Source organism: Lissotriton vulgaris, chromosome 1_2 (genome assembly GCF_964263255.1).
Source record: "Lissotriton vulgaris chromosome 1_2, aLisVul1.2, whole genome shotgun sequence".
Taxonomy (NCBI): domain Eukaryota; kingdom Metazoa; phylum Chordata; class Amphibia; order Caudata; family Salamandridae; genus Lissotriton; species Lissotriton vulgaris.
Window position 1 is genome coordinate 366,228,233 of NC_141686.1, and position 72,089 is coordinate 366,300,321.

Sequence of the window (72,089 nt, forward strand, 5' to 3'; positions counted from 1 at the left end):
AAAACAATACATCAAGTGGGACACAAGCATGTCCAGGAAACTGTGCCCCGGGAAACTACCCAGTAGTCCAATCTGGCCCATGAGGAATGCAGGGCAGTATAATGGGTACCCTCTCTATCTCCAGGGTGGAGATGGCGCCAGACGTCAGTGAGCCCATGGGCCGTGAGAATTCCCTGTATGGTTGCCTGTGTTTTGGTGTAGTAAACGGGTTGGGGGTTTGACCTGACCATCGCCGGATTGAAAGCAGAGTTAAAGTCTCCCCCCCCAAATAACATGAGTGGAACCTACTTGCAGAATGCGACCCCATAGTGTGGTATAAAAATCCGGGTCATCTGTATTTGGACTGTAGCTACACACTATTGTGACCGATTGAGTCCCAAGCGTGCCCCATAGTAGACAGCTGTGTGCCTTCCAGGATGAAGGGTGAGTTACGCTTGACTATGATGGCCACCCCCCTAGAGTGTGTGGAGTAAAAGGAGAAAACATGAGTCATGGCCCGCTTACTGGCAAATGTGGGAGAGCGGGAGGGGTCAAGGTGGGATTCCTGCAATACCGCAATGTGTACATGGTGTCTGTCCACGTAAGAGATGATTTGCCTACATTTCTGAGGGTCCCGAATGCCCTGAATATTCCAGGAGATTAGGTTAAGGCGTAGGGGCTCAGCGTGCTGTTACAGGAAGGGGTACGCTCTTAAGGTGAATAAGTGGCCGGCAGAGAGTATCATACCATGCACGCCGTCGAACAGAGTCAGTGCCTGTCAAAAAGTCTAAAAAACAATACAAACAATAAACATAAATCCCTCTCCCTCCCCCGACCCACAGCGGCACCCCAAATGTGCCGACAGTACCACCATCACCCAACACAACTATCACATTGCAACTGTTGTTAATAAGGAAAAAATCATTGCGAAAGCAGAGTGATCTAAGGGGATCTCCCATGTGGGGGGATGCCAGTGTGCAATGAAATCCTCCCTCAGTACTGATGGTCAAGGGGGGAGGGTACTTGGCAAACATAGTGCGATGATCAAACAACGCCAGATAAGTCACAGTCAAAAAAAAATTCCCCCCTTTTAAAAAGGGGGGAACTAAATTTTTTTGTTTGTCCCCCCCCTTGTCCCACCTTCCCTCCCCCCAAAAAAGGGGGTGGGGAGAAAAAGAGGGTGGGAGTACAGCCCCAAGAGACATCAGTAATAGGGGGGACAGATCTTGCCCACATAAGCAGGGTGAGAGTTTATAATAGGGAATGATACAGTCATTATGCATTAAGATGCAGAACTTATCTGTGGCTTGAGAGCGGAGCATAGGACGGTGTAGTCCAGAACCAGCTGGGTGCAGCAAGAATGTACACAACTCGACATCACTCCCGAGTCCCCAGCAGTATGGCCGCACCGACGGTAGAGTTGGCGTGTCGCAGAACTAGGATGGCACACTGCAGCTGGGTGGCAAGGTTCTTCACGGGACAAAAAACAGAGAGGTATTTCACGACCAGTGGGGCAAGAAACTAAACTCAGTCAGCACTCAATGATGGCGATTGGGAGAGTCGCTCTGGAGAGTCCCTCGTCTGAGTGTATTTTTTGACGGTGCGAAGAAAGTCATCCACCTGCTGTTCGTTCATGAAGAAGTGATGCTTATCCCTGTAGGTGACTCTCAGACGTGCTGGATAGAGCAAAGCATATTCAATTTGAAGTTTGCGGAGTTCTTGCTTGTCCGGAAGAAGTTTACGGCCGGCCTCCTGCACAGCCATTGTGAATAGGGGGAAGTTTGAGAAGTTTGTAAGAAATTGTAAGTTCTGATGATCTCTGGCCAGCCGCAGCGCAGCGTCTCTGTCCCTGTAATTTAGTAGGCAAGCAATTATCGGCCTCGGATTAGCCCCTGAGATGAGAAGGCTTCCGCTCCAAAGGTTGTGCGTTGTAGATGTTCAAGGAAATCTTCCATCCTACCGGTGTTTGTGCTGTAACGCGATGTTATTGCGCCGACTTCTAGTCTCCAAGACCTCATTCTTGGCAGCAATCACCTTTAAGAGCTTATCCATCTGGGACATTTGGTGGAACATCTGCGAGGTAGTGTCTTCCGTATCTGAAATACGCTTCTCCGCCTCCCTGATCCGCTCATCATGTTTCTCAACCTTTTGGACTATGTAGTCCATGCGCGTGCTCATTGAGTCCATTTTGGTAGAGAGGTCAGACAGGCTGCGGCGCGTGTCCAATTGTAGTGATCTGACCTCATCTTCCGGAGCTGGAAGGGGGACTGAGGAGGACGCTGCGGTTGATGGCTCCGGATCTTCAGTGTAAGATTGTGTGACAGATCTCTTGGCATTAAAGGCGAGTTTAGTTTGTCGGCCTTCGGGCTTCACCATGCAGTCTGCCTAACAGGCAAAGTGGCCTGGTACAGAAAAAAGGCAAAGACCAACGCGGATTTGTTCCTCTGCAAGAGGGGCAGCGGTGAAGAAGGCCAGGCTAATACCAGGCAGAGGGTCAGCAAAACGGTGCAAATCGGCAGAGGTGGTGGTAAATGACAGCCGTAGGTTGGGTGTGGCAAGGAGGTCCAGCGACAAGGGACCGAGAAATCAGTTTCTGGTGTGGATGCCAGGGGCAATGTAGCTAGAACGGAGTGCAATTAACAGCTTCAGTGGAGCAGACGAGCAGTACCGTGCCGGGGAAGTATATAGTTTCAGTTTCATTGAGCTTTATTAGCATAAAAGTACAAACATTTCTCATAATTAGTCATAAAAACATTTACATAATCCGTCATCTTAAAACAAAGTTCAACTATAGAGCTATTCAATGAGGACATGGCAGAAATATCACGCATATTCAATAGCAGCTTCAATACTAAAGTGCCAAAGGGCAAAGTGCAAATATTTCAAAAAGTAGCAGCAAAGAATCATTAGAACACATTAAGAATTACAGATAGCAGCATCATACAAAAAGTGCCAATGTGCATAATGCAGGTAACGGTAGAAGGAATAGCAGCAAAAAAGGCAAAATTCCAAACATAGTGCACTATACACCTGCATATTAATCATATTACATATTACCCTATTTAAATATAAAATCCCAAAATGCCTATAGTACATCTTAATACCACATTCAAGAATTAATGGAAGAACGTGAGCGAATAGCCATTTTTTAAAAAGTGCAGACTCGATATGTTAAATCATCATTGTTAAGCTGAAGAATAGTTTTATATGCAACCTTGAAATCCGTTATTCCCATTGTCCTAAAATATGGTATCAGTAACTGCATACTATACTTTTGATAAAAGGTGCAGAAAAAGAAAAAATGCAGCATAGACTGCTTTCCAAAATTGCCACAAGGGCAGGCCAGGTCCTCAATATTGGGTCGATAGCCTATGGGGAAGCACAGCAAATATTTTATTGTACCCGATCTAAGGCGAAAAAGAACGCTTTGCTCCCAACGAGTGATGTCACCTAGGAGATATCTAGCAGGTAAACGAGAAGGAGGTCCGCCTTCTTCGGCCATTAATATATATTGTCCCATGGATACTTTGGTAAGCTCCTGTGCATATCTTATATCCCTATAATATTTATATAAAACTTCACGGACGATCTTTCTATCAATTCCATCTGGTTGGTCAGGTTTATGAAAAATATGGCCAAGATTAACTGCTGTCAAAATTCCCCGTACCTCCACGAGCCATGGTATGTCACCTCCCCTGTCACATTTTAAACAATCAGCCAAGATCTCCCTTGTTAGCGAGGCTGCCGGATTTTGCCAGACCTTTAACCAAAACATGGCAGGGCGGGACCTAATATAATCCTCCAAGTAAGGTAATCTTAACTCATTATGACAGACAAAAGTAGATGATGAAATTGGTAAACCCAAAATTCTCCTACAAAATCTGCCTTCTTCGGCCTGGACACTTTTCAGGTTTATGAAACCCCAAATTTTAGCCCCATAAGTCAGAATTGGTGCGCATTGTGTCCTATAAATTTTAAGTAAGGACAATACTACCTCGATTCTTTTTGGTTGGGGGAGGCTTATTACTGAGTTTATTGCTTTTAAAAATTTGGCCCGTCCATATGACAGATGGGGTGTCCAGGATCCGTTACCCGAAAATTGTAAACACAGATACGGGAAAGTGCGAGTGCATAACAAGGAGCCTGAGCCCAAGGTAATAGCATTAATAAGACATTTTTTAGGGCCACAACACATTAAAAAGGATGTCTTAAGATGTGTACAAAGATTCAGGCTCTTCATAAAATCTACAAAACCCCTAACTAAAATACGAAGAGCATTGGGTGTGCGCCCCATTAAAACAGCGTCATTTGCTTATAATAGGGCGGGCAATTTGTTACCATTGATTATTGGGACATCTGTAGTTTGGTCGGACAGTACATTGTGTAGCTCATTAATGTATAAAATAAATAAAAGTGGGGCAAGGACGCACCCTTGTCTGATGCTCTTCCAAATACTATGTCCCCTGAAACTGCCCCGTCCATACTTATTCTCACCCGCGCCCTTAGATCCCTATGTAAATATGCAAAAAAATGCACCATGTCTTTATCCAACCCAAAATCTAAAAGGCATTGCCAAAGCCTGGATCTATTAACAAAATCAAAGGCGGATGTAAGGTCCATAAATGCCAGGTACAGGGGACTGTGTCGGGCGATGGTATATTTACATATGATTAAATTAAGATTGAGACACTATTCCACCATTCCAAGATGACTTCGGAAACCCAACTGGCATTTATTTATTATGTTTTCCTCCTCTGCCCAAGTTCTGATTTTGTTAAATAAAACCCTCCCCAATATCTTAAGAGTGTTATCAATTAGAGAGATTGGTCTGTAACAACTCAGGTTAGATCTATCTCCCTTCTTAAAGATGGGGACAATTACAGAATTTCAGTGATATTAAATTAATAAAAACTTTGAGTAGCAAGGGAGCCCAAAACTCTGGCCTAGATTTTATACGGTCGATTGGTATCCCATCCGGACCTGGGACTTTGTTTCCCAGGCTCTGGTTTATTGCATCCTCAACCTCTGACTGAGATATTTGAATTTGGGCAGGTGTGAGGTTTTCAAAAATATCTTCGCACTCAGATGTGGCAGCATATATTTTTGAAAAATGGGCTATCCAGGCTTTGCTTGTTATATTACAGCTTAAAGGGGTAGACGAAGTATATAGTAGGGAATAGCGTGAACCACCTGCGTGCAGAGTTGTGCGTAGAGCCGGCACAGGGTCCCCTCACCGGGGCATAGGGCTCAAATTGATTAAAAGTGAAGATTCAGGGAGGTGCACCCACAGAGCTCCCACCGGAGCAGTGATAGCGAAGACCAGAATTATCCTGTTTGAAGCAGTAAGAGGCGCAAAGTCCAATCAAGGGCGCCGGCCGGCGCAGTAGGTAGCAATGGCAACAGATTGTCCCCATGCATGCAGAGTTGTGCAGAGGAACGGCACAGTATCCCCTCACCATGGCGTAAAAAAGGGGCGTCGATTCAAGCAGGTGTATTCACAGTATTCCCGTCAGTGTGGGGACGTGCCATAACTGTCCTGTCTAAGGCAGTAAGAAGTGCCAAGCGCCAAATACACTCAGCGTTGGCAGCTAGCGCAGCACGTGGCAATGGCAGCTGAGTTTGTGCGGGGGAGTGTTGATTCAGGTTCCCCTCACCGTGGCGCAGGGCAAAAGCTGAGTAAAGATTTAAGTTCAGGCAGGAGCAGTCACAGAATGTCTACCAGAGTGATGGTGTGTCTGAGGCTGTGATGAGCGCCAAGTATTAAATGCAGGCAGTTCTGCTCCTGTGAAGCCTCCAGCGCAGCAAATGCACAGAGTGAAGAGGCGCTCAGGAGCTGCGGCGCACTGCGGGGAGCCGAGGTGCCAGCGGACAGTTATGGCGGGCGTCAGAGGGAATCAGCAAAGGAGCGACGCACTAGGAAGCGTGAGCGGGTATAGTTAGCCTCACCTCAATCTTGTCCGGGGGATCGGGAAATTGGATGCAGATGTCACGGGCCTCGCAGCTTAAGGTAGGGGCATATGCAAGTGCGGTCCAAGTGCAGCCCGCCTCATCTCCATCTTGTCCAGGGGGTCGGGAAGCTGAATGCCACCATCACGGCCCCAGCTGCTTCAGGCAGGAGCGTGTAAGCGTGCATGCAGGCCACCACCGCTATCTTATACGGGGGCGGGGAGTTGAATGTTGCCGCCATTGGCCTCGCAGTTGCAGGTAGGGCCGTCAGTGGCCCCAAGAGACGTCTTCGGCAAGGGGGCGGAAGACTCACTACTCTCGCGGCCCAGGCGCCGCGTGGAGAGCCCCAAGTCTCTAGTAGCCAGTCCAGCCGCACACTCGGCACCACAGGCTGTCACTGATGTCTCGGGCAGCTTCCCCAGCCGATGACAGCGCCGGCAGACATCGCCAGGGGCTGAGTCTGGAGCGACATATAGTAGGCAGCTTCAATGTACTATTCCCATTCTGAGATGACGATATGCAGTCATTTGATCAGGATAAATGACAAGGCAGTTTGCCAAGTGTCCAGAGCCTCACAGGCGTGCGGCCATTTTGGTTGTGTGCCTCCTAGCGCCCCCCAACTGCCCAGTGTCTGTATCTACTCGGGTCCAGAGATATATCTACATTCAGGATCTTAGGTCTTCCCATTTGAATCCCCTCGCTACTCCGTACTTTAAACGCTAGAAATTGGGGGGACTAAGATTTGCGGTCCTGGCCCCTCAATTTTGGAATTCTCTCCCTCAGGACATTAGATCGATCATATCATATCCTCAATTTTGGAAACTTTTAAAGGCCTGCCTCTTTCGCCAGGCTTATGAATTAATCACTTAGCGGCAGGACTCCCTTGTCCGCAGCGCCATGAAACCTTGTGGTGTGCGCGCGCATTATAAGTATTTTTAACATAACATAGCATACAGTGCTTTTTTGATTTCAAGAAGATTTTATTGAGAGAGATAATGATCCAAATAATAAAAACCAAGTACAATAGAGGTGATACAATCTGACATAAGTAAAAAAAAAGAGAGAATATACATCACTCAAGAAGTAAGTAAAATAGATGTAAATAAATTAAAAAAGACAATCAATGCAAAGTTGAGAATATGAACCAATATAGGCTGTCAGTGATCAAAAGCAAAACGCATCACTCTCTAAAATTGAGGATGGGGACAAGGGAGGAAGTAGAAGAAAAGAAAGAAAAAAAAAAGGAAAGACGGGAGAAAGACCCAGCAGAAAGAAAGAACGGGATGAGAGGACAGGAAAGCTGAAAGAAGAGAAAAAAGAAGGATTCCCACATGAGCGACCCATTGTAACAGAAAGAACAAACAACAATTAGACAGACGAATCAACAGGAAATTGAGGTACTAACCCTTTCGAGGAGAGTTCCATATAGTCATCCAAGGATTTCCAAACCCCTTTAGAGATGGAAGGCGATAGGTGTGCTAGATCTACTGAGGTGTGGGCACTGCGTAGGAAGGATACCCACGCCCACCACGTATGGTAAGAGACAGACGAAAAGGATTTTTAACATAACATAACATTTAACATCGTCTAAATGGGACAACCTGGAAAGTCCATCTGCATTGGCAGTCCCAGGTCTCTGTTTCACGTCAAAGTCTATTCCCTGTAGGGAGATGGACTACTTTAGCCGTTTGGGATTTTCACCTTTCATTTGCATTAACCATCGGAGAGGCCTGTGGTCGGTTTGAACTAGGAAGTGAGAGCCAAACAGGTTTGACCTAAACTTCTCAAGGGACCAAACCACAGCAAAAGCGTCCATCTAACTGGCACTTCAATGCTGTTCCCTGGGGATTAATCAATCAATCAATCAAACGAATTTGTAAAGCACGCTACTCACCCGTAAGGGTCTCAAGGCACTGGGGAAGGGGGGGGAGTCGCTACTGCTCGAAGAGCCAGGTCTTGAGCAATTTCCTGAAGGAGAGGTGGTCCTGGGTCTGCCGATGGTGAGTGGGGAGGGAGTTCCATGTCCTGGCTGCCAGGTAGGAGAAGGATCTTCCTCCGGTGGTGGCTCTGCGGATGCGTGGGACGGTGGCGAGGGCGAGGCTGGCGGAGCGGAGCTGGCGGGTGGGTGCGTAGAGTGTGAGGCGGTTGTTGAGGTATTTGGGACCCATGTCGTGGAGAGCCTTGTGTGCGTGGGTGAGGAGTCTGAACGTGATCGTCTTGCTGAGGAGGAGCCAGTGCAGGTCTCTCAAATGAGGAGAGATGTGGCTGTGGTGGGGGATGTCCAGGATGATTCATGCCGAGGCGTTCTGTATGCACTGGACTCTTTTCTGGAGTTTGGCTGTGGTCTCAGCGTAGAGGGTGTTCCCGTAGTCCAGTCGGCTGGTGACGAGGGCCTGGGTGACCGTCTTCCTGGTGTTGGTGGGGATCCATCGGAAGATCTTTTGGAGCATGCGTAGGGTGTTGAAACAGGATGATGAGACGTCGTTGACTTGCTTGGTCATCGTGAGGGAGGAGTCCAGGATGAAGCCCAGGTTGCGTGCATGGTCCGTTGGCTTGGGGGCGGTGCCCAGGGCGGGGGGCCACCAGGAGTCGCACAGGCGGAGGGGGATGGTCCCAGAATGAGGACTTCCATCTTGTCAGAGTTCAGTTTCAGACGGCTGAGCTTCATCCATTCCGCAACGTCTTTCATTCCTTCCTGGATGCTGGTTCTGGCGGTGGCGGGGTCGTTGGTGATGGAGAGGATCAGCTGGGTGTCGTCAGCGTAGGAGATGATGTTAAGGTTGTGTTGGCGTGCGATGGTTGCGAGGGGGCTCATGTAGATGTTGAAGAGGGTGGGGCTGAGCGAGGATCCTTGTGGGACGCCGCAGATGACTTTGGTGGCCGCGGACCGGTACTGGGGGAGGCGGACTCTCTGGGTTCTTCCGGTGAGGAACGAGAAGATCCACTCCAAGGCCTTTCCTTGAATTCCGACGTTGCTGAGGCGCTGAATTAGGGTGGGGTGGCATACGGTGTCGAAGGCTTCTGAGAGGTCCAGGAGGATGAGGGCAGTTGTTTCCCCATTGTCGAGCATGGACCTGATGTCGTCGGTAGCTGTGATGAGGGCGGTCTCGGTGCTGTGGTTTGCTCGGAAACCGGACTGCGACGGGTCGAGGGATCCGTTTGTCTCGAGGAAGGCAGAGAGTTGTTTGTTGACAGTCTTATCGATGACTTTGGCCGGGAAAGGGAGGAGCGAGATGGGTTGGAAGTTCTTGAGGTCTGTGGGGTCCGGGGTGGGTTTCTTCAGGAGGGCGCTGAGCTCGGCGTGTTTCCAGCTCTCCGGGAAGGTGGCGGATGCGAAGGAGCTGTTGATGATGTCCCGGAGTTGGGGTGCGATGATGGAGTCGGCTATGTTGAAGATGTGGTGTGGGCAGGGGTCGGTAGGGGAGCCGGATTAGCCGGATTAGCCGGATTAGCCTTCTACTGATGAATGCCACTGGCTGATCTTGACCGTGGTCATGTTTTTGGGATAGCACTGCTCCTATACCATGTTCAGATGCATCAGTCTGCACAATGAATTGCCTGACATAATCTGTAGCTTTCAGAACAGCTGCAGAGCACATTGCTTCCTTAAGCGTGTCAAAAGCCATTAGACAGCTCACAGTCCAGTTCACTCTTTTTGGGCATTCTTTTGGAAGTCAGTTCTGTGAGGGGTGCCACAATGGTGCCATAATCCCTCACAAACCTCCTATAGTGCCAGGGAAGCCTAGGAAGGCCCTCACTTGAGTCTGGGTAGTTGGAGCCACCCAGTCCAGAATGGTCTAGATCTTGAAATTGAAATTGAAATTAAAATATTTATAAAGTGCACATACACCACCCGGTTTCTTGGCGCTGGGGACACAGACCAAGGGGGAGTGAAGAGCCGGACGACTAACGTGGAAAAGCTTGAGCAAACAGAAATGTTTTTAAAGATTTGCGAAATTCTGAGTATCTTGGGTTGTAAGGGCTGAACCTGGCCTCCACTCACATGGTGACCCAAGTATGCAACCTTTCCCTGCCCTATCTGGCACTTGCATGCCTTGATAATGAGGCCTGCACTTCTCAGAGCCTCTGGTACTTTCCTAAGTTGGATCAGGTGATTCTGCTAGGTGGAGCTAAAGACAGCAATATTGTGTAGATATGCTGCACTCAGGATTACAATCCAGCAAGAGTTTAGTTCACCAACCTTTGAAAAGTGTCAGGTGCATTTTTCAAACCAAAGGGCATTACAGTGAACTGATAATACCCATCTGGGTTGAAAATGCAGATATTTCTTTTGCTCCTGGAGTCGTCAGACCTATCAGCCAGTACTCTGATGTGAGATCAAACATACTCAGATACTTACCTGCTCCCAACCTGTCAATATGTTCATCTGCCCATGGAATTTGGTATGCATCGCTTTTGGTCACAGCATTAACGCCCCAATAGTCCACACAAAACCTAATTTCTTTCTTACCATTCTGGTTACGAGGCTTGGGGATTAAGACAATTTTGCAGGTACAGAGGCTCTCAGAATGCTTTAGAACTCCCAATTCCAGCATCATACTTACTTCAGCTTTGATGTTCTCTTTCACATGTTCAGTCGACCTGTATGTTTTATTCTCGACAGGTAGGCTTTCGTCAGCGTCTACATCATGGATACACCAGCTAGTCTGGCGAGAGGTCTAAAAGAAGAGCTCAGCAAACCGATTTAGGACTTGCCTGCAATCAGCCTCCTGATGGGCAGGTAGGGTGTCTGACAAGACCGCACCTTCCACTGACCCATCTTTTGGATTGTCGGACAGGTCAGGGACAGGTTCACTCTTTGCTTCCTGATCCTCATCTGTAACCTTGAGCATGGTCACATCTGCCATGTCATAGTAGGTTGTAAGGCAGTTGACATGGAAGACACTCTTATGATTATTGTCAGAGCCATGGTCTACCAGGTAGATGACCGCTCCTTTTCTTTCTAGGATAGGGTAGGGCCCACTCCACTTACTTTGCCGAGCCCTAGGAGCCATAGGACCCAAAACTAACACCATCTGCCCTGGCTGGAACTCAACCATAGCAGCCTTTTGGCCTTACCAGAGCTTCTGGAGCTAGGTTGTCCTGAATGTTTTTGCTTGCTTTTTCCATGTACTTATACATCCTGGAGCAAAAGCCAAGCACATAGTCAACTATCTCTTGCTAAGGTTCAACAAGAGGTTTCTCCAATCCCTCCTTCACAAGGCACAGTGGTCCCGACAGGAAACCCAAACAGAAGCTAAAATAAGGAGGACCCCACTCCCTTCTGTGGCCCTTCCCAATAGGCAAAAAGCGGGCATGGAAGTAAGACATCCAATCTTCTTTTGAATTTTTCAGGAAGTCCACCAATCAAGCCCTTCATGGTCTTGTTAAATCTTTCAACAAGGTCATTACACATAGCAGAGTGGCTTTGGCCACACTGACCAGGAATTCTGCAGCGGGGGATTGGAGGTCCCACATTTGGACCCCTAATATTATGCCGTTCAATTGCAACATGCAGCTCTATGGCTCAACACAGTCCCTAGTTGGAAAATGCGGCTCTTGGCGGGAATGGTGGACGCTGGTTGTCTTCCAGAGCTGTTAATGGAGGAATCAGGAACACCGAGAGATACTCCATATATTGTGCGACAGGTGGCCAGAGTATGTTAATGGTTTGTAGTGAGAGTACTAAAGCGCGCACCATTCCATAGGGAGCTCCCAATCTGGATATTAAAACCAATCAGGTTGATAGCACTCAGTATGTCCTTCCAGGCATGGAGGGAGGGGGATGCGAACAATAGTACCCAGATGGGACTTATCCTAAGCCAGGGGCAATTTTTACAATATTCGGGCTTGGCAGACACAAATAAGCACACCTGGCCATGCTATCCGACAGCTCCGCTGCATACTCAAACTCTTGAGATACTGCTAACCTATGGAGCGTGTAGACACCTAAGTATGCATCTTTACAGAACAATGCGATCAGATACAGTAAGCACTACACACGGGCCCGAGATTCCAATGGAAGATCAATACTGGCAGGGGGCCTATGAACTAATACGCATGGTTTCTAGTAATGCCCATTTTCGACTGATACATTATAATTTTCTGCAAAGAACCTACTTAACGCCACAACACCTTCATCGAATGGTCGGGTCTTGCCCAGATATATGCTTGCGCTGCAACACTGTGGGGTCTGATTTCTTACATTAACCATGGTCCTGCGATGAAATACACTCCTTCTGGCAACTAGCTGTCGAAGAAATGGTGCATGCCACACAACTAAGTATTGAGCTGACACCCAAATGCTGTTTATTAGGCCTCTTTAGATGCCAGAAGAGCACAAGATAACCTATAGATTTGGTCTGTCACCTATGGAACTGGCATGAAGTAGAATTGCAATCACATGGCTGCTACAGCATGCCCCAACGATTGTGCCACGGCATAGAGATGGGCCTCTTCTTCTACGGCAGACGCTTCTATCTCGTCTTGGTCAGATTCTTGCCCGAAGATATCCAGAGTGTGTTGAATGCTTTGACGCTGCCTCTCTCGTCATCGAGCCTGATGATCGGGTAGAGTCCTCTTGGACTGAAACGACTTACAAGCGTCGCAGTCTTCCTCCTTGTGCTCCGGAGAGAGGCACAAGTTACAAACTTGATGTAGGTCGGTGCGAGGGTACTTGGCGTGGCACCTAGGACAGAAATGGAATGGAGTCCGTTCCATTTGCAGATGGCTGGCTCTATGCAGCAAGGCCTGACGGTTGCCCACGAGGTTTTCTATAGAAAATGGAGAGTTTGTCGATCTATTTGAAATGCAGAGAACAGGTAAACGGGTACTGAAACATTACCATTGAGGGTAGAGTGGAATGCGCACTGAGGGGCACCCGAAGAGCGGTTTCACAGCGCAGCAATACACATCCAAACCTGTTTGGGGTAAAAAAACAATCCAACAATGGAGTCGATGCCCATGCGCACTATCACCGAAAGGTGGAGTCACCTTACCTCGTGACTGGAAAGACTTCTTCAAAGAAAAACAACTTGCAAACATCCGGACACAACAAAAGATGGCAGGAGTATGCAAAGCATGTGCATCTACAGCATACATGCTTCGAACAGAGGATTAATGGCCCCAAATCCCTGCCTTGGTATCTGGTCATGTTGTGGCTGAGTGTGCCATGTGATGTGGCAGGCTATAGTGCTTGGCGTGATTTGGTCATTTTTGACAGGTGGAGTGCTGAAAGGTTAGGAAAATTTTGATTTTCTTTGTTTTTGGGACCGTGTGTAATAGTGCGGTACCTACCGTATGATGTAAATTAATTACATTGCTAATATACCATAAGGATGTGGGGTGAGTGTTATTAGGGCCGAAGCCTTGCCGATTATATGCAGGATAACAGGTCTGGGAGGTCACTACTGACTAGCAGGTTAGCAGCTGCACAGGCCTTGGGCATTGATCCTATTGAGGATAATATGTGACGGGCCACTGGTGACTGGAGCTGGCTAGCAACTACGCTAGCCTCTGGTATTCATTACAGGCAGGGTAACAATGCATGTCAATATTGACTGGAACTGGTTGGCAGTGGAGTTAACCTCTGGTTTTGAATATTTGCAGGATTTAAGGTACAGGGGTCACCACTGACTGGAGTTACTTAGCAGGATAATAGATATGAGGGGGCCAATACTGACTGAAGCTGGTTAGTATGAGCACTAGTCCCAAGGAGCTACTAATGACTCAAGTTGGCTAGAATGATAACAGGTCACAGGTGCCAGTACTAACAGGAGCTGGCTAGTAGGATAACATACAGGCCCAAGGGGCCACTACTGACTGGAGCTGGCTAAAAGAATAACAGGTCCAAGGGTGGTGGGGTGCGAGTGGCACCAGAGTTGGCTAGAAGCATTGACGACCTTTGGTATTGATTAAGTGCAGGATTATAGGTCACAGGTGGTACTGCTGAATACAGCTGGCTAGCAGCAGTGGTGGCCTCTAGGAAGAAGGAATTCAGAAAGCATAACTGGATATACTGGTTTCTTTAATACCGATAAGTGTTTACACATGACTGCCACAATGTGTAGTAATATATTACATTACCCAATTACAAGATTCTTATTTTAATTTGATGTGTTTCTTAGCCTTAATATGCCTGCAAAGTTACATGATTCTATTAGGGCCCAGAACCATTTTATTTAGTGATGTCCATCTGCACACTTTCCTACATCTTGTAGTAAATTGAATATTGAAACAAGCATTTACAATGCAATAGGTCTCGCAGCATTAAAGTTTGAGTTATTGGCATTGTGTATGACAATGCGTTGCATAAAATTTTTAGCAAACTTTGAATTGGTGAGCAGTGAGAGTGTGTGCAAGAGTATGCTGTTGGTCACAGCTGTTATTATTCACACAGCTCTGATGATGCACCTCACGCACGGGGCTGACGCAGTAATTATTCACACAGCTCTGATGATGCACCTCAGGCACGGGCTCACAGCTGTTATTATTCACACGGCTCTGATGATGCACCTCAGGCACGGGCTCACAGCTTTTATTATTCACACAGCTCTGATGATGCACCTCAGCACGGGGCTGACGCAGTTATTATTCACACAGCTCTGATGATGCACCTCAGCATGGGGCTGACGCAGTTATTATTCACACAGCTCTGATGATGCACCTCAGCACGGGGCTGCCGACAGTTATTATTCACACAGCTCTGATGATGCACCTCAGGCTCGGGACTCACAGCTGTTATTATTCACACAACTCTTATGATGCACCTCAGGCACGGGGCTGATGCAGGTATTATTCACACAGCTCTGATGCTGCACCTCAGCACTGGGCTCACAGCTGTTATTATTCACACAGCTCTGATGATGCACCTCAGGCACGGGGCTGACAGTTATTATTCACACAGCTCTGATGATGCAACTCAGGCACGGGGCTCACAGCTGTTATTATTCACACAGCTCTGATGATGCACCTCACGCACGGGGCTGACGCAGTTAATATTCACACAGCTCTGATGATGCACCTCACGCACGGGGCTGACGCCTCATGAAAGTGCCTGTATTTCTGAGCCTCCCTTGAAACTTGAAAGAGAGGCAAATAAGTTCCCTAAATATTATAGGAGAGGATAAATAACTATTCTACCATTATTCTTCGTTTGCTTCAACAAAGTGTTTGTGGGTCTTGAAGTACTTTGGCCAAATAGGGAGACTAAAAATACCAGCATGCAAGTGCTTTTTATTTACTTTCAGATGACGACCGCGTAGTACGTCACGGACGCTCTGACCTTCCTGCGCGTAGTGTGATCGTATTGCACTGTCCTGCCCTCCCACTGCAGCGGCGGGAGGCAGGGCTTGGCCTCAGTGGTCCAGGAAGGGTGCGCTCCCTCAAGGCTCAGCCAGCAGCAGGACGCTCATGGTGCCCGTATCGCCCCCGTGATGCCTCTCCCCTGGGTAGGAAATGCCAGTGTGACCAGCAGTCTCCACGGAAGAAGCCGGACTAACGCTGGTGGGGCGCCGGGAACTAGGCGATGTGGCTGGTGGGTCGGAATCCGATGCCCCACATGGGCCGGGAGGAGTGGCGCAGATGCGGTGAGTTGGCCTTAGTTGGAGGAGGGATGCGGGAGGGTCTCTGTGCGCTTGTGTGTGTGTGCGGCGGCGGGGGGGTGCCTCTGTATGTATGCGTGCGTGTATGTGTGCTCGTATATGCGTGTGCGTGTGTGTGTCTCTGTGTGCGCATGCGTGTTTGAAAGCAGGGGGAGGTGTGGCTGTGTGTGTTTGCGCTTCCCAGGAGACAGGAGATGGCCACAGCGTGCACTTTCTCGCGCACGCGGCCTGCTCCGATCCGATTTTTCAAGATGCACGTGGCCATCTCTTGTCTCCTGGGAAGCTGAGCCAGTGACAATAGGTCTCTGGCGAGAACGCGCTTTCGCGCAGTTAACGCCACGAGACGTAAAAAGCAGTTAAGGCTGTAGAAAGCCAGATGGAGGACTTGGCCAACTCAATGTAGGCCGAGAAGAAGGAACAGAAGACTGCAAAAAAGTGACTCCAAACCTGGGGGAAACTTCAAATCGATGCGGTGAAGGTCCTAGATGCCAAGATTGAGCATCTCGATAATCTTTTACGAGGAAAGCAGCTGAGAGTACTCCGAGTCTCATCATGAATCCAGGCTGACACTTTGAGAAAAATGTAAAGTACAGCAGAATTCAACTTGGTTGGGAAGGAGATCGAGAACTCCTACCGTTAGTGGGGCAAATGTATACATCTCCCCACAATACTTGGAGAAACAATATGGTCACTGTGGGAACAGAGATGGTGAACTTGGAAAATGTGAACCTGCACAAAGAATTATCAGCCACTATCAAAAAATGCACAATTATGATGGAGGAGGAACAGCTCCTCTTATTTTCCAAGCTAAGCCCAGAGATGATTTCATGCACTTTCATGCAAGAGGGCTATTCTGGGGGTGAACAGAAACCTGGAGGGGAAGGGAATTGTGGCTTTGACAGGTACCTGGCGAAGTTTGAGGTGGAACATGGGGGGAACAAAATATGTGCTATCCCAGCAGACTGATTCATCAAAGAGTTTCTGAGAAAGTTTGTAATTGAAAGTTTGTCCCCTTAATGGGTGTGTACCCGACTGCTTATAACACTGGTATCTCAACTTTTTACCATGACCCTAGTGTTATGCTATCCTAGGGTGTCCACAGAGGCATAGGCCTATCTCCAGTAATGCAAGGTCCAGAAACTGTTCGGCGACTTGGAGAGATGCACATAGCTCTGGACTACTATTACTGTCCCATGTGCATCACATAAAGCGGTGCTGGCAGGGTACCATGTTTTGTCAATCTTTAGTGAGACCAAACCTTATGGTTATAAAGGGTGCGGACTTCTGACCCCTCTAATGTAAAGTTCTACTATTGTGTGAAACCCAAAATCTTGCTTTGACATTCCTTATCCATGTCGACCGAGTGTATGTGTAGTAAGTGTGTATCACATAGCCTGAGTTCTGGGACCAGTGGGATCCATTCGGAATGCCCTTGGGTTAGCATAGCACAAGATAGAGGAGGACAGCTTCCCCAGACAGTGAAGCAGATTGCCTGCATTCTTGTGGATGGAAGATGGGAGGGTCAGGTACCAAACTGAGGGAGGAAGGAGACAGGGCTCAGTTGGAAATTGAATGAGGACCTTGATTGGAAAGGACTGCTGATTTGGTAGGTACCAGAGTAGAGAGGCAGGACTATAGTTTCTGTTGTTCAAGTTGAGGACGTTTTTAGGTGCCTGCATGCCAGGCAGTTTTGCAGAGGGTAAGGGACAATACCTGAAATCAGCACAACTGCTAGAGAAGCAGGTGATCTACCTGCCTAGCTTCTAGACACCTGCCTCCCTTGCTTCAGGGGAAGGAAGGAGAGTGCTAAGGCCATTAATGAAGGGAGGAGTTTTGCGGGCATGAGCAACACCCAGAGACTAACTGCACTTAGAAGTGAAGACATAACCAAAGCATTTCGTGCAGATTCTCCAGTAGCAGCCCCTACAGTCGACCGGGTACATCAATCAAGCCAAGTAGTCATTCTGTGCAGTCAAACACCCATGTGATGCCTGAAGTCTTGGTCCTATTGCAGCCGACCCTCAGGAGGATCCCTAGGAGAAACTGCAATTGCTGCTGAAGCAGATCACAGCTCAGGGACCACAAATGCCTAAAGGAGCAACCCTTCATGTGAACCAGGCCAGAGTCCACACCTACCTATAACATTCCTGTAGGCTGCATAAGCCAGGACAGACACCTGCTGAGCTCCTTCCCTGTCGCCAACTTCAGTGCCAAGTTAAATTGATTGGGTGATCAGATAACGGAACATTTCACAAAAGGCTGAACTAAACATGCAGTGACTGTTGCATAAGCAATCCCGTTAATTTGGGTACGTTCATTGAACTGAACTACCCCGAATGACTAATGGCCGAGTGAATGGCACATGTGCTTGTAAGTGCATTAGAATGTAAGATCTAGACATGAAAACCACTCTCAAAACGCCACACAGCTGGTGGGCTGCTTCACTAAACATCGTACTCGTATTTACGACCTTGCAGCTGAGCCCTATTGAATACTGTCCTATTAGACTCTGCTGTGATAATAAAAGGCTGTGTTTCCACCAAAAATAGTATATGGTTTGACAAAGCATTTATTGTGGTTGTTGTTTGAAAGTTGAGTTCTGAGATCTTGCCCCCGACCCCAACACCATCATCCAGACAAAACAGTTGACCACTGAAAGCTGCTACCCCAAGAGTCAATTGCAGAAAGGGTGTTTATGGACCAGTTTGGAGCCATAGCAGAACAAACTCCAGGACACAAGTTGCAAATGACCTCAACCACCAGAGTTCGGGCCCAGTAGCCTGTCTGTACTGCAGCCCCCAAATGTACCCTACACACTGAACAACAGCTCCTAGTCCTTTACTCATCATCACCGTTATGTACAAAGTAAAACCAGTATGAGAAGTCTGGCAACTAATATAGTCTGGCAACAAATAAAGCTGAAATTACCATGAACATGGTCTTGGCTTTACACTAATAACGAGTTAGGTTTTCCATCATCTGTTAGAGACGTGCTGCTGGGCATTCTCCTAAGAACTGTTTGGACACAGTTACACAAATCGGAAAAGGGAATTTGAGGGGGAAAAGATAATCCTCAGTTAACATTACAATAAGTAAAAATGCTAGTAAGAAAAGCAGAGCATTGGGCGAATCTTAAATGTAGACCTCCAAGGATGTCATAGCAAAAACAAATTATTCTTACAAGTCCAAAACAAAGTTAAAACAACACAAGCATCCAACTTGTGCGCACATTTAGCTGTAGCAAAAAAAACCAAGCAAACTCACCGCCGCAGCCCGGCTTCAACAGGAAGCCAGGCAACCTTTGTTGGGATGGGGGCGGGGCCGGACAAATACAGGAAGCAGGCGGGAATCTACCCCGCGCTCCTGTACCCGCCGGAAGATTTGCGTCTCAGCTAGCGGGGCTCCCGTGCTCGTGGAGAGCCCCGCGGCCCCTGCCTGTTGCCCAGAATGACCCGCTGGCTGCCGAGGGACACGCAAGAAGAACCTGGTGAGTGGGGTGTGAGGGGGTGTGTGCGCGTGTGTGTATGTGTGCGACGGCGGGGGTAGGAGGGGTTCTCTGTATGTATGTATGTGTGCGTGCGTGCATGGGCGCTCGTGTGTGTGTCTCTGGGTATGCGCATGCATGTGTGGTGTGTGGTGTTGGAGGTTCCCAGGAGACAGCAGCTGGCCACAGCGAGCGCGTTCGCGTGCGCGTGGCCCGCTCCGATCGCCTTCTCGGAGAGGAAATGCGCGCGGCCAGGTGCTGTCTCCTGGAAAGCAGAGTCGCTCACAATAGGTCTCTGGCGAGACAGCGCTTCGTGCTGTAATCGCCACGAGACCTAAAACAGAAGTGTTATTTCCAGAAACAGTGAATTCTGCAGCTTGTGTATCTTTTATCTGCACCTCATGGACTCCTCACATTCCTCTCGAGAGAAGATTCTGCCTCCTACTCATGAGTGTCGTTTCAGTAACTGTTTCTGTCACGTTTTCATATTTCTTTTATTAGGAGAAAAGTGTATAAAAATACTTTGTGTAGCATTAGCATTATATACTCCAACTTGCTTTAAGGTGGATGCTCTCGTCCATTGCAAAGACAATTGTCACTTGTTAGTTTACTTGGCCTTTTGCTATTTCTGCATTAAATGTATGATAGATGTGTTGGCCTCCCGGAGTGTTGTGTTTTATTTTACATATGACAAGAGATGACAAGGAAAATGACAGTCCAGTATACACATTCTTCATATAAATCAACTAACAGTATACTGTTCTGGAGGTTCAGTCCCACAGACATTATCTCTACTTGAACGCAGACACCCTAGGAAGCATGTGCTTTTCAAACCAGTTGCCCTCTGATGGGCGTCCTCGCTATTGGATAAGTCAGTTTGTCCTGAATTTTATGAGGGTTACCGTATCTAGTGCACTCTATTAGACAGTGCTCACCTGTGGTAGTAAGAAGTTAATAGGCACCGTATCACCTATGCACGGTGCAGGGCTTTGAGTTACAGAGCTCCTCACGCTGTGGAGAAGATTAGGTCACATTTACCCATTTTCCCATATTTGGTACTGATGAAATGCCATAGATTGCTCCATGACTACACGAGGCATGAAAAAAGTTGACCTGAAGCATAGACCCCAGCTTACCAGCAGGTCCATAGGTGATCGACACTTTCACACAGTGATAGGGGCCATAAGTTCCTCAATTTCTCTGCCACTGTTTTTAATCTCAACATGGAGCAGGAAGATCACATTAACTATATTGTGGCAACTGGTCGATAGTTGATCTTATATTCAGACTTCACCAACCTCACATCTTATGACACAACACCCTCTGTCCTACTATGCTCATCCGGCATACTTAATAAAAGATCTTCGACAAAATGCCCTCTTGTGGTGCCCGCCAGGCATTGTAGCGCCGGCCTGGTGAGGAGTATAGCCCAATGATGAAGCATGTCACCTTCAGGTGAGTGAATGCAACTTGTCTTAAGAGCACATGCTTCCTAGGGTGTCTGCGTTCAGTTACAGATAATGTCTCTGGGACGAACCTCCGGAACAGTATACTGCGATTTGACTGTTTTATTATAACAAATGTACATAGCAGATATTGGCCCTTGCTTGTTTCACAAAAATGATCAGATACCTGCCTCGGAGCACAATTCTTACAGACAAGTATGGGGTTATCATGTTGCTGCTACAAGCTCCTTACCTGTGCGAGTTATCGGGAACGATGCAGGGGCAGACCCAAACTAGCCACACATGGAGATCAATGACAAATACTGAAGAATTAACAGAGCTTCCAAGCTGGTGACCATTACGTAATTGACCTTAAAAATAAAAGACACGTTTTTAGTATTCTGATGACTCATGACCATAAAAAACAAAGGTTATAAATTAAATATTGTGTCAAATATGGAACTAGATGTGCTGAATCTTATGTTGCCCCAGGTCATGCGTGACACCTTCCGCCACTATTGCTTATGGGACTTGTAGTTTTGTTTTTCTCATTAAAGGATGGGCTCTAAAGTCCCAGTATTCTAAGCGATGTTGGTCAAAATCAGAGGCCTGGCGGAGGATGAAGCATGACTCTGCTCTGCTTAGCAGTGAGATGAATGACAGTTCCCCAGCCCTTCCATTCTTTGACCTACAGAGGCTCGTCGGCCATTCATACTTTTTTTGCAACGAGAAAGAAACCTTTATTGCAGCTTGTGTCAACTACAGAGATAAAACCCCTGGGCGTGTTTAATCAACTACTGACAAACATGAACAATCAAGAACATGAGTTTCTGGTAAACTATCAAGCACCCAATCAGAATCAGCCGCCCTTCACACCCAGGAATTCTTGAGGCTTTGGAGAGGATGAATTGCACGTGGTATAAGAGGAACACCACATCGACTCAAAGCTCACTTCTCAGGGATGTACTGAAATGCCAGCCTCATGGCACACTTAGCCAGCTCTTTGCCTCCTCCTCCTCAAACTGTTGACCAGCTATCAGGGCAAATGAGCCTGCAGCAAAGCATCGCTGGCTTGGTTCCACACCGGACCAGGCAAGGGGGTCAACTCCATACTCCTCCAAGTCAGCAAGTACTCTGGTCTAGCCAGTCCTAACCCCACATGAATGTTCCCCATCACAACTATTTTAATGGTCCTAAGTTATGTTTCTGCCAAATGACTGAGTGAAAAAGTGAAAGGTTTTACTATGAAGTGCAGAAAGAGAAATCATGAAGTTTTTCAATATTTCTGAGTCTGCCACAGTAAACAGGAGCATTATTTCTCTACAGCAGCAAATCATATATGTGGCCTGTTGAAAGCACGTTTGAATGAAACATGGAAGGCATTGCAGCCAACAATCCATGCAACAACATAGAGTGTAAGATAACTTGTGTTATTATTCCAGCAGAACAAAGTGCCATTCCTAATGTGTACGTCATTTTAAAGACAACCCCAGAAAAATGTATGGTCAGTGTTGTTATTCTGCCTGTTAAACCACAATCTCCATTAATGTGTCAGGAAATAAAATACTATGAGAAATCCTACTCTATGGGAGGGTGCTGCCTCCACTATATTGCTGGTTACTTCCAACATAATCTGATTTATACATACATACTCCAGGGTGCTGCCAGCTATCAGGTCTGCACACAGCAGTCTGGAGCCACTCAGGAAGGAGGTAAGCTCTTCATTTCATCTTAAGCCCTTAGGTTACATTCACAGCCAGATGGGTCCAGAGAACTTTATCCGCACTTTAACTGCGCCGAGCAGATAGATGTAGCACATCATAGTCTGTGTTGTGTGCTGGGTGATGCCTGGCATCTTATTATCGTTGGCGGATGGATGAAGCTCTGATAAGAGCTACTACAAGAAGAGCAGAGAAACAGGACCACAGATCGTCACAGAGCGACAACTGCCCAGAAGCTGAAGAAAGCACTGTGGAACAGCAAACCTCCTCCACCCTGGAGATTTTCCAGGGTAAGCAAACGATGGTAATGAAATGCAAACTGCAGCATTAAGGTCACACACTACAACATCATTCCCTTTAAACCAAAGTTAACAGCCTACATGAAAAAACTAAACAAAAAGCAACAAAACTAGAAAAAGCATTTCCAAATGCTGCAAAAGAGAAACAATTAATACAAATGAACAATATTAAACTTTGTTGGTACCTTAGTAATGTGCTTACTTCTGGGCTTCACTCCATCTGCAGCAATAACGCTCTGAAAGGAGAAATTACTGCTGTGAGTCTCAGAGTCTTCAGTATTACTGGTCTCAGTCACGAAGACTGTGGTGTCGGAAGATAACTTTCTCTTATTTGGCTTTATTGTTCCACCAGTCACACCATCGCTTTTAGCAGACACGCTACTGTCCGCAGCATCACAACTTAAGGCAGGCCAGCAATGCGGATCTCACCACTCACACTTGAGCACACCAAAACACCTCAGCACTTAAGGACCAGTCCCAGGGGAGACCATCTGTGAAGTCCTTGTGAACTTGCACCACTCCTGGGTCAGCACAAGCAGCATCATGGACAGCGTCTAACACCGCTGCCACAAACATTCATGAACATCCAAATCCTCGTCACCCAAACTACCCAAAAGTGGCTTTCTAGATAAGCAGCCAGCCCTGTAGTGTCTGTCTCTGTGTACTAATTTGATGTCAAAGTTGTAATTTTAAAAACAGCCTTAGCAACCTTACAGGGGCCTTACTGACAACATTAAGGGTTCAAAGCAAAGGGCTGTGGTCTGTGAACTTTAAAAGATGCATGTCCCCAGACCTCTTCTGGACAATAAAAACTGGTAAAACCTTTCAGAGGAATTGGTGACATAAATCATGTAAGAGGGCAGTACGCTCACTCCGTACCCTCAGAAAAACAGAGCGCACTCTATGAATGAGAGGTACTGCCTGAGCTTTAAGTTTGATGCAATGCTTAGCCCATTCACTGCACCCACTCGGGAAACATCAGGAGAATGTAGTAAAGTATTCTTAATGTCATTGGCATCAAAATCTACATTCGATACAGGCATGTCACTCAACACCGCTGGATTATCAGGAACCAGCCTCATAGCGAAACCAACTTAGTCTGATTGTGCCATTCCATCCCTTACCTTCCATTGATAGATACACACATTTTTGAGTGGATCTTTTTACCCAATCATTCCAGCAGACTAACAAAGTAATCCAGTAAATATCGATATCCTGCTCACCTAAGGTGTGGGGATTTATACTGGAGCTGGTCAGCTGTTTCTCACAGCTCTAGTTTTATCAAAGGCTACATCACACCAAATCTTGATGGGTAGTCCTGAATCCGCCATTCCATTTAACAACACCGTACCAGCATGAACCATACACAAGGGACACATTACCTGTCGCATGAAGGTGGAACGAACTATGGAACCAATTGCTAAAACTAAGTTATTCCCTCTGGAGACGTTCTTCCTCATTAACATCAATTGTGCCGACTTTTACAGTAGTGCATACACTCATACTGCTAGAAAATGACCCAACACTGCAACATTGTCCTTGATCCGGGCTTTTCCCATTACTTCCCACGTGTGCCTTAAACCCACACCTGTAACAACTGCCACGATGAGCTTTCTCAGCCCAATTCCTTTTTGTTCTGTCTCTGGAGTTCACAGAATAACCCAGAGCAGTCCCAAGAATGCGACTCACTGGTGATGCGCCCTCCTCAGAGGTCAGCGTCTTAGATGAAAGCGTGTAGCGCTCTATGCTTTTAGGAATGTTCACCTCTCGGGGAGAGTTGGGTTCTGCAGCTCAGTAATCTCTCCTGCAAATTCTTAGATAAACAGTTAAACACAAACTCGTCTCTGCTACATACATCCACTCTGTTCTCAAATTTGCTTGGGGCTGTCAAAATGCAAAGAGCTGCAATATATTTGTTTTAAAAAGTTGTGACGTTCAAGCGTGAAGCTTGGTTTATCTCTAAACTGAATTTTGTAGAGGTTCTGTTCCCGCACAATACTCGTCCCATATTCCAGGTGCTTCAACCCTGGTAGGTTATCAACTGCCTATTTGCAGATAATTTCTAAAACCTCTCTGCTAGTTTCTGCAAGAAACTGAATTATTATTTGTGGTGAAAGAGGAAAAATCACAACCCCTGTCAGAGTGAATTCTCAACACCATTAAAAGTAACCTGGAGTCAACCCCCTGATACCTAAGGCACGGAACAGGCAGGCTTAACATAGGACAATATGTAAAATATGTATGCAGAAACCAAAACAGTAAAAGTCAAAATGCAAAACAATAAAAATAAAAACACGAAATAGAAATATAATGTAAAATGTAATGAACAAAATAACACTAAAATGACAAAACCCAATAAGCGGAATCTGAGATATGAAATGTAACGCTTCAAGTAGCGATAGTGCCAAGAATCACAAGGTGCCAATGATACTCCATTGTTGCGGAAGACCTAGGCATAAATTGATGGTGACCACGATGGAAGTCAGGTCGGATACACCAACCAGGTTCGTGCTGGTCAAAGATTTTACCTTTTGACTGTAGTCCTTTAAGTCTTCTTCCATAATAGGAGTGCACTTCTACAGCCTCCCAGGACCTCATGGGAAGCACTTAGAGCCTCATATGGGCTCAGTCAAGGACCAACAGCCGGGACCAGTCCAGTCCATGCCTCTGGTCAGCTGGACAGTTGCAGCAAAGGCCTTTTTAGTGTTCTGTATCCTTGTAGGTTGAACACTACACAGCACATGGGCACATCTATTGTTAGTGCAGCAGGTACAGTAGCACCAGGGCTGAAGACGGGGTAAGAGCTCACGGAAGCCTACCCTATGCCCACACAGGAGCAGCAATCATTAGTGAAGCAGGTGCAGGGAAGCTCACCAAAGTGCTATTTCCGTAATCAGATGTAGGATAGATATATAGGCAATCACCCGGCATACCCGACGAGACTACACGCTAGTACTTATCAAAAGCAATAATCCTTTCAAGATTTTATCTGACTGGATGCGATGGTGATTACCAGCTTATTGATATTGCATCTCTTAACCCTTTCGATGCTGATGACGAGCTCAGCTCGTCATCACCCACGGGTGTCGTGTGCTGATGACGAGCTGAGCTCGTCATGGTGCCACTAAAATGGCATTTTCCAGCACTGGGGGGGAAAACGCCCAGCAGCCATGTGGTTAATAAGAATAAGCGACTTGGTGTTCTTCAATAAGACTATTTCAATATGGGTCGAAGGCATTAAATCAATCATGAATGTACCAAACTGATGCTACGTTGATTGCCTATATATCAATACTACATCTGATTACATGCTTAGGTGAAAGAGCATGGACAGTGGCCCTCTACTTCAGAGGCACTCATCAGTTCTATGCCCCTTTGAACTCAGTTGGATACCTCTATCTACACTCTCCTGAGACACTGAACTGGCCTACGAGGAACTCTTCTCCTCATCTGTGCAGCAGCTAACCGTAACTTGTTCACAGATACATCCCAGGTGGCAGACAAGATACATCCCAGGTGGCAGACAGTACCATCATGGCAAACAAAAGTGATCTGGCTCCTTACATCCTTCGGATCAGACTTTTGTTCACAACCCAAGGTAAACTCTGTGAATTAAGACAGCAACCAACAGAGGCTCCTGACAGCTGTCAGCTGACAAAAACATCGAAGACAAACAGGTACGTGCCAATACATAGGTGAAGAGACCAAAGGTTTCCATACAGACCATGCTAGCACTACCTCCCATTAAAACCAATGTGGGAATTGCATCTCATGCTTGAGTACCATCGAAGGAGATAAATTTGAATACAGAGGCAAAAGTATCATACATGAAGAATTCACAAATTACAATAGTACCAACGTAATATATTGTGTAATATGCCCATGCCTCCTTGCATACGTAGGTAAAACAACTCAGGCAGTAAAAAAGAGGATCACTCAACACAGATCAAGAATTAAATGCAAAGTCCAGAATGCACCCATGGTACAACATTACGAAGAAAAAAAGACATGGGACACAAGACATAAAATGGACAGTCCTAAAACACGTAAAAGGATGTTGCACTGATTCCATACTATCGTGCTTCGAAGGAAAAACTATCCTACGTCTGGGCACAACCGACAATGGACTCAACGAGAAGAGCTAAATAATGCACAAGCCAACTACATAACACACAGCACAATATGCATGTAACATACAAACTGATAGTTTTTCACTAGGTCCTGGTGAATTGCCACTGATCCTCCAGACTATGAGGCAACAAACATGTCGACCCCTCAGGAGTAGAGCGCAGTTATCCCGAACCATTAGTTCAGATAGTCGCCACACTTCCTTTTAACCAGGTGGGGAGCCAAACTCAATAAAAGTCATTCTTTGGACTACCCAACCTGTTTTAATCACTTTCCATTACACCACATCCACACTTTATAGGTCCCTTACCTCCACTGCACCAAACGGCAAAGGACAAAAGATCTCTGCCAAAGAGTCCCTCTTTGGGGGCCCGTCAGGTATTGCAGCGCCGACCCAACGAGGAGCAGGCCCAAATGATGAAGCATGGCACCTAGCTGGCTGGGTGCGTGAGGGCCCTAGTTCCGAAAGGAGGAATTCCCCTCCCGCCGATTATTTTAGGACTGCCATTTCTCTTTGTGGCAATACACATTGTTGACCTCTCTTTACTTCTCTTGACCCACCTAATCACTCAATCCAGACATGCCAACCCTCCCGATTTAGGCGTGAGACTACCGATTTGAAGGCTAGTCTACCGCCTCCCGATTCTTACAAGCAACAAGCATTTGCAATGCAATAGGTCTCGCATTCGGAAAGTTTGAGCTATTGGTATTGTAAATGACAATTTTTTTTATTTATGTTTTGTTTTTGAAAATAGCGAAATTATTAGCTTTGTCATTTACCATGCCAATAGTTATAACTTTCGCAAAATGTGACACCTATAGCATTTGTAATGCAATATGTGTTGTATTTACAAGACTTTCCTGTATTGATATTACAAATAACAATAGTTTTTATTTTTTTTAATAATTAATAGTTAAATAAAAGTTATTGTAATTCAATTCCATTCAATAATGTTTAACAATGTGTTGACTTTTGGTGATCTCACGTATGTTCACCCACGTGACTTTGCTTCAATGGGAATCTCGAGCGGCATTCGAAACTTTGAGCACATTTCGGAAGTGTTTAAACGACGTATACATGAGCCCATTGATTACTTCTTGCTTTATCGTCACCCCGCGCGCAGTGAGTACTTCCGGGCAGCCTACACACCCCATATGGCGACTTCTGTCCACACATCAGTTACTCTCGTCATGACACGCCCAACATCTGCCCTCCCGTCATTATCGCCTGCTGATATTACCCCTCCCTGCTGCGGTGATCGGCTTCACAAAACATCTCACAACCAGCAAAGCTTCAACACTATCACCTGCTCCGCCGCGCTTACCGCCTCGCAGTGACAAGTTCTAACATCCACAGTCTCGGAGATCACTGAAACCCTCTCCAGCCTGAGGCCACCTTGACCCGATGAAGCCCGGGCTCTCTGCCCGTCACACCGACCCAACTTTGGATTCGCCGGTGTTCGCTATCTTTAGGAGCTCAACCTCCCAAGTCTGCTTCCACCTCAACGTCAGCCCCAGGAAACACCTAGGCCACGCCCTGGGCGTACTGACGTCAGCGCCGTAGTAGATCAGAAGAAGAAACAAGTGTGAGGGAAGCCCCGCGTATGGTGATGCACCGAAGAAAACACCAGAGGAGTGCGGAGCCTGGAGAGCACAGCGAGGCGACGTGACAAAAGAGCACGGTGAGTGGAGGGGGGATATGTGTGTGTGTCTGTGTGCGTGTGTATGTGTGCGCGAGAGCCCGTGAGTGGAGGGGGTGGGGGGGTTGTACGCGCGTGTCTGTGTGTGTTTGAGTGCGTCTGTGCGTGTGTCTGTCTGTGTGCGCGGGAGTCTGTTTAAGGGGGGTGCGTGTGTGTATGCAGTGTGTGTGTGCCTGTGTATGCGTGTGGCTGTGTATGTGCGCATGCGTGAGTGTGGCTGTGTGAGTGTCTTTGCGCATGGGAATATGAGGCACGAGAGGGGCACGGCGCCGTGCGCGCCCACGAGGTGAAATCTGCGCTCGTGCCCCTCTCGTGTTTACATTCCCAAATACGGGCAGCAATAGGTCTCGTGCAGACTATGTCTGCTCGACCTAAAAACCCGATTCCTCACAGGGCTTAGTATTGTTAAAAGTTCTAATTCTACCAGCAAAGAGTGGCGATGCAGGGGTTCTCGAAAGGGGGAAAAAACCAACAAAGCGTCATTAACAAGGGGATCGCCTTTTAAAGACCTGCGAAGTACTGGGTCGGGGGGGGGGCTGTTTCAGCCCGGGCTGCCACAGGGGGGTGGACCAGGGGCGTAACACAGGCCCCCGCAGCCCCCGCATTGCAGGGGGGGCCATGCGCTCCAGGGGCCCCAGGGGGCCCCTCAGTCTCAGAGGAGCCAGCAGCAAGCCTAAATGGTGCACACGCGCCCTCCAAGTCACCATAAATTAAATGGTGCTGCACCATGGGCGTAAGAAAGGCCCCCGCAGTGCGAGGGCCCCTAGCTCCAAGGGGCCCCCTCAGCCCAGTACGCTCATTGACTGGATTTGGGACCAGTTTGTTTTACAGTTACGCTCCTGCGCACACGTACAAGCGATGTGCGCCATGAAAGTCACAAGAGTCTTTACATGTGGTGCAGTGCAGCAGTGCGCGCCACTGCGTGGTCTTCAGGGCGGGGCGGAGGCTAGGGTGTGACTATATTGAGTCATGTTCAATGTAAACTGCACATGTGCGGCGCAAAGCAGCCTGCTCCTGAAACCGAAGCTGCAGGTCACAGGTGAGACGAGTAAAATTAACTAGCAGTCACGATACCACAGTCACATGTCGTGCAGTGGGGGCTGCTGTATTCAGGGACCCCAGGGTGCGAGATTCGAGCAATTGCTACTGTGAGCTGAGCCCCACGATTGTCTTATGTTATTGGTAATGCGCGCGCTCGTCGGAATGGATCGCTCCCAGCAGGCTTTCAGTTTACTGGCATACATTTCAAAATCTCGGCCACTTCTGTGATATGTAACCCAGTAAAAGAACACCTCCTTATTAGCGGCATCACAGCATTAATCACTGCTCGGATTTCACACCAACTACTGGTGGAACTTTGGGCGTTTTACTGCAAAGGAGGTGTTAAAAACCGTCCACCCAAAGAGCAACAGTGCTTGAATCAGCCCCATTTGTAAAAATAAAAGCATCGTATCTGCTGATCTCCGCAGCCCTTCTTCCCACCCGATGTACTGGCGCACGAAGGTTAGCATAGCTGCCAAGGTTCCAGATTGCTATGTGTGACATTTTCAGAATTTTTGTGTAATTATAAGTGACATTTCAATGATTATGAGTGACACTGTCTTGCGAGCAAAAATCTAGCAATTTAGATGAGGGAATCATATAAATATTAGAAATTAGATTCAATTGAGCAAGGGACTACTTACTGCAAACGCCTGCGGCAGCTGACTCATATTTAAAATTAAATTATGAAAATGTTCCACATAGCAATCTAAAACCTTGGCAGCTATGTACATCTAGAAAGCAGGTCACTTGCCTCCGCTAAGAATTAACACCAATAGGAGCAAAGACCTGCGTTTAGGCTGTAGAACCCCTGGAGCGAAGCTGTGCAATCAGTCCCACTGGCAAGACAACAGTTTAGTAGAGAACACAGCTCTTTACTGGAACATGCCCCACCAATGTAGAAGGGGTATTGATGGGTGCACATGAGGCCTTCAGAGGTGTGGTGGACCTGAGCATCACCAGAGCCTGTCCTGATGTCCTGGCATAAATATCTCTAGTGTCACTCAGTGCGTCTGCGTGATCCTGCGAGTGACAAGTAACACCCCAAGCATAAATACACCAGATGACACTTCTGGCAAAAATTGAAATGTGTTTTCTGTCCATGGGCAAGAAGTGAAAACATTGAAACGGCACAAAAGCAGCATTGTCTTAAGTCGGGTATTGTGTATGCCCTGTAATGCTGCTTGAAGCCTGGAGAACAGCAAGTGTCAAAAGTCCCCTGAATCCAACACCTCGCCTTCAGATTCAGGCACACACAGGTAAGGTCAAATGTAGTCTGTCTCGAGTGACAGTCAGTACGCGCGCTGAAGAGTCTGTGAACTGATGGACTAAGGCTGTTTAGAGAGAGCCCAAATGATAAAAATAAATAAACCAGGCGAGGAGCTTCACTAAACTCCATGCCGCTCTCCCACACGCGACCTGGGCCTAGATCACAAAGCTGACTCAGGTCTGATGCCAGAAATGAATAAATCAGATGACTCCGGCCCCAACAGTCTGCACTGTGATACCATGCTGTTGAAGCCTCAGGAGAGCCTGCTACACACATTGCGGTTACAGTCAAGCAGGCTGATTATTTATTTATAAAGTTTTATATATATTTCAAAAATGATTTTTAAAATGTCACAGCAGTATAATTAAGTGAGTGGCCCTGGGGTCCGGTGCGCTGCCTACTACTACTGCGAGTTTAGTTAACACTTACTTGCACAATTGACTAAACTAAGAGAACAGCGCGTACTCGGTATTAAACATAAACTGTAAATGTCATTTTAAAAACACACTCACTTACAGCATACATGCTTTACTGGTTCACCCTTCAGCGGAGCTTCTCTTCCTGCTGCAGAGTACTTGTTAAACTAGTCCTACCAATGTAAATCTTTTACCCAAGTAGTATTAATTCGAGTCAAAATAGCAAAAAAATACTGCCCCACAATGTGCAGCATTATGCCATGTAATTTGCGTTTCATGCAGCACAATCTAGTAAACTTTACTTCATAATGCGGCCCTCCATTGCTGCTTATTGGCCTAGAGTTGTTCTCTGTGCCTATAATGTTCCACTGAGCAAAAGCAGTCCGTAGACAACTACATACAAGCCCAGGCTAAATGCATTTACTCAAAACACGCAAAGCTAAAATAAGATCCAAACGCTTGATCAACCTTAAGCAAAATGAAAGCACTGCCCACTTCTACTCCTGTCGAGCGACGTTATGCCACAGATAAAGTATGTCTTCTTGCAGTGCCGTGCAGCAGAGCACACACAAGCTCCACCGATGCCGGCAAACATATTACTTACTGGCTCGTGCCCTAATTAAAGCGCGGCTGCATCATGACCAATAAATACGCCGTAAGGGACTTCATCATGTAGTGTACAGTGTGAGTTTGACAACACAGTGCTACTAAAGTGGCAAGCAGGTTGCCTGGCCAAGTAACGTACTGTCTCGGTTGTGCACTAATTCGGTAGCATGCACCCGGGGATAGTGACTCCTCCACTGGTGTCTGAGCGATTTCTGTCCGTAGGTGGGCCGCACCACCGTCGCACTCTGCCGCGCCTGAGGCCTGAGCCTCTCAGGCACCATGCTGATGCTGCCGAGGACAGTATAGCCCAGAGCTGACTTTCGCCGGCTGCTATAGCCAGCCTCAGGTGCGGGGCGCTGCGCAGGCAATCGATTTGCGGCCCCCTCGGCCGCGGCTGGCGGCCTGCCATCATGGCATGACAGAGGCTGTGGCAGGCAGCAATTATTTCCCCCGCCGCCGATAGGAACAGAACTGATACATGAGCATGAGAACATTACAAGTGAACAAATTACAAAAGCAAACGTTAAGTTACATGAGGCAAAAAAGACAATCGTGAGCCAACAAAATACAAGAGGAGCAAAGGGTGCATTACAGGAGGAAAAAGTGACCTGTGCAGGTTACAAAAGCATACAAAGTAAACATAGAGGTATAATACTGCAATATATGGCAGACACTCAAACACAAGAACAAACGTTATGTAGGCCATGGTGGCACTTGTGCAGGTATCGAAATAAACAAATGTAAGAGGTAGCAAACAGTGTGTTACAAGAGAAAGTGACGGGTGTATGTTACACACAAGGACCAAACACAGGTAGAAAGATAATACCGCAATAAATGGCAGACCCTCAAACCACAAGAACACACTGGGAAGACACTTCCATAGTCATGTACAGTAGATTTTTCTATAATGGAAGGGCTTCCTTCAGATAATAGAGAGGGCGTGAATTAACCCCTTGCCTGCTCATGACGAGCTCAGCTCGTCATGAGTTGTGCCGCTCGCACGCTCATGACCAGCTGAGCTCGTCATGTAACGCGGCTTTTTGAAAAAAGCCGCACAGCGCAAAAATAGCCGCCGCACGCATGTGGTTAACTTTGGAAGTGTCTTTGAAGGAGGAGAACTTTGAGGTCAGTTTTGAAGGCCCGGGAGGCGGTGGTGGTCGAGATGCGGCGGAAGGGAGTTCCAGATTCTCACCGCGTTGCCTGAAAAGGATTGTGCCATCGTTCTTTCCTTCTTGAAAGTGGGAGGTTCAAGCAGAAGATTTTCTGCATTACGTGATGGTCTAGACCCTCCAGAGAGTTTCAGTTTATTCGCCAGGTAGCGAGGAGAGGAGGAGTGCAAGGCTTTGTGGGTGATACAAGCAGTCTTGTAGATAGCTCTAGCCTCGATTGGAAGCCAGCGGAGGGTGGATAACATCGGTGTGATGTGGTCGCTTCTTTTGGTCCCATAAATGAAACGAGCTGCTGAATGGAAATTAGATTTAAGGTGGAAAAGGTGGGATTTGGGGAGGGCAGTAAGAAAAGAATTGCAGTAGTCAAGTCTGGAGAGGACCAGCGATTGCACCAGGGTTATAAGGTCCTGCTCCGGGAAGAAGCGACGGATTCCCCAAAGAAGGCGCAGAGGGTATCGAGCAGACTTTGCAATGGAATTGATGTGGGGGGTTAGATTGAGTTTTTTGTCGAGAATGACACCCAGGGATTATGCTCTGTCGGCAATGATGGGTTTAGTGTTCAGTAGATTCAACTGATCCATCCATGATTGCACCGGGGGAGGAGAGATTGAAGAGGAGAAGAGGAGGAATTCGGTTTTGGAGGGATTCAGAATCAGTTGATGAGTAAACATCCAGTTATGAATGGAGTCGAGAGTAGAGCTTAGGATAGAGAGATCATGAGTGGAGGCAACCTTGAGGTAGATTTGAGTGTCATCAGCATAGAGATGATAGTGGATCCCAGATTTACTTAGGAGATTTCCTAGTGGTTCTAAATAGAGGTTGAACAATGTGGGTGCAAGTATAGATCCTTGAGGAACACCTTGACCTACCGCCACAGGAAATGAAAGACTGTTCGCTATTTTGATCATTTGTGATCTATCAGAGAGGAAGGAGGCAAACCATTTAAGCACAGTGCCCTCCATGCCCATTCTCTGTTTAAGAATGTTGAGGAGGGTGTTGTGATTGACAGTGTCAAAGGCAGCAGAAAGGTCAAGGAGAATTAGAAGACAGGACCCCCGAGTCGAGGATCCTCAGTGCGTCATCAACCACTTGCAGTAGGGCTGTTTCAGTGCTGCAGTTTTGAATGAAGCCAGACTGGAAATTGTCAAGAAGATCATTGTCCTTGATATGACGAGAGAGTTGTTTCGCTACACATCTTTCTGTAATCTTCGCAAGAAAGGGTAAGTTAGTGATGGGGCGGAAGTTGTTGAGGTCAGACGCATCAGCAGTTGGTTTTTTAGGAAGCGGGGTGACCTGCCAGTTTTGAAGGAGACAGGAAGGGAGCCTTGATAGAGGAAGAGGTTGACCAGAGTGGTCCAGTAGGAGAGGGAAAGGGTATAAAAGTCAATGGCAATGGCACTGGGGATGGGGTCCAGATGATGGTTGGAGGGCTTTCTTTCGCAGATGCACTTGAGAAGGGCATCTTCAGATATGGGGTCAAAGTTTTGCCAAATGGCTAAGGATTTGCACTCCTCTGGAGGGGTAGGATGAGCGACCTGATCCACAAGTGATTTCACTTTTTCGTCGAAGAATATAGCGAAATCCGCTGCTCTCTTTGCAGAATCCTCCAGCTTGGAGGAAGGGGGAGAGCAGTCAGGACTCTTGATGAGATCAAATAGTTTTTTGGGTCTATTTTTGGCTGAGTCAAGGAGGGTTTTGAAGTGCGCCACTTTCCCAAGGAAGATGTGTTTGTGGTACTTGGATCTTGCTGAGCGAAGCGTGTACAAGTTATCGGTGGAGGGCACTTGCCTCCATTGTTTCTCCAGGAATCTTAGCTGCTTCCTTTCTTCATAGAGGGATTTGTTGAACCAAGGTGCTGAGGGGGTGGGCCTTAACCTTTTTTCTTTTGAGTGGAGCGACGTTGTTGATTTCATCTGCAAGAACTGTGAGGCATTGGGAGGTGAGATCGTCAACATCTAGGTTCGGGCCTAGCCTTGGAAGTAATAACAAAGCTGATTCACAGAGGGGACCGACATCAATATTTTTAACATCACGGAACCAGGAGATAGCCCTCTTGGGTTGGCCAAGTGTTATAGCGTGTGATAGTTGAATAGAGAATGGGATGAGGAGGTGGTCAGACCAGTCTACGTGAATAGGGCTAGTGATGGAAAGCATGCCTGCTTTAGAAATAACAAGGTCCAGGATTGAGCCCTTAGAGTGTGTTGATTCTGTGCAGTGTTGGATGAGATCGTTAACAGAGAGGAAGGTGGCCAGGGAGTTTGCGGAGGAGTCTTGCGGTGAGCCCCAGTGGAGATTGAAGTCACCCACGAAGGTCTGATTGTCACTTTGCGAGTATTGGTTACTGATGAAGTCAGTGAGTTCCTCCAAAAAAGAAGTGTCACTACGAGGCGGGTGGTAAATGACATGGAATCTAAGGGGTGAATGGTGGTGCACTTGTAGCTCAAAAGAAAGGCATTCAAAGGTGTGGAAGGAGCTGATAGGAGAGGACTTCAGTTGAAGGGAGTTTCTAAAGATGACTGCAACACCTCCCCCGTGTTGTCAGTTCTGTCATTCCTAAGTATAGAATAGCCTGTAGGTAATAGGAGATCAAACATAGAATGCGAGGTATCTTTGAACCAGGTCTCTGTGAGGAAGAGCATGTCAATATTGTGGTGGGTGATGGTATCTGAGATTTCAAGTTTGTGTTTTACTGCAGATCTGCAGTTGTGGAGCAGACAGCGCAGCTCTGTCAAGACTGTTTTGGTGACGGGGGCACTTGGGCTCTGAAGGGTGATCGGGATGTTGTGCTTATGTGGGGGTGCTCGGGAGGGTTTAGGTGGATGCTTGGTTCTGACAGAGGAGATGGTTGGAATAGTGTAGATAGTAGGGTTGCTATGGTATGCAGGTTGAGGAAGGGCGGCGTTCAAAGGCTTGTGCGAGGTAACAAAGTTTGCAGACGACTGATTGAGCTTGGCTAAATTGAGGTGAGGGGGCGAGGTGCATCTCGTGGGAAGTTGGGAAGGAGAGGGGGTGCAAGGAAAGGTGGAAATCTTAGAGCTTAGAAGTGAAATTGCAGCTGTAAGCTGGGAGATGGAGGTGATAAGGGAACCTAGCTTATTTTCCAGCGAGAGTAATGCAGAGCACGGAAGGTTGGGTGGATCGATGGAAACAGGTGGGGGTGGAATTGGTGGTGGAAGGCAGGGAGAGGTGGGGGGATAGGAGGTGAGTTGGGGTGTGAGGTTCAAAAGTGGGGAAAGGTGGAGGTTGAGAGCGGGAGTTAATGAGTCGGAGGTTAAGGGAGAGTTGCCTTTGTTGGTGTTGCAAGAAGGAGAGGAATTAGGGATAACTTTAGGGGGAGAAGGGTGCGGAACACAGCGGTAGGGAAGAAGGAGAGGGGAGGACTGTGTGGAGTCATGGGAATGAAGGAGGTTTGGGAGGAAAAGAGGTGAGGTGGTTGTGGAGGGCATGTCAGGTAGGAGATGAGGCTGTGAGGGAACGGGCATCTGGCAGAGTGGGGGGGGTTGAGAGAAAGGGAGGTTGGGGAAAGGAAGTGGTACTGTTGGACCCGAGAGAGGGAAATGGACAGGGTTACCGGGGGGGAAAGGGAGTAGCATAGCATTGCTGGAGGAGTGGGAGGGAGGAGAGAGATGCAGTGGGATTGAGGCGAAATCCGGGTGAATAACGAGGGGAGGGGGAGGTGGACTGGAGGTATGGAAGAAGGGATAAGGGGAGCGTAGGGAAAGTTCACTGGGGGAGAAGGTTGGAGGAGAGGTGGACTAAAAAGGGGGGTGACTGGAAGGAAAATGGGGGAGGAGAAGAGATTGGAGTACCGGGATGATGCAGATTGGACGAGGAGCGCATTAGCTAGCGGTGAGGCTGAAGTGAAGTGGGAGGGGGCATATTGTGAGGGGGAGGAATAGGAGAGGAGGTCACAGGGGAGGGGGCGGGAAGAGGGCGGACCTGTGATTCTTGAGAGTGCAGCCAATTGGAGTGTAGGGGGGTCAGGGGAGGAGAGAGGGAGTAATGGGTGGAGCAAGAAGGAGAGTCGGGGGAAAACCCGGTCACAGAGGAGGGGAGTAGGGAGGGGAAGAGGTGGTCAAAGAGCGAAAGACAGGTGTCATTGGCTTGGATCATGACAGTACCGTTGTTATAGAGTGAGATAGTGAGGTAACCGTTGAAACTGAAACCAAGAATGGGAGCCGCGTGAGGCCCTACACAGGACAGGGGGGAGGGGGCAGAGCTGTATCCGGTGTTCTATCGATAGCCTCACCCCATCTGTTTGTACACCCCCGCGTTTCCACGCATGCGCAGTATTCTGCACAGCTGCACTAAGGTCCATGTCTTAGATGCATGTATTTTTAAGCTCCCCACTCTTCTGCCGGTTTAGTGCGCTTGCGTGTGACGGCATGCATGCGCACTGTCATTGTCACTCGGGATCCGGTGCTGCTGACTCTGCCGTTGCTGACCCTGAAGTCCTTCTCACAATCTAACGTCACGCACTGCTTCTCCGCATATGCGCAGACTGCCCTAGTCACCGAAGTATTTTCACATAAATGAGCCTGAAACACTCAAAAGGTAAAAAATACTTTCACTCTAGGAATGAGAAAGTTCCTAGTTCACAGAAAGGAAAGTTTCAATTCTATTAAGGACGCGGAGGCGAAGATTATGCTAGTCCTTTCTCCATTTTTATTGGACCGCAAGTTAAAAGCACAGTGAAAAAAACAACAACCATAAACTACCCTGCCCAACATGCTTAGCGGTGGTCATGGTAACACAATAACCAATAGTAGTCCATGCAACAGCATAAAGGCATCCCCCGCCGTTAGTCCTTCCTCTTTCGTTGCTGCTGATGGAAAGAAGTCCTCTACCCGCTAGTCCGTTTTCTGATCGGAGCCTAGGGAAGAGAGAAAATAGTAATATCTTGTCCAGTACAATGTGGAATACATCAGAATCACATTGCGATGTGGATAAACACAGAAAATGTCAGGAAGAGATGCAAAAGGAACATCATGCAAAAGCAGTACAGTCATATATATACACCGAAAACTCCAGAAAATTAATACTTCTCTCAATTGAAGAAACAATCACTGGAACCCACAATCCAGGGGGTGAAAGGCTAGACAAAGCCAGGGTGGGATAATCCTTGCCTCCGCGTCCTTAATAGAATTGAAACTTTTCTTTGTGTGAACTAGGACATTTCTCATTCTATGTCAGGAAGCGGAGGCGAGGATTATGCTTGTTCAAAGCTTACTCACCACCAAAGAAGCAGCCTCATGGATTGGCTTAAAATAAAACTTTTTGAAAGTTGAATCCAATCAATCAATCAATCAATCAATCATAACATTTGTATAGCGCACTACTCACCCGGAAGGTTCTCAAGGCGCTTGGGGGAAGGGGTCCGCTATTGCTCGAACAGCCAGGTCTTGAGTTGTCTCCTGAAGGTGAGATGGTCCTGGGTCAGCCGAAGGTGGATGGGTAGGGAGTTCCATGTCTTGGCCGCCAGGTAGGAGAAGGATCTGCCTCCGGCGGTGGCTCTTCGGATGCGTGGTACGGCGGCGAGGGCGAGGCTAGTGGAACGTAGTTGACGGGTGGGCGTGTAGAAGGTCAGGCGGCCGTTGAGGTACTTGGGGCCCAGGTCGTGGAGAGACTTGTGTGCGTGGGTGAGGAGCCTGAACGTGATCCTCTTGCTGACGGGGAGCCAGTGCAGGTCCCTCAGGTGGCCGGAGATGTGGCTGCGTCGGGGGATGTCCAGGATGAGTCAAGCGGAGGCGTTCTGGATGCGTTGGAGTCTTTTCTGTAGCTTGGCTGTGGTTCGGGCGTAGAGGGTGTTTCCGTAGTCCAGTCGGCTGGTGACGAGTGCCTGGGTGACCGTCTTCCTGGTTTCGGTCGGGATCCAGCGGAAGCATGATGAGGAGACGGCGTTGACTTGTCTGGTCATCGAGAGGGAGGAGTCCAGGATGAAGCCCAGGTTGCGTGCGTGGTCTGTTGGCTTGGGAGTGGTGCCCAGGGCAGGGGGCCACCAGGAGTCGTCCCATGCGGAGGGCGATGGTCCCAGGATGAGGACTTCCGTCTTGTCTGAGTTCAGTTTCAGGCGGCTGTTCTTCATCCATTCGGCGACGTCTTTCATCCCTTCGTGTAGACTGGTTCTGGCGGTGTTGGGGTCTCGGGTGAGAGAGAGGATCAGCTGTGTGTCGTCGGCGTAGGAGATGATGTTGAGGTTGTGCTGGCGTGCGATGGCTGCAAGAGGTCTCATGTAGACGTTGAAGAGGGTGGGGCTGAGTGATGATCCTTGCGGGACGCCGCAGATGACTTCGGTGGCCTCGGATCGAAACAGGGGGAGGCGAACTCTCTGTGTTCTTCCGGCGAGGAACGAGATGATCCACTCCAGTGCCTTCTCTTGGATACCGATGTTGCTTAGGCGTTGAACTAGGGTGCGGTGGCAGACAGTGTCGAACGCTGCAGAGTGGTCCAGGAAGATGAGTGCCGCTGTTTCCCCGTTGTCGAGCAGGGCTCGGATGTCGTCGGTGGCTGCGATGAGGGCGGTCTTGGTGCTGTGGTTGGCTCTGAAACCGGACTGCGAGGGGTCGAGGGATCCGTTCGCCTCGAGGAAGGCGGCAAGCTGTCTGTTGACGGTCTTCTCGATGACTTTGGCAGGAAAAGGGAGGAGCGAGATGGGGCGGAAGTTCTTGAGGTCGGTGCGGTCCGCTGTTGGTTTCTTCAGTAGGGCGCTGAGCTCGGCTTCATTCCAGCTCTCCGGGAAGGTGGCGGTGTTGAAGGAGGTGTTGATGATGTTCCGGAGTTGGGGTGCGATGGTGGAGTCGGCCTTGTTGAAGACGTGGTGGGGGCAGGGGTCAGTTGGAGATCCAGAGTGGATGGTGCTCATCATGCGGGCTGTGTCTTCGGTGGTCACCGTGGTCCAGGTGCGGAGGGTGGCGGTGGGGGGCGTTGGTTCGGCGGTAGGGTGTGTAGATGTTGCGTCAAAGCTGTTGTGGATGTCGGCGATCTTGCGGTGGAAGAACGAGGCGAGAGAGTCGCAGAGATCTTGTGAAGGAGTGATGTCGTTGTTGCCGGTGCTTGGGTTGGAGAACTCCTTGACGATGTTGAAGAGTTCCTTGTTGTCGTGGGCGTTGTTGTCCAGTCGTTCCTTCAGTGGTTTCTTCTTGGTGGTGCGGATAAGCTGGTGGTGCTTGCGGGTGGCGTGTTTGAGGGCGGTCATGTTGTCTGTGGTCTGGTCGCGGAGCCAGGTTTTTTAGAGGGTGCGGCAGTTCTTTTTGGAGTCCTTGAGTTCGTCGGTGAACCAGGAGGCCTTCTTGCTTCTGGGTCTGCTGGGAGGATTCTTCATTGGCGCGAGGTCGTCGGCGCAGGCGGTCAGCCACTGCGTGAAGTTGCGGGCTGCTTCGTTGGGGTTCGTTGTGCTGGCGGGTGGGTTCTGGCTGAGGGAGGTGGTGAGCTGCTCGGCGGTGATCTTGCAGCAGCTCCTGTGAGGAACCTATTGCGGGTGGTGGTGGGTCGTGGTTCTTCTGAAGCTGAAGTGGACGCAGCTGTGGTCGGTCCAGTGGATTCCGGTGGAGTGGCTGAAGGTGATGTGCTTGCTGGAAGAGAAGACGGGATCAAGCGTGTGGCCGGCGTAGTGGGTGGGGGTGTTGACCAGTTGCTTGAGTCCGAGGTTGGCGAGGTTGTCCAGCAGGGCGGCGGTGTTGCGGTCCTTGTTGTTCTGCAGGTGGAAGTTGAGGTCCCCTAGGAGCATGTAGTCAGCGGAGGGGAGGGCGTGCGGGCTGATGAAGTCCGTGATGTCGTCGCTGAATTGTGTGCGTGGTCCCGGGGGTCTGTATACGAGAGTGCCTTGTAGTGTAGTTCCTATTATCCCAATAGGCTCTGCGCATTGGAATAATATCTTCAATAGTATAGACGTAGGACTGAGGTTAACTAGGTCTTCTACTGACGATATTAGACTTAAAGTTATGTGTGCCAGCTAGCTCAGAGTTCACTAGAAACTTTCCCGAATAGGCAAGGAGGATTTTAACCTCCCTGGATAGACAAGAAGGGATTTAGTTTCTGGCAACCATAGAACATGACAACTTTGCTCTCCCTAATCAAGAGTATATCTCTAGAGTCGTGTGAAAACAAAAGACAGCTATTTTACTCAGTCAATACGTGCATTCTTAGTTTCACCAGATTGTAGTGAAAAGAAGAGACGGGCGTGTTCAATAAAAAGGTGTTATTTATTGATCAGTCTCTTTTCTCATACAAGAGAAATGAATCGCTACAATTGCAATACTTAAGGTTAAGTAAAGTGCATATAGTAAAAGCAGGATTACAAAATAATACTGTAAAAGCATTGATATGGTTTCTTAGCCATATGATACTTAAAATGGATAAAAGATATACATACATATATACATTGACTAGGTAGACAGTCAAAATATCGAGTTGGAAATATCGACTTACCATAATATCGAGTCTGTAATATCGAAGGAGCATAATATCGAAGGCAAGAATATCGTAGGACAGAATATCGACCCAAGGTAAGTAATATCGAAATACTTAATATCGATGTAAGTAATATCGAAGTTAGTAATATCGATAGCATATATATCGATGTTAATATTTCGATGACACTAATATCGATATTTGTATTATTTTATAGTTTTTTATTATGTATGTGTTATATGTTTAATTTAAGTATTTAAAATAATTACTATTATATGTGTATACATTTTCTATAATAATATAGAAATTTATAAGGACATTTGATGTTTTAGTACCGGAGCGGGTTGTGGGTTTATAGGGGAATAGGGTGGGAAGTAATTTAATTATGGTAAGTTGATTAATAATTAGTAGGATTAATTAATTAATTATAATTAATTGCTAATTAATATTGATAATTGGGAAATAATTAATTGATTAATTGATATATATTTTCTGTAGCGGGATGTGGGTTTATAGGGGAATAGGGTGGGGAGTAATTTAATAATAATTAATTAATTAATATATGTTTTTAAATATTTATAACTAATTAATTGGCGAATAATTAATATTAATTAGTTAATCAATTAATATAATTTGGTACATATTTTAAATTAGTAATTAATTGGTAATTAAATAATATTAGTTAGTTAATTACATTATTAGAGTAATTTATTTATATATATAATTTTTAGTTACTGTTAATTAATTAATTGGGGAAAATGATATTAATTATTAAATTATATTAATTACAGCTTATGTGCTAATATATTTATTTTATTGTTATTGTTAATTAATTATTAATTGCTAATTAAATAATATTATTTACCTTTGGGTTAAGGAGTATTTTTAGGGTTCAGGGTCATTTTTGGGTTTTTGGGTAAAGGGGTATTTTTAGGGTTCAGGGTCAGTTTTCTGTTTTTGGGTAAAGGGGTATTTTTAGGGTTCAGGGTCAGTTTTCAGTTCATGGGTAAAGGGGTATTTTTTAGGGTTCAGGGTCAGTTTTCAGTTCATGGGGAAAGGGGTATTTTTAGGGTTCAGGGTCAGTTTTCAGTTCATGGGTAAAGGGGTATTTTTAGGGTTCAGGGTCAGTTTTCAGTTCATGGGGAAAGGGGTATTTTTAGGGTTCAGGGTCAGTTTTCAGTTCTTGGGTAAAGGGGTATTTTTAGGGTTCAGGGTCAGTTTTCAGTTCTTGGGTAAGGGGGTATTTTTAGGGTTCAGGGTCAGTTTTCAGTTTTTGTGTAAAGGGGTATTTTTAGGGTTCAGGGTCAGTTTTCAGTTCATGGGTAAAGGGGTATTTTTTAGGGTTCAGGGTCAGTTTTCAGTTCATGGGGAAAGGGGTATTTTTAGGGTTCAGGGTCAGTTTTCAGTTCATGGGTAAAGGGGTATTTTTAGGGTTTAGGGTCAGTTTTCAGTTCATGGGGAATGGGGTATTTTTTAGGGTTCAGGGTCAGTTTTCAGTTCATGGGGAAAGGGGTATTTTTAGGGTTCAGGGTCAGTTTTCAGTTCATGGGTAAAGGGGTATTTTTAGGGTTCAGGGTCAGTTTTCAGTTCTTGGGTAAAGGGTTTTTTTAGGGTTCAGGGTCAGTTTTCAGTTCTTGGGTAATGGGGTATTTTTAGTAAATTAATTATTAATACTTATTGTTAAGTACATATATATTATATCTTTAATGTATATATTTTTATTTATTAATTTTAAACATTATTAGATACTTTTAAATATGTATATTTTATTTATTAGTGTTATATACTTACTTTTACATTTATATATATTAAAAAAAAATCGATATTTTTAACATCGATATTTTTTACAACGAAATTATTTTTTCGATATTTTTGTACTTACCATGTTGTAGATAGGATGTCGATATTTTTGCCCTCGATATTGTTGACTCGATATTCTTGTAGGTCAATATTTTTGTAGTCGATATTCTGTCATAGATCCCATTGACTAATCGTTCTCAACTGGTGCTTCTAACTACGCCTACCCCGGTGTACCTGACCTAAGCCTAATACGTGGGCGGGAGTAAATAAGTAGCAGTTTAAGTTAAGTTTGTTTTGCCAAGGATCTGACTCAAGAATTCTCTGTAAGGGGTTAGTCAGTTCAGTACCTGTGATTTAGAAGGCTGGAGGGCTGGTATCTCAGTCTCAGAACTCGATATCCCAGTTACCCGCGAGGGCGGCTGGAAACGCCGGAGGCTGGATTTCTCGGCAGGAGAAAAGGCAGTGTCTCTCTCAGCACGTCAAAAGGGAGGGGCAGCGTCCGTGGGCTTTCTGCATCAGCTGGGCTCTCCGGCAAGTAGCGCTGCTCTAAGCTCGTCACCACCGTGTGTTTGCTTAGGGCAATGTCGGTATTATTTATACCTGAAAGGTGCCGAGTTTGACGTAAGGATGGACATAATACGTCAATAAGGATGTCATAAGAACTGGTCGTTCTTACATTCTTTACTGAAGTTCTCGGCTGAATCAAAACAATAGCTGCTGGGATTTCCCAGGTCTGCTGGAGGTTTGATTTGTTTTGAGAACTCGGTATGCTTTCTAGGCGGGGCTGGAGGAATAGTGCTTGCCTAATGTGATAGCATGCGCTATGACCTAATCAGAAAACGGGTTTCTGTGCCGTTGTATGGCCATTAGTGATTTATTAACCGGACAAGGGTCAGAAATAGGAGTATCGATACAGATCCCTAGATAAACATACTACACCCACTCCATGGAATTTATGTCCATATTTACTAACCTAAGCAATAGTAAACATAACTAACAGTGCATGTGTATACCGAACCACCCCAAAATACATTAATTTGCATTTGAAAATTGGTATTGCGAAATACACAAAAAATGAGTATAGCTACTGTATGCAATCAAGCAGTATAATAATGCAAAGAATGATGCACATTTTAAATCAGCATGAATGATAAGCGAAAATTACACATGAAATGGCTCTTAATACAGAAGAAAAAGTGCGAGACCACTTCATCACATAAAAATACAATTTACTTGTAAATAAGCTAGAGGTTGAGGTTGAGGTAATGTCTCCAGAGTTCCTATAAATAGAAGCTCTGTTCTCTAAGAATAGTTTTACTTTAAGCAGAAGATAAGTGCCAAAAAGGTAAATATTTTGGATTTGGAGAAAAAGTTCTCGTTTTCAGGGGAAGACGGGAAAAAATTCTTAGTGGCTTTGTTTTTAAAGTTGAAGGCCAAATTCAGAGTTCAGGGAACGCTGTGTGCACGTTGCTTAAAGTTATTCTCTCTGTTCTGGTGAAAACATCATTTCAGATAGACTATTGAAAAAACAGTCTTCAGCTTTTGGTGAAAGTTCGACTAGGTTGGAAAATGTTGCTACCATGCAGTCATGGGCATGATCGCTTTCAGTGATGGTTTGATCAGCATAGCTGACAGAAGGTCGTACCTGATCGATGCTGCTTTCATCTTGTACTTCACTACCCTTCAATCGTAGTGGTGAAGTCTCCACGAATGCCGTCATCAGGATAGGTAGCCGCTGGGGACAGCACAATGCATGAGCCGTTACTGGACTCAACAAAGTTTCTGCATCCAATGGCACTTCTGATTGTAGTGTGAGACAGGTGTCCAACACGCATTCCTCGCCGCATAGCATGCACCTTAATACAGGCATAACACAATTCTGCCATAAGGGTCTGAACAAAAGAAACCAGGTCATATTCAGATCTCGTAGCCGGGCTAATCCAAGGACTTTAGTTATGCGGTCCCGGTAGCGTATAGCTAGGATCGTTTCTTCCATTGTTGCTGGAGTCTTGTCTGTGACATGGCTTGCCATAGCGAAGCAACAGTAGCAAAAATAAAATGCCTGCTACTAGTCCCAACAGGATTGGTAGTCCGCCAAAGATGGAATGGACGAAATTTGGAAAAATACCCAGGATCGCTTTGAATGGGGTTAAAGCTCCTGAAAAAACTGTCTTAAATACACTCGCGATACCACTCGTATCAGAAATGTTTAGAATTTCGTTTAGCATTTCTGCGAAGTGTAGGAGGCAATTTGTTGATAACAATGAATGAATCTCTGCCGTTGTCCTTGCAACTTGGAGATCATACGTTTCTTTTGATGACGTCAAATGGGTTGGCGTCTGTAGGAGCACTGTCTTCATTCTGCTTAAAGTATCAATTCGAATAGAAGAGATTTTTAAACTGGGCCATAACCTTCCCTCCCTGTCTGGAGCATCATTCGGGAACAATACTCTTTCACAGCACATGACCCTGGAAGTCACGCTTACTAGATAAGGTTTTCAAGCCACAACATCTGTGATCTACAATTAGAATGTAACTCCCGTTCGAAAGTCTTCTAAAGAATGGTTCTATTTGTGTTGCAGGTGTGCCGAGCTGGTGACATGAAAGGTTATTTGAAGTCCCTTCACAGGCCCCATGCAAACGTATACCCTGACACAGAAGTATACCACTTAGTGATTTTTCACAATTATTACCACTAAGAAATACACTCTGTCCTTTATTACTGACACATGTGTGTGTATAGGGCAAGTTCCATGTTGACTTAATGTATCCTTTACCCAACCTTTCATACTGGCCTGCCTGTATATATTTTTGGCAGTATTGAAACTGGAAAGTTTTTATCGGAATATTTATTATCCCATGTATTATCCATTCAATGACAGGTCGTTCTGACATTGTCAATGGTAATCTCTCAAGTTTTTCAATGCTCAGAATTGTATAATCAGCACCCTTTTGTGCCAAACTGATTTGTTTATCAGTAAGGTTAAAGATATTGAATAGTGACGTTGTGTTGATTAAACGCCAAGGCACATAGCCTGAACGCAGATTTTGTAACGTCCAGCCAAGCTGTACAATAGAACGTAATTGAGACTGACCGTGTTGCAACATCAGTAAGTCTTGCTCTATTTTATCGATTGCAGAAGATACAATACTGTCCAGTGAATATATTCTGGAAGACAGAGTCATTAACCCATTATCCACAACAGAAAGTGATTTTTCCAAATTAACACGGTCAATTTCCCGTATTTTTTCTGCTGTCTCAATTTGAGTTTCTTTCCAAGCTTCGTTATAAGCTGCATATATATAGAGGCCGCTATGAAACGTTTTTGACGCTGCTTGCGCCGTCCCATAATGAAATCACGCAAGTCAGCACCTTCTTTAAGTAAAGTTAAGTGTTGCTTAATTTCTGCAAGTGTGGATGTATGTAGCCATTGAAGGCACAGTTTCCCCACATTGTAAGTAGTTACAATCCCTGGATGTTGTCTCTGGGAGTATCTAGGGTCTGGCCTGGTCAATGTGAACCCCTGTATTTTGTTCAGGAATCTGTCTTGACAGTTATTTGTGTCTGTGGGCCAGATCAACCATTGTTTCCAATCAGGATGTGTTCTGTTTTGGTTTAAAATATGGGATACGTCTATCTCAACATCTATAGTGCTATTACTGTCAGGTGTTGGCTTTGGAATAGACGGTTTGTTTAAGTCTTTGATTTTGGCTAGGCCAAGACAGGTAGTCAGTTGAATAGTGTCATTCAAAAATATAATTTGTTCTGGGATCATGCAGGCTCTAAATAATGATTCTGTACCTTGCACTTGCCAATCTTCTGTGCCCCAGATCGTTTTCGTTTCAATATTATTGTTCCAGAAATCAAAACCGAATGTATTCATTTTTTCAAAAAATCAGTCCGAATATATCAATTTTGTGTTCGTAAGCATGGTTTTCACTCCTGTCTTATTTAACAATTTGAAATAGAATTTTTCTGCATTACTTGTGTTAAACCCTGAAAAGTATGAATATTTATCATAAAACGTTTTTGAAGTGCCTTTTGGTGGAGTTGCACAATGTTCCCATTGGTTATAATTTAAAACATTTCTAGGTTGAGTAGATTTATGCAGATAATGGTTACCATAATGGTTGAAACAAAACATTTGATCGTAATTAGATGAACCTTGCAAATAATCATGTTCTGTAAATTTAGCAGACATCACTAGATCAGACATCATATCATTAATACTTTCAAAGTCCCAATCATCAGCGAATGTGCTTGGTTTTACAAAGTCATTCAATGAAATCTTGAATTGATGTGGATACTTCAGGAGCTCAACCGGACCATATATTTCGTACTCAGTTTTGTCCCATGCTACCCCACCGGGTATAGGATTGGCTGTGAAGTTTACTGAAGAAAGTTCTCTTTTCTCGATGTGTGAAGACTTGTGTGGTTTTAAGACCAAGTTGATATTCTGACTTGCTGTGTCCATTGTAGCATATTTTCCCTCAATGAAGTGTCCCAAGCATAGTACCATGATGAGCCAAAGTATGAGGACAAATACACCTAGTGCCACCCAAATTTCAATCCATGGAGAAATCAGATAGGTTTCTTTTAGTTGATGATAGAGTTCCTTCGCTTTGTCTTTAAAAGTTTTTGTTGTTGGCTATACCTTAGGTTCACTTGGATCCTCAGAAAAATCATCGAAGTTGATGAAGTAGCCGGATGCTGTTCTGTCAATTGGTATTTGCTTTGTTTCATTAGCATAGTCAATAGTTACATCACTGTAGAATGGTGTTTCTTGATGTGAAATTTTGATTTGGGTTTCAAGAGGTTTAAGTTCCATGGCTTTGTTGCATAGTCCTTGTTGAATCACTGTAGGTTTATCAGATGTGATTAGTCTTTCAGTTTGAACCTCTGTTTTTGTAGCAAACTTTGGTGTTCTACTACTTCTTGGGAGTCCACTTGGCCTACTACTTGTTATCGGCCACATGATTGTGGTTTAACCAGGTCGATGGATACAACTCGGTTCTCCTTTTTACCAGCAAGGGGCGGTAGTACTACTGATCTTGTCCCGTTGACAGACAAGACAGGAACTGCTTTTCTGTAAGAAGGCCCAAATTCCTTCTTTACCGTGATCTTCTCTCTGACCAGATCCCCGATTTTTGGAATCCAGACAGGCCTTGCTGGGACAGGTGGTTTCTCTTCAGTGGTTATTGGCTGCTGTTTCAACTTTATGTTGCTCAGGTCTTTTCTTGTTTCATTTAAGTCCTGTAAAATAGCCAAACGATCTTTGATATCAAAGCATTTTTCTTTCACCACTGAAGTTTGACTATCCAAGTCCTGGATTAACATTCTAGTCCCAAACAATAATTCGTACGGACTGAGACCTCTCAGAGAATTTCTTGGCAGATTATTAAGACTACGTTGGACACTTATTAAATGTTTGACCCACCCAGCTCCCGAACCTAATACCTTTGCCGTTATAGATTGCTTTATGTCACGGTTTTTTCTTTCCACAATTCCGTTTCCCTCAGGATGAAAGGGACAAGAGTACCGCAATGCAATGCCCATGCTGGTCATGGCCTCCTTATAAGCTCGAGAGCTAAAAGCAGGACCCTGGTCAGAATGTAGTATGCCAATTGCGTATGTGCCGATAAAGACTCGCAAATCCTTTATAACAGTTCTGGCGTCAGCCGATCGCTGGGGCCACATCCATATGAATCTCGTGCATGAATCCACTGCGACCATGATATATTTATAGTTACCATCCCTTTGTAAGGGACCGCAGTGGTCCAGGTAAACACAGGCTAATGGTTTATCTGAGATTAGAAGGGGCGTCTGTGCTGGTCGTTTCACTGTTGATACCTTCATTCTTTGACATATTTCACATTCTAGAACATAGTTCCTAGTTTGTCTTCTCATTCTTGGCCACCAGTATCTCTGTTTTAATAATGATACTGTGGCTGAAATGCCAGCATGTACAGAAGCAAGCCCTTCGTGTGCCGCTATAATGAGTCCTAACCTATGTTCCATGTTTGGAATTGCCCTATCCCCCACTCCAGGGATTCAAGCAAATGGAACGTTATTCGCATCAGTTATGTATGAGTACTTTACTGGAAAGCCTTTCGGGAGTGTTTCTATCGCATCTTTTACCGTAGCGCAGACAGCCTGTAATATTTCGCTGTCTATTTTTGTTTTTGACCGGGTGATGGCAGCTACGGAAGCCGTTTGCACAGCTGCCTTCGCGGCCTCATCAGCCAATGAATTCCCTGCAACGTGAACGCCATCACGTTGATGACTCAGTGTATGTATCACGTGAGTCTTTTGTAGTTCTTTTTGTAAAAGAACTACTTGTTCCCAAAGCATTTTATGCTTGATTGTGCCACCTTTTGCATCTTTAAAACCGTTCTGAACCCAGATCTGCAAGTATTCATTGTAAGACTGAACGCAATAATATGAATCGCACACTATGAGTGTGGGGAATTCTCGATCGGTATTTTCAAGCGCCATCTTGAATGCTAGTAGTTCAGCTCGCTGAGCTGTACAATCTCCTAGAGATTGTGTTTTAGTTACCAGTGGTCTAAATTTCCCTTCGTGCCAGCGACCTTTAACAATCGCGCACGCAGCACTGTAAGCATGTTTACCCCCAACTGCGGGTTGTGCTGATCCGTCCGTATATATTATACAGCCGTAATGTTCTAGAGGCAGGATTTCGGTCGGCAGAGGACATTCAAATTCATATTGGAGAAATTCTTGTGTTTTTAAATTAGGATCAAATTCGTATACCACGTCTGTTGCAGCAAGGGAATTAGCCCACTGTATCCATCTCGGATGTAGTGCTTTAGCATTCGGAATGTTTGCCTTTGTTACCGCCTCCAGGGCTGGTATTGGTGTCACGATGATTATTCGTTTACCTTGTGCTAGGGCTCTTTCTTTCGCTACAGCAGTCTGTACCGTGGTTAGAATTTTTTCCGTTGGGCTAAATTTCATTTCAGCTTTTGTGTACAAGTGTGATTTGTATGCTATTGGTACCGTTTCTCCCTCATTAGAGGTTAGGTATGTGAATCCGCATCTTCCTGGGATGACTCGAATCACAAGGTTGCGTGTGTTGTCGCGTGTTTGTAGTTTTGTTTTAACTAACATGTCTGTTTGTAAAGATCTCAAAATTTCTGTGTGTTTTTGAGTCCAATTGATTCTTTTAAAATCTGGTTTTATTAGATCATAGAGGGGTTTAACCCTCTCTGCATAATTTATAATGTAAGTTCTTCCGAAATTTAGGAAACCTAGAATTGATTGTAAGTTTTTTAGCGTTCTAGGTGCTTGGATTATAGCACATTTCTCTAGGAAATTGTCTGCCAGGCTTTTGCCTTCACTTGATAATTCATATCCTAAAAACAGGACAGTTAGATGGGCAATTCTTGACTTTTTGAAGTTGAATTTGTAACCCTCTGCTGCGAACCCAAGTATTATGGTGTTCACTCTTTTTAAGTGAGTATCCAAGTCATCATCTGTTAGATAAATGTCATCGACATAAGATAATGCCTCATCATCATATATTTGTAGTAACTCTGTTACTCTCGCTGAGAATAATCCTGGGCTGTTCTTGAACCCCTGTGACAAACGACCGAATTTTTTTTGCGAGCCGTTTATTGAGAACGCGGTCAAATATCTGCTTTCTGGTGCTATATTTTGACAAAAGAATCCATTAGAGATGTCTAATGTTGTTTTGTATGTTTTGCGCACTATGCTATTCATTAGTGCTGCACTGTGTGAGTTTTGTACTGCAAAGGTCTTGCAACATGAGTTCAAGTGTCTGTAGTCCAAAACAAGACGATATGAATCATCTGGTTTGGAGACAGGAAACAAAGGATTGTTCATTTGTGAGGTGCAAGTTTCAATCACCCCCTGGTATTCAAGTTGATCTAGGATCTCTTTTACCTGTTTTTTAGCTTCTTGCTTAATTGGGTACTGCCTCTGCGCAGTAGGTTGAGATTTTAACTGGATTTTGTGAGGAGGAGAGTCCTCATCCAATCCCACATGGTTTTTATTTAATGCAGGAGCTTGGGCTACTGCCCACTTTTTTGCAAGTGTATATTTTTTATGAATTGGAATATGATTTGAGAAGGCAGGCATAATCATTTCTTCGCCATGAGGGCACTCCCTGACAAACTCCGGTGGCCAGTCTTTTTCAGCTAGAGGGTTGTCATAGCCCTTGGAGAGATTATCCCAAAATAGACCCCTTATTTTCCTAGTCTTATCTCCCTCTATACGCAATGTTATTTCATATATCTTATGAGGTTTGCTAACTCTGGTATCTGCAGTTTCCACCTGAATGTATTCATTCGTGTCCACTGTCTCCAGATGATTCATCAGGATCTTGCGAGCTATGCTCACTTCTGCTGCGCTGTCTAGCATTGTCTGAGCCCATTCTCCGTTTTTCAGCTGTGTCCTCAGTATCTTCGGCATGTTTGATTACTTTAATACTGGCTACCTTCTTCTTTGGAAATTGTATTTTTTTACTTTGATGAGCAGGTTCTTTGTCTTTGGACTTGACGTGCTCTACCCTGTGTTCTGACCGTCCTCTTCTTTCCGATTTCTGCGAGGAAGTCTGAAAAGATCGAGAGGGACGTGTATCAATATCTTGATATCTATCAGGTTTCTTTAAATTATCCCTATTTCTAAGGTTGTACCTTTTCTCAGAGGGCTCCCTTTGGGGAGACTTGTGTCCTTGGTCCAGAGATCTTTCTCTCCGCCGAGGAGACCTTCCTCTTGACTGGAATCTTTTTTCTTTGGGAGTGGATTGTTTATTTCCATCCCAGCTCTTTTTTGGAGTGTTTAGATTATTTTTAATAAATACCTTTTCAGGATTTTCAATTAGTTGGGGTTTCACTGGTTTCCCACCCAAACTATCTCTTCCTAGTTCTTCATAGGATTTTTCTATGATTCTGGCAAGTTCAAATGGTTGTTCTGCTATATCTGTTTCTTTCAGTTTCTGGAGGAAAGTTATATCCTCAGTTGCCAATTGAACTAAGTCTCTATATGCCTGTGTTAATTCTTTTATTTTAACTAAGAGTTCTTCGCTTGACATTCTATTAATGTCAGCATGTGATGTGTAGCTGGCTGGAACCGGCCACTTTGCTCCTGGTCTACCTAGTGGACCGAGCCTGGTGATGTGATCATTATGTTTTAGGGCGCCATTAAACCAGAGCAGGTGCTCTTGGTATTTCAGTGGTATTTCCACCTCCTCGAAAGGAGTGTACTCATTCGGAGGTTCCTCTATTTTGTAATAGTGGAATTCCTTTGTTACAGCGTTTGCTGCTGGAAAGTTTATCCATGAATAGAATACCTCTGTCTGCCGATATTCGTGTGCCTCAATTACGAAAATGACTGTACCACCTCTTGGTGTCAGTCCATTTTCTATAAGTTTTAAAGTTATAGTTTTTCTTATGGTGACCGGGATGATGATTGCACCCGGTTCATTTTGCAGGAGACTATTGTCATCCGCTAGGAGTTGAGCTGCTACTCTAGCTGTCTCCCTTTCTACTTCACTGTCTGACATTTTACTGACAGGAAGTTTTTTTTTGTTTATTTGTAGATCAGGTTTCTACGGAAACAAAGATTAGATGCACAATATTTTGGAACAGTGTATCCTTCAACGTTGAATAAACCAAGAACCATACATAGGAGTCTCCTCCTACTAAGTTTGGCGGATTTAACCTTTCACCCACTCCAGACATCTTTGGAGTTTTATGGGAAAAAAGGGGTCTGTCTGAAAAAGCACGACTGAGTTACTCTAATGCCTTGCGTTAGATTTATCGCCTTACCAAACGTTGGGCGCCATGTAGTGTAGTTCCTATTATCCCAATAGGCTCTGCGCATTGGAATAATATCTTCAATAGTATAGAAGTAGGACTGAGGTTAACTAGGTCTTCTACTGACGATATTAGACTTAAAGTTATGTGTGCCAGCTAGCTCAGAGTTCACTAGAAACTTTCTCGAATAGGCAAGGAGGATTTTAACCTCCCTGGATAGACAAGAAGGGATTTAGTTTCTGGCAACCATAGAACATGACAACTTTGCTCTCCCTAATCAAGAGTATATCTCTAGAGTCGTGTGAAAACAAAAGACAGCTATTTTACTCAGTCAATACGTGCATTCTTAGTTTCACCAGATTGTAGAGAAAAGAAGAGACGGGCGTGTTCAATAAAAAGGTGTTATTTATTGATCAGTCTCTTTTCTCATACAAGAGAAATGAATCGCTACAATTGCAATACTTAAGGTTAAGTAAAGTGCATATAGTAAAAGCAGGATTATAAAATAATACTGTAAAAGCATTGATATGGTTTCTTAGCCATATGATACTTAAAATGGATAAAAGATATACATACATATATACATTGACTAATCGTTCTCAACTGGTGCTTCTAACTACGCCTACCCCGGTGTACCTGACCTAAGCCTAATACGTGGGCGGGAGTAAATAAGTAGCAGTTTAAGTTAAGTTTGTTTTGCCAAGGATCTGACTCAAGAATTCTCTGTAAGGGGTTAGTCAGTTCAGTACCTGGGATTTAGAAGGCTGGAGGGCTGGTATCTCAGTCTCAGAACTCGATATTTATTTATTTTATTCGATTTATATAGCGCGTTATAACCCGGGGGGTCTCTAAGCGCTTGTCAGGTAAGCACAGCAGAAGTTCCTAAAAAAGCCCTTCCAGGAATTATAGCCCAACCCAGGCCTTCTGGAAAAGAACAGTTTTCAGCTTCTTCCGGAAGGACAACAAATTAGATTCCTTTCGCAGATCCGCCGATAGATTATTCCAGACTGCTGGGAGAGTATTAGAGATGGCTCAACCACCCACTGTAGCCAATCTGAAGCGTGGTTGGGTGAGAAAAGTTGCTTCAGCAGATCTTAACAACCTACCCGGTTTGTATGGAGTCAGGCGGGTCTTAATATATCTTGGCGCCTTACCATAGAGCGATTTATGTGCAATACATAGCCCTTTAAAGAGCACCCTCTGCCTTACTGGCTGCCAGTGTAACTCGCGCATAAGTGGGGACGCATGCGAGCTCCTAGGTTTTTTATAAATGAGCCTAGCGGCATCATTCATCACCACTTGAAGCTTGTCCAAAAGTTTTTGGGGCAGTCCCAGATAAAGCGAATTGCCATAGTCCAGCCTTGATAGTATCATTGCGGACACCGCCCATCTCAAGGTGGAGAATGACAATAATGGCGCAATTTTTCTAAGTTGTCGGAGAAGGCCGACACAAGTTCCTACCACCGTGGTGACTTGCTTCCGCATGGATAGTTTATCATCCACATGGATGCCTAGGCTTTTTACCTCCACTGCAGGCTCCGGGGGCGGCCCAAGTTCCCTTGGCCAAAACCCGTCGTGCCATGGATTACCAGCGATGGTAATAGGTAAAACCTCTGTCTTATCCGGGTTGATTTTTAAGGAGTTCAACGACATCCAGTTAGCTGTATGCTTAAGGATATTTTGCAGACTTGCTGACGCCCCCGGAGCATTGTCCATTTGGATAATGATTTGGGTGTCGTCAGCGTAGTTATATACCTGACAATCCATTTGATTGAGGAGTGAAATCAAAGGTTGGAGATATATATTAAATACCAGGGGCGACAGGGCAGACCCCTGTGGCACTCCACAAGAGATTGGTGTTGCAGTGGAGTGCAATTCTCCCAGCTGTACTCTTTGCGTCCTCCCTTGTAGGAAAGATGCAAACCAGGCATGAGCTGTGCCCTGAATGTCGAAATCCCTCAACCGCGACAGAAGTTGTTTATGACACACGGTGTCAAACGCCGCGGAGAGGTCTAACAACACCAGGGCACCAGGTATCTTCTTATCTGCCCTATTCCTAACCTCATCCACGATAGACAGCATGACCAGTTCCGTGCTGTGATTTGCACGGAACCCCGATTGATTTGGTTCCAACAGACCATTCCTTTCCAGATGGTCAGAGAGATCGAACAAAACGTGCTGTTCTAGCACTTTAGCGAGGAAAGGGATCTGGGAGATAGGCCTGAAATTTTTCAGGCACTTCACATCTGCCCCAGTTTTTTTTAACAGAGGGATCAGCCGTGCTTCCTTGAAGGCTGTCGGGACCTTGCCTAATGCTAAGGATGAGTTCAGGAGAGTCAAGACCTCTTCTTCTATTCCTGGCATAGCCAGTTTGAATACTTCAGGAGGGCAGGGATCGGCCTGGGAGCCAGACTTAACTCGCCCCACAAGCAGGGACAGTTCATCCTTCGTAATTGAAGGTAGAGTGTCCAAAGGTCTGTCCACCAGCTTCTTGGCCGAGATGGTCTGTACGGGACAGACATGCATGGGAGTACAGGCAATTTCCGAGATGAGGTCTGTGATTTTGCTAGTGAAGAAGTCCTGAAACCTCTGACAGTCCTCTAAAGTGAACTCCGGCCTTTGTTCTTTTGTTTTCCTGAGTTCATTTAGGACTCGAAAGATTTCTTTTTGTGGATCTTTGGCTGTAGTGATCCTTTCCTCATAGAACTCCGCCTTCCTGGCTGTTATTGCCCGTTTATAGGTCGCTAGTTCTAGCATATAAAGACTTCTCGCCTTAGTGTCGTAGGCTCTGCGCCAAGCTCTCTCCACCTTGCGTAAAGCTCTCTTCTTCTCCCTTAGAGAGTCATTGTACCAAGGGGATCCCGGGACTCTGTTCACTAAATTGACCCTTCGTGCTGGCGCCACATAGTCGGCCGCCCTTCGAAGTCTATCATCTAAGTTGCTACAAAGAGCATCCGGATTCTCATCCAGAGAGTTCTGGGATGGATTCTCTAAAAGGTGTGCTACCATATTGTCTCCATTGATGTTCTTCCATTTCCTCACCACCCTCTGGCCTTCTACAGGTTTCGTTTTTTGTAAGTTCATCAGGAGATCTCCCTTCACTAGGTGGTGATCCGACCAGACACAAGGCCGCGTAATCGTCACTCCCTGTACCGGAAGTGACGTCCACACCAGATCAAGCGTGTGACCTTTCACATGTGTCGGCCCCTTTACTTGTTGGGTTAGACCTAGCGATGATAATGCCTCATCAATCTGGCTAGCCTGCCCTTCTCTTGGGGTAGTTTCCCAGTGATAATTAAAGTCTCCCAAGATGACCATATTATCGTACCTCGAGCGCAGATCTTGCACTCATTTCAGAAACAGGTCTGGAAACTCCGGCATGGCCCATGGAGGACGATACACTACCAGAACTGTCAGGCAATCTATCCCCAATCTCAGTTTAACACCCAGAACCTCCGCCCCTCCCAAATCTTCTGCCAAGATTGTTTCTCCTCGCATACGATCAGCAAAGAAAAGTGCCACCCCTCCGCCTCTCTTCTCTCCCGCTCTATTGCGATGTAGGACCGAAAAATTTGCTGGTAAGGCAGCCACAAGATCCGGTAGCGAGGAGTCCTCCAGCCACGTCTCCGTGATCTCCAACACATCAAATTCCCCGTCCTCCAGCAATGAGAACACCTCTCCATTGTGTTTTTGGAGGGAGCGGTGTTTAACAGCCCGTAATGCACGACCCCAGCTTTATGAGCATGAGGCCATCCAGACCCTTTCTCCTGGGCCCTCCCCAATCCTACCTGTAGGGCCGCGCTCCCCTCCTCAAGAGAAGTGCTAATCAGGTTAATTTCCAAAAGCTCACCTCTGTCATAGGTGATGCGCGAACCAGGGGTTCTGGCCCCGGGTCCCGTCTGGTCATGGATGGGCATAGATGGGCTCGCCTCCGGCGTGCCCACGGCGCGCCCGCTGCGCGTGTATGCTGCGCGCTTGCATGTGACAGGTTTAAATGGCCTCCTGTGAGCCTATCGCGTCACGCAGCAGCTAGCCTGCTAACAAAGATGTCTGCCGCAGCCGGCACTACCTCACCCAAGATGTCCTCCTCGCAGGCAGAAGCAGCTAAAGGGCCGCTGTAACAGCGGTGAGTGTCTTCGATTAGAGTGCAAGCAATGTCCTAGAAAGCCTTGTTACCCTCACATAGAGCGCGGCGGAATTATAACGGAATTAAAACGGCTGAAAAGGCGCGAAAAATTAAAAGAGGTCAATTAGAAAGTAAAAAGCGCGACCAGGTTGCGCAAATCAAACATTAAGCTACGTTTTAAAATAAGCAAGTTTTCCTTCAGAACTGCAGCGCTTACCTTTCAGCCTTTCCCAGTTACCCGCGAGGGCGGCTGGAAACGCCGGAGGCTGGATTTCTCGGCAGGAGAAAAGGCAGCGTCTCTCTCAGCGCGTCAAAATGGAGGGGCAGCGTCTGTGGGCTTTCTGCATCAGCTGGGTGTAATGGCTGCCCTTTTTGCTGGCTCTTTGGAGAGGGAGAATGATAGAGAGTGACTCCAGCCTATCACCCCCATAGCATAGGGATTAGGACTATAGACAGGGCCCCTGTCTTACATATATTAGGGCATTTTCGTGTCATTTTCCTTAAAGTAGGGCTTATGAATTTAAGTTAGGGGATAGATATATAAGTATTAGTCATGATTTGCTCATTTGCTAACATGCTGGGATATTTTCCATGGAGCTATGCATATTGTGGGCTCCGTAGGCCTTAAACGAGACAGACTCCATTTTGCTTTCTGCCCGGTAGCTCGAGAAGGCTTTCTAGGTCAAATGTAGTGTTTTAGTTTCAAGCTGTTGTTCGCTTGGAGAGAACCGGTTCAGGCTGACCCTTATCGAAGGAATGTATTTTTCTCCACACCGAAGACACAACTTCAGGCCGGCCGGCTGGGAACGTGTCCTTGGTACGGGGAGGTACAAGAATTTGGTGGGCGGCAGGTTACTGGCCGTAGCTTTCCATGAAGGAACGGGCTTTGATATTAGCGAAGGTGTTAGTCAGTTTGTCAGTTAGTCCGTAGGCGGCATCTAGCCGTTAGCATCTCTGCCATTACTTATCTCATGGCGGACAGTCGCCATCTTTGAAGTCCGAGAAAGATTTAAGACCGAAACTCTCTGAGAAAGACTGAACGAGAATTAGCGCAGAGCGCACTGATACAGAGAGAGAAAGAGACGGTAGCTAATAATCAGCAAGGTTCTGGTGTCCTGGAGGGAAGCAGACGAGGTTGAGCCTAGCGGTGCAGACGTGTACTTGTGACGGCTGGGGCGTGACTGCAAGGCGAGCCAGGATACAGAGACGAGAAGGGAACCTAGATGACTGCCGAGCCCAAACTTCATATTAACCAGGTGATGTCCGACCAGCTCTAATAGAATGTGCACTCTAATCTTTACCTTTTCTTTGCAGAAGTTATGTTGCATAGTAATGTGATTCGTGTCTATTGTTAATAAATACCCTAATTCTTATGGAATTATCGTGTGCTTTGTGTTCATGTTTAATCTTGGTAAATATATCTCCTAGTTGGGAATTGTTTATGTGAACGGATGCAAAATCCCGATCAGGTAAATGGTGATCAAACAAAGAGGGAGTGAGTGGACCTTTGATGCCAAGAGCAGAAAGTACACTATATAATTTGGAACTATATTCAAAGTCATTATCGTAGTTTTATCCCGAGTAGGTAACTGAGGTATTATCCTGATGACTGTTCATAGGAATGTGGTCGTCGTTGATATACGGCGTTAGTGAGAACACTGGGGAGGATTACCAGTGCCTATACCCACAGGATTGTGGCTTGAATAAGTGAGAGCACTAGGAGGTCGAACTAGTGTGTAGTTTTGCAGGATTGCAAACAGTTTGGAAAAGGGAGCATTGGGTTCTGCAGGCCCATGTGTAGACGCACCGGATTGTGTGTCATATCTGCCCTAGGGTAGAACGGTCTGGGTCAGGGTGGCCGCGAGACCAACTGATGTGAATAAGATATTGTAGAAAATCCATACATGTATATTGTCATTCCCCATCCTTAGGTGCGATCTGTATATATTTGTATATCTATCCATTGTGAATACGATCTGAGGAGGGAAGGTGAGTACGTTTTGGCTGGGTCATAGGGGCCCCTGGGGGCTGATCCCATCTAAGCAGAAAATCCAGCCATTACATCTGGCGTCACTAACTGTTTACGAAGCCTGTGTGCATTGTATTGTTTTAATTTTGTTAGTTTGCGCTCGGCTTGTACGTATAAAATTTTGTTTATAATTGTGTATATAACTTTGTTGTGTCATTATGTTTGCGAAAATATCATCGTCCGTTTTCAAGTTACCGATTCAGATTCCCGGCTGGGAATGTACCCCTTACGAGGCTTTGGCCCGTGAGTGGGCCGATTCTACTGGTTTGAGTGAAAATTGGTCTTCATGCTTGGAGCAGGCGGAGCCTGCCGATGTGGTATCGTGCTTGCAGAAAGCGCCAGTAGTGAAGGGTGATGAGCTTCCTATTCTAGGACGCAGAGGTTGGATTGTTCTTAATGCATACAGAATATTGCATGAGAGGTTTGTTCAGCTACAAAAGCAGTTTAAAGATATGGAAGGACAGTGTGTTGAGTTGCAAAATGCACATACTTTGTTGCGTTGTCAAAATAAATTGCTTGCCGACAAACTTGAAACATATCAGACCATTGCCGAAAGAGCTGCGGTCCGTATTGCACGATATAAGTATAAACATCGTCGTGGACGTGTATCTTCACGCAAAGTGCGTATGGTCGTAGCAAAAGCTGGAATGGATTGGAACCCCGATGAGTGGGACGGTAATATCTGGGATTCTCATACTTCTGACTCCTCGGCAGAGGAGGGTGACAAGCGCGAGTCTTCTTGCTCCGGACGTGATTGTAAATCTGCTTCATGTGCTGATTTAGGTCCTGACTGTGACCGTGCTCGTTCTTCCCGTGCGGATGACGTAGCTTGCCCTGATTGTGCTGCTAAATCTAAGATGCGGGCTTCCTCGGAAGCTCTTCCTGCAGTTTCTGCTCACCCTATTTTTCGACGAAAATTACAACAGGCCCCTGGTAATCCGGGTGGTATAGCTCTTGATTGTATTGAGGATTTTACTCAGCAGGAGGTTAGTGACATTTTACAATGATTTCGACAACGGCCTGGTGAGGCCTTGCTTACCTGGATGGTGCGTCTTTATGAACTTGGCGCTGCCGGTATTATGCTCGATGCTGTCGATTGCTTACGATTTTGCTCTTTGAGTTCTGATTCTACGATTCAGGATCATTTTCGGAATTATAATGGTGCTGGTCAAATTTCTTTGCTCCAGCTTGCGTCTGACGGCTGTAATCATAAATATCCAACTGAATCTGATTGGCCTATTGATGAGAAACCGTGGTACACTTTGCGCGATGCGTCGCAACGTTTAAAAGAGGAAGTCATGAAAACGTCTATCTTTCTTAGTACTGCTGACAAGTTATTGGATGGTCTTTTAACATCTTCTGTGCGCAATCGCATTATCCGTTCTTCTCCTGTTGCTTACAAGCAGGTCATGATGACATTATTGATTAACCAAACTGGCAATCCTTTGTCTGTTGTGCTTGAGTCTGTTCGTCAGCTTGGTGAGCTGGGTGAATGGTTTAAACCTGAAAGACAATCTCGACCTGAAGGTCGTACTGGTGGGGACTATAAGTTCTCTAGACGCGACATGTTTCTTGCTCTCATTGCTGATGGTGTCAAAAGGGAGGACATTGATGGTGAGCCTAATAATCGCTTATGGGATATGTTTCGTAAGCGTGGTTTGGATCGAAAGGAGGGTGCCCGTCGTGTGCGAAAGAATGAGTATGATCGTGGTTCGGATGACAGTGGTGATGAGAGGCGACGTGTGAATTCTGATCGCCGTGATGATCGGCGCTATGAACGTGATGGATCCCCTCGTCGTAATGATGGGAGGGGGAGAGAGGATGATCGTGAGAGGGGAAGAGATGATTATGTTTCCAACAGACGAAAAGATGAAAGGAGTTATTCCCCTGACATGAGAAAGAGAGAGGATCGTAACAGACTCTCTGATCGTAACTCACAACTTTTTGAACATGATACTAATCCGTTTCGTACTGGAGACGGATATGAACAAGACATTCTAATACCAAAGAAAACTGAAAGCATTTACCCTGATTTGTCTTGGTTGACAGACCGCAGGAAAAATGTCTAGGAAATAGGTTAAGCTCCGGTACGCAAGTGGGCTCACAGAGATTACAGACCCTATGTAGATATTGAGATTTTTTGGAAACATCGTAATATCCAAAGGGCCCGATTCATTTTAAGCTGTGCTGTATTATGCACAAATGTATCCACGGTTCTGGTCCTAAATATCTGAAAGATGTCTTTCTGCCTTACTCTCCTGGACGTATCCTACGCTCCAGCAACACGATGTTGTTATACGTTCCCAAAGTAAACAGAGCAAGACAGGGTGGCCGTGCCCCCTCCCTTAAAGGTCCAATGCTGTGGAACTCCCTTCCCCCCCAGCTAAGGCAAATTTCTCACCTTCTTAATTTTAGGAAGAAATTAAAAACTTACCTATTCACACAGGACTAACTTAGTCTCCCCTATGTCCTTTCCGATTTATAGTTTTGCATTACTCATTCAGAAGCCACGCGCGGAGATACCCCTTCGGGGCTGATTCAGGCGCGATACAAGACTATAAATAAATAAATAAATAAATTAGTTGATACTGGGGCGGAGGCCACTTTAATTCATGGTAAGTCGAAAAAATTTCATGGACAGTCTTTCACGATTACTGGTTTGGGTGGTAAAGAGACACCCGCAGTTCAAACTGCACTCGAAATTAAAATTGGTAGGATTCCTCGTAGAGAATACTCTGTGTTGGTTGTGCCACTTTTGGAATACATTATTGGAATTGACATTTTGAAAGGTATGACTTTGCATTTGGATGATGGTTGTTATCAATTTGGTACACGACAGTACATTTCGACCAGACCCGTACGGGTTGGCCGTTTACGCATGCCACCTATTAAAATACCTTTAGCGACGAAAGTAATTTCTCAAAAGCAATATCGCATCCCAGGTGGTCATGAAGAGATTACTGCTACAATTCAGGATTTGGTTGACGCGGTAGTCATTACTCCGGTCACATCTGCTTGGAATAATCCCGTTTGGCCCGTGCGCAAAAGTGATAATTCTTGGCGCATGACGGTTGATTATCGAGAATTGAATAAGAATACACCTAAATTGACTGTTGCAGTGCCTGACATTGTCACGCTGATTCAGAGAATTCAAAAGCATCCAGGTACATGGTATGCTTCTATTGACATTGCTAATGCATTCTTTTCAATTCCGATTGCCCCCGAATGTCAGGAACAATTCAGTTTTACATGGAATGGACGTCAAATGACGTTCCGGAGTCTTCCTCAAGGCTATGTACATAGTCCTACGATCTGTCACCGGCTGGTGGCGGAGCATTTGTCTGAAGTGCCCACGAATCCACAAGTTCAGGTTTGTCATTATATTGACGACATTTTGATTCAAGGTGAAACGCAAGACCAGGTACAGTCCCATTTAGATCAGATCATTGATTGTTTGCGAGCGAAAGGCTGGGAAATTAATCCCGACAAATTACAAACTCCATCCCAAAATGTGAAATTCTTAGGAATTAATTGGCATGAGGGTCACAGAGAGGTGATTCCACAGGTTAAACGAAAAATACTTGATTTTGCGGTCCCCAGAAACAGGAAAGAGGCTCAATGCTTTATTGGTTTGTTTGGATTTTGGCGTCAGCATATTCCCCATTTGAGTCAAATCTTGGCTCCACTGTATCGAGTCACCCGTAAAAAGAATGCGTTTGAATGGGGTGAACCTCAACAGACTGCCTTTAATTTGGCTAAAGAAGCTATTCAGTATGCCTTGGATTTGTGGCCCGTGAGTGAAGGTGATGTGGATTTGAATGTGTCCGTGGAAGGCCTGTATGCCAATTGGAGTTTGTGGCAAAAGCAGGGCAGACAAAAAGTGCCATTAGGTTTTTGGACCAAAAAGTTACCAGAGGCTGGTGAGCGTTACTCACCTTTTGAAAAACAGTTGCTTGCTTGTTATTGGGCTCTGGTGGATACCGAGCAATTGACTCTAGGCCATGCTGTGATTTTAAGGCCCGAAATTCCCATTATGCAGTGGGTTTTGAGTTCACCGAAGTCCCATCGAATTGGACACGCTCAGGAGGCTAGTGTGATTAAATGGAAATGGTACATTCAGGACAGGGCACGTGTGGGTCCGAAAGGTGTGGCGGTTTTACATGAGCGAGTGGCGCAGGCGCCCTCCAATGAGATTGAAAGTGAGTGTTCGGTTCCCGTAGTGCAGGAGTCTCCCGTGAAGTGGGGTAAATCATTTGATGATCTGTCCGTGGAGGATAGAAAACATGTGTGGTTTACGGATGGTTCTGCGAAGTTCATTGGTGACAAAAGACATTGGAAAGCTGTTTCATTCAATCCGATTACGCAGAAATTGTTGAGTACAACTGGAGATGGTAGGAGTAGCCAATATGCTGAGCTCTATGCAGTTTACCAAGTTTTGAAACAGGAACTACCTGGCACATGTCATATTTTCACTGATTCCTGGTCCACTGCGAATGGACTGGCGGTATGGTTACCAACATGGCATTCTCATAATTGGGAATTGCATTCCAAAGAATTATGGGTTAAAGAACTGTGGCAAGAAATTTGGGAGTTGCTCCCGCAGAGTACTGTAACAATCTTTCACGTGGATGCTCACACTCCAATTGACTCCCTTGACAAATTTTTCCATAACATTGCAGATGAACAGTCTAAAATTTCTGAGGCAGTGGTGGACATGCAGGATTCTGATTTGGCGGGATTGGCGAAGTGGGCCCATCAGAAAGCAGGACATTTTGGAGAGAAAGCCACTAGCAGGTGGGCTGCCGATAGAGGAATTCATATTTCTTTTTCTTTAATAAAAGATGTCATTCTACATTGTCCCATTTGTCAGCATTCTAGGAAAAAAGAGGTGCCTCAGATTGTTCGAGGACACTTACATCGAGGTAAATTGCCCGCCCAAATTTGGCAGATTGACTATATTGGTCCGCTCCCTATGAGCAGAAATTGTCAATATATTTGTACAGTGGCTGACACTTATAGTGGCCTTTTGGTCGCTTTCCCTTGTAAGAACGCTACCCAAGTGAATACCATTAAGACCCTGGAGCTAATTATTCTGTACTATGGTGTCCCATTCCAAATTCAATCTGATAATGCATCCCACTTTCGTGGAAGATTGGTGCAGGAATTCTGTGCGGAAAATAATATTGATTGGGTGTTTCATATTCCATATTACCCACAGGCTTCAGGACTGATTGAGAGGATGAACGGCTTGTTGAAAGAACAGTTGCGCAAGTTGACTGATGACCGTTACAGCCAGTGGAGAGATGTTCTGCTTCAAGCTTTATTAATTCTGAATAATCGCCCTTTGTTACATGCTGAATCTCCTTTAATGCGTTTGTTTCCTCCAAATGTTGATGCGAAACCTAATTCTGTATCGAACACTGTCATGTATTGGGAAATTACCCCCGGTGCTTTGGCTCCATGTAGAGCGACCCCAGGTTCCGCAGGCCTCGACCTGCATGCTTTACATGATGCTAAATTTCCAGGAAAGGATCGAATAATTGTTGAAACTGGCATTGGTGTCTGTATACCTGCCGGTAGCTTTGGATTAATTGCCCCTAGATCTGGCCTGGCCCTGAAAGGTGTACAAGTGCTCGGAGGAGTAATTGACAGTGATTATCAGGGAGAGATTAAGGTTCTCCTGCTTAATAGCAGTGAGACGGATTTGTTTATAAAGAAGTCTGACCGCGTTGCTCAGTTACTGATTATGCCTGTCTTCAGTGGTGAGATCAAAAAAGGCTCTGCCCCAACTTTGCTAACTGTGCGAGGACAAAAAGGCTTCGGATCGTCTGATCTTCCTGGAGCTAAGATATGGGTGCAATCGCCTAAAAATCCTCCTGAACAGGCTGATATTATTGCGACCGGTCATGACAACACCGTTTTGGTGATGAAGCCAGGGAAAGATGTCTGGGAAGCTGTCCCAGCTGATAAATGTTACTTACGAGAGTGATTAAGGTCTGTGTTTGTATTCTTTCAGATCATTCTCTGGACTGCTGCTGCAGGATGTGTCGGCGCTGGACTCCTTTTGGCCTGCTACGCCGGGAGAGGAGAGGATCCACCGACGCCGGTTGATGGGATAATCCGAGCCCCGCGGTCTGCGTGGGCGTCTTCTACCAACTTCTGGATTACACTCGCAAAGCGGGTGACGAACTCTCCGCATTTCTGTCTTACCCCAATGAAATCTGTCACTGACATTTTAGCGACCTGTTTGGTTGCTGTCCCTGCATCTACTGAGACTTTGCGACACATTTTTAATATCTCAAATGCCCGACCTAATGTTATTTTGGGCGACTTTGCGGCTCATGAATTCTGCCCCTTATGTACTGCTCTTCCAGACCTTGATATTGCTATTCATTCCCGAATCACTACCTTTAATATTACCCCTGGAGATCTATGCTTTATGATGACTTGTGACCCTAAGGCTATTACCGAATGTTTGAAATTGAAGATACAAGCCGCTACTTCTTTTTCAGCTCATCAACGATTGCTGTGTTTAAAGAGACTTCCGAATTCGTGCCTTTCTGTGAAGAATAACATGACATGTAAACGTTTATTAGTTGCCCCTAGTCATTATCGTTCAATGTTATTGCCAGCTGGATGGTTATTTTCCTGCGGGAATTCATCTTGGCCCTATATTCCTGCGAATATTTCTGGTGGCCCATGTGCCATCACTAGATTGAGTTTGCTAATGTTTTCCTCACATCCTACTTCACATTCCCGTATTGTACGTGATTCAATGTCATTGCATGAAGATTGTGATTCCTCTGTTCACCTCTATTCTAGATCAGAATACCTTGGTTTAGCTTTTTCTATTATTGGAGTGCCCGCATTGGCCGTTTATAATGCCAAGACAATCGGCAAAATGGCCTGCTGGATGGTCAAGTCTATCAATCAGACATCTACTGTCTTGTCTGATCTTTTATTAGATGCCCAAGGTGAACGTAGAGCTATTTTGCAGAATAGAGCGGCTATTGATTATCTTTTGTTAAAACATGGACACGAATGTTCTGATTTTGAAGGTCTGTGTTGTTTTAATTTGTCTGACCATTCTAAAGCTATCCAATCCCATATTGACAAACTCCACGACTTGACTGCAGAAATTAGACAACATATAGATCAGGGTTTCTTTGACTGGCTTTTTAATTGGCTGCCTGACTTGCATTCTTTACGACAGATTTTAGGGGGGGTTATTGTCGCTATTTGTGTCCTGATAGCTATTTGTTGCTTTATTCAGTGCATCCCTTCCTTGCTCCAATTTTTTAGATTTAGTAAGGGTCGTAGATCAGTTAATTTTGTTTCATATTATTCCTCTACTGATGTTAGTTCTATTTAGTTTGTGGTTAATAGACTGGAGTCAAGGGGTGTAATGTAATGGCTGCCCTTTTTGCTGGCTCTTTGGAGAGGGAGAATGATAGAGAGTGACTCCAGCCTATCACCCCCATAGCATAGGGATTAGGACTATAGACAGGGCCCCTGTCTTACATATATTAGGGCATTTTCGTGTCATTTTCCTTAAAGTAGGGCTTATGAATTTAAGTTAGGGGATAGATATATAAGTATTAGTCATGATTTGCTCATTTGCTAACATGCTGGGATATTTTCCATGGAGCTATGCATATTGTGGGCTCCGTAGGCCTTAAGCGAGACAGACTCCATTTTGCTTTCTGCCCGGTAGCTCGAGAAGGCTTTCTAGGTCAAATGTAGTGTTTTAGTTTCAAGCTGTTGTTCGCTTGGAGAGAACCGGTTCAGGCTGACCCTTATCGAAGGAATGTATTTTTCTCCACACCGAAGACACAACTTCAGGCCGGCCGGCTGGGAACGTGTCCTTGGTACGGGGAGGTACAAGAATTTGGTGGGCGGCAGGTTACTGGCCGTAGCTTTCCATGAAGGAACGGGCTTTGATATTAGCGAAGGTGTTAGTCAGTTTGTCAGTTAGTCCGTAGGCGGCATCTAGCCGTTAGCATCTCTGCCATTACTTATCTCATGGCGGACAGTCGCCATCTTTGAAGTCCGAGAAAGATTTAAGACCGAAACTCTCTGAGAAAGACTGAACGAGAATTAGCGCGGAGCGCACTGATACAGAGAGAGAAAGAGACGGTAGCTAATAATCAGCAAGGTTCCGGTGTCCTGGAGGGAAGCAGAAGAGGTTGAGCCTAGCGGTGCAGACGTGTACTTGTGACGGCTGGGGCGTGACTGCAAGGCGAGCCAGGATACAGAGACGAGAAGGGAACCTAGATGACTGCCGAGCCCAAACTTCATATTAACCAGGTGATGTCCGACCAGCTCTAATAGAATGTGCACTCTAATCTTTACCTTTTCTTTGCAGAAGTTATGTTGCATAGTAATGTGATTCGTGTCTATTGTTAATAAATACCCTAATTCTTATGGAATTATCGTGTGCTTTGTGTTCATGTTTAATCTTGGTAAATATATCTCCTAGTTGGGAATTGTTTATGTGAACGGATGCAAAATCCCGATCAGGTAAATGGTGATCAAACAAAGAGGGAGTGAGTGGACCTTTGATGCCAAGAGCAGAAAGTACACTATATAATTTGGAACTATATTCAAAATCATTATCGTAGTTTTATCCCGAGTAGGTAACTGAGGTATTATCCTGATGACTGTTCATAGGAATGTGGTCGTCGTTGATATACGGCGTTAGTGAGAACACTGGGGAGGATTACCAGTGCCTATACCCACAGGATTGTGGCTTGAATAAGTGAGAGCACTAGGAGGTCGAACTAGTGTGTAGTTTTGCAGGATTGCAAACAGTTTGGAAAAGGGAGCATTGGGTTCTGCAGGCCCGTGTGTAGACGCACCGGATTGTGTGTCATATCTGCCCTAGGGTAGAACGGTCTGGGTCAGGGTGGCCGCGAGACCAACTGATGTGAATAAGATATTGTAGAAAATCCATACATGTATATTGTCATTCCCCATCCTTAGGTGCGATCTGTATATATTTGTATATCTATCCATTGTGAATACGATCTGAGGAGGGAAGGTGAGTACGTTTTGGCTGGGTCATAGGGGCCCCTGGGGGCTGATCCCATCTAAGCAGAAAATCCAGCCATTACACTGGGCTCTCCGGCAAGTAGCGCTGCTCCAAGCTCGTCACCACCGTGTGTTTGCTTAGGGCAATGTCGGTATTATTTATACCTGAAAGGTGCCGAGTTTGACGTAAGGATGGACATAATACGTCAATAAGGATGTCATAAGAACTGGTCGTTCTTACATTCTTTACTGAAGTTCTCGGCTGAATCAAAACTCGGTATGCTTTCTAGGGGGGGCTGGAGGAATAGTGCTTGCCTAATGTGATAGCATGCGCTATGACCTAATCAGAAAACGGGTTTCTGTGCCGTTGTATGGCCATTAGTGATTTATTAACCGGACAAGGGTCAGAAATAGGAGTATCGATACAGATCCCTAGATAAACATACTACACCCACTCCACGGAATTTATGTCCATATTTACTAACCTAAGCAATAGTAAACATAACTAACAGTGCATGTGTATACCGAACCACCCCAAAATACATTAATTTGCATTTGAAAATTGGTATTGCGAAATACACAAAAAATGAGTATAGCTACTGTATGCAATCAAGCAGTATAATAATGCAAAGAATGATGCACATTTTAAATCAGCATGAATGATAAGCGAAAATTACACATGAAATGGCTCTTAATACAGAAGAAAAAGTGCGAGACCACTTCATCACATAAAAATACAATTTACTTGTAAATAAGCTAGAGGTTGAGGTTGAGGTAATGTCTCTAGAGTTCCTATAAATAGAAGCTCTGTTCTCTAAGAATAGTTTTACTTTAAGCAGAAGATAAGTGCCAAAAAGGTAAATATTTTGGATTTGGAGAAAAAGTTCTCGTTTTCAGGGGAAGACGGGAAAAAATTCTTAGTGGCTTTGTTTTTAAAGTTGAAGGCCAAATTCAGAGTTCAGGGAACGCTGTGTGCACGTTGCTTAAAGTTATTCTCTCTGTTCTGGTGAAAACATCATTTCAGATAGACTATTGAAAAAACAGTCTACAGCTTTTGGTGAAAGTTCGACTAGGTTGGAAAATGTTGCTACCATGCAGTCATGGGCATGATCGCTTTCAGTGATGGTTTGATCAGCATAGCTGACAGAAGGTCGTACCTGATCGATGCTGCTTTCATCTTGTACTTCACTACCCTTCAATCGTAGTGATGAAGTCTCCACGAATGCCGTCATCAGGATAGGTAGCCGCTGGGGACAGCACAATGCATGAGCCGTTACTGGACTCAACAAAGTTTCTGCATCCAATGGCACTTCTGATTGTAGTGTGAGACAGGTGTCCAACACGCATTCCTCGCCGCATAGCATGCACCTTAATACAGGCATAACACAATTCTGCCATAAGGGTCTGAACAAAAGAAACCAGGTCATATTCAGATCTCGTAGCCGGGCTAATCCAAGGACTTTAGTTATGCGGTCCCGGTAGCGTATAGCTAGGATCGTTTCTTCCATTGTTGCTGGAGTCTTGTCTGTGACATGGCTTGCCATAGCGAAGCAACAGTAGCAAAAATAAAATGCCTGCTACTAGTCCCAACAGGATTGGTAGTCCGCCAAAGATGGAATGGACGAAATTTGGAAAAATACCCAGGATCGCTTTGAATGGGGTTAAAGCTCCTGAAAAAACTGTCTTAAATACACTCGCGATACCACTCGTATCAGAAATGTTTAGAATTTCGTTTAGCATTTCTGCGAAGTGTAGGAGGCAATTTGTTGATAACAATGAATGAATCTCTGCCGTTGTCCTTGCAACTTGGAGATCATACGTTTCTTTTGATGACGTCAAATGGGTTGGCATCTGTAGGAGCACTGTCTTCATTCTGCTTAAAGTATCAATTCGAATAGAAGAGATTTTTAAACTGGGCCATAACCTTCCCTCCCTGTCTGGAGCATCATTCGGGAACAATACTCTTTCACAGCACATGACCCTGGAAGTCACACTTACTAGATAAGGTTTTCCAGCCACAACATCTGTGATCTACAATTAGAATGTAACTCCCGTTCGAAAGTCTTCTAAAGAATGGTTCTATTTGTGTTGCAGGTGTGCCGAGCTGGTGACATGAAAGGTTATTTGAAGTCCCTTCACAGGCCCCATGCAAACTTATACCCTGACACAGAAGTATACCACTTAGTGATTTTTCACAATTATTACCACTAAGAAATACACTCTGTCCTTTATTACTGACACATGTGTGTGTATAGGGCAAGTTCCATGTTGACTTAATGTATCCTTTACCCAACCTTTCATACTGGCCTGCCTGTATATATTTTTGGCAGTATTGAAACTGGAAAGTTGTTATCGGAATATTTATTATCCCATGTATTATCCATTCAATGACAGGTCGTTCTGACATTGTCAATGGTAATCTCTCAAGTTTTTCAATGCTCAGAATTGTATAATCAGCACCCTTTTGTGCCAAACTGATTTGTTTATCAGTAAGGTTAAAGATATTGAATAGTGACGTTGTGTTGATTAAACGCCAAGGCACATAGCCTGAACGCAGATTTTGTAACGTCCAGCCAAGCTGTACAATAGAACGTAATTGAGACTGACCGTGTTGCAACATCAGTAAGTCTTGCTCTATTTTATCGATTGCAGAAGATACAATACTGTCCAGTGAATATATTCTGGAAGACAGAGTCATTAACCCATTGTCCACAACAGAAAGTGATTTTTCCAAATTAACACGGTCAATTTCCCGTATTTTTTCTGCTGTCTCAATTTGAGTTTCTTTCCAAGCTTCGTTATAAGCTGCATATATATAGAGGCCGCTATGAAACGTTTTTGACGCTGTTTGCGCGGTCCCATAATGAAATCACGCAAGTCAGCACCTTCTTTAAGTAAAGTTAAGTGTTGCTTAATTTCGGCAAGTGTGGATGTATGTAGCCATTGAAGGCACAGTTTCCCCACACTGTAAGTAGTTACAATCCCTGGATGTTGTCTCTGGGAGTATCTAGGGTCTGGCCTGGTCAATGTGAACCCCTGTATTTTGTTCAGGAATCTGTCTTGACAGTTATTTGTGTCTGTGGGCCAGATCAACCATTGTTTCCAATCAGGATGTGTTCTGTTTTGGTTTAAAATATGGGATACGTCTATCTCAACATCTATAGTGCTATTACTGTCAGGTGTTGGCTTTGGAATAGACGGTTTGTTTAAGTCTTTGATTTTGGCTAGGCCAAGACAGGTAGTCTGTTGAATTGTGTCATTCAAAAATATAATTTGTTCTGGGATCATGCAGGCTCTAAATAATGATTCTGTACCTTGCACTTGCCAATCTTCTGTGCCCCAGATCGTTTTCGTTTCAATATTATTGTTCCAGAAATCAAAACCGAATGTATTCATTTTTTCAAAAAATGAGTCCGAATATATCAATTTTGTGTTCGTAAGCATGGTTTTCACTCCTGTCTTATTTAACAATTTGAAATAGAATGTTTCTGCATTACTTGTGTTAAACCCTGAAAAGTATGAATATTTATCATAAAATGTTTTTGAACTGCCTTTTGGTGGAGTTGCACAATGTTCCCATTGGTTATAATTTAAAACATTTCTAGGTTGAGTAGATTTATGCAGATAATGGTTACCATAATGGTTGAAACAAAACATTTGATCGTAATTAGATGAACCTTGCAAATAATCATGTTCTGTAAATTTAGCAGACATCACTAGATCAGACATCATATCATTAATACTTTCAAAGTCCCAATCATCAGCGAATGTGCTTGGTTTTACAAAGTCATTCAATGAAATCTTGAATTGATGTGGATACTTCAGGAGCTCAACCGGACCATATATTTCGTACTCAGTTTTGTCCCATGCTACCCCACCGGGTATAGGATTGGCTGTGAAGTTTACTGAAGAAAGTTCTCTTTTCTCGATGTGTGAAGACTTGTGTGGTTTTAAGACGAAGTTGATATTCTGACTTGCTGTGTCCATTGTAGCATATTTTCCCTCAATGAAGTGTCCCAAGCATAGTACCATGATGAGCCAAAGTATGAGGACAAATGCACCTAGTGCCACCCAAATTTCAATCCATGGAG

General features: G+C 45.4%; 3 pseudogenes; all 3 read right to left on the minus strand.

Annotated features, from left to right (window-relative positions):
- Positions 1-1,935: 1,935 nt before the first annotated feature.
- LOC147736897 (uncharacterized) lies at positions 1,936-47,991 on the minus strand (annotated as a pseudogene).
- A 339-nt stretch (positions 47,992-48,330) lies between these two features.
- LOC147736898 (uncharacterized) lies at positions 48,331-50,144 on the minus strand (annotated as a pseudogene).
- A 15,356-nt stretch (positions 50,145-65,500) lies between these two features.
- LOC147736899 (uncharacterized) overlaps positions 65,501-72,089 on the minus strand; it is a 6,986-nt pseudogene continuing 397 nt past the window's right edge.